General features: G+C 41.8%; 2 protein-coding genes across 2 annotated transcripts; both read right to left on the bottom strand.

Annotated features, from left to right (window-relative positions):
- Positions 1-19,120: 19,120 nt before the first annotated feature.
- LOC139417296 (transmembrane protein 26) lies at positions 19,121-23,232 on the bottom strand. Its single transcript, XM_071166560.1, is given in 5 exon segments — positions 19,121-19,711; positions 19,802-19,935; positions 19,938-19,948; positions 23,034-23,122; positions 23,125-23,232. Coding segments are annotated over 5 exon segments (933 nt in total).
- Positions 23,233-42,227: 18,995 nt separating this feature from the next.
- Positions 42,228-63,317, bottom strand: LOC139416591 (gamma-aminobutyric acid receptor subunit delta-like). The gene is made up of 9 exons (XM_071165441.1): positions 63,023-63,317; positions 51,429-51,544; positions 50,004-50,071; positions 49,211-49,431; positions 48,655-48,737; positions 46,929-47,066; positions 46,225-46,380; positions 43,884-44,095; positions 42,228-43,614 (listed from the first exon to the last, which is right to left on the bottom strand). Exons 1-9 carry the CDS (start codon positions 63,088-63,090, stop codon positions 43,288-43,290), a joined length of 1,389 nt encoding a protein of 462 aa, XP_071021542.1. The 5' UTR covers positions 63,091-63,317; the 3' UTR covers positions 42,228-43,287.
- Positions 63,318-72,089: the final 8,772 nt, after the last annotated feature.

The raw sequence follows: 72,089 nt of genomic DNA, 5'->3' as shown, positions 1-72,089 counted from the left end.
ATAGGAAAAGGAATCTGGTTGATATCCCTTTAAATGGAGCGAAGGCAGGCTATGGAACATGGAGCTTTCAAAATAGAGGCCACTTCCTGGTTTGATTTTCCTCAGGTTTCGCCTGCAATATCAGTTCTGTTATACTCACAGACAATATTTTGACAGTTTTGGAAACTTTGGAGTGTTTTCTATCCTAATCTGTCAATTATATACATAGGGAACGTTATTTTTCCAAACATAAAAATAGTGCCCCCTAGCTGAAAGAGGTTAAACCTCAAAGGCTGGACTTATAAGTCAGAGCAACAAGAACAAAAGACAAAGCTCAAAGTAAAAAAAAATGTAAAAGACAAAACAACAACTGTCAAGTTGTTAAAGTTTTAACTTACCTGTGGGGTAGATTTGGTTAAAAGAAATGAGAGATGCATTTTGGGTTAACATTTACAGAAAATATTTTACGTTCATACAACTATGTTGAAATGTTCCAGAAGAACTAGGCAGGAACAGACCTACCAACATAAGGGCAGAATAATCCCCAAAATCAAGACTGCAGTAATCTTGTAATATTTTTTGTATAAAAATCTTAAATTACAGCAAAATTTGAGCAGGGCCAACCAGGCAGGATATAACCCCACCCACTTTGCCAAAGCACAGCCCCCTCATCACTAGAGGGATTTCAACAGACCACCTTGAGACAAGGCAGAGTACAGCCAACAAATATCTCTTCCACCGCACGAGCCCAAGGGTGTGCAAGACTGGACATTAAGATCACGTCAGTGACTCAACCCACTCAAGTCAAGTATAGCGCAATAAAGCCTGGCACGACGTGACACACCCCTCCCAGGGTTGGCATGGAAGAGCACTAGTAAGCCAGTGACTCAACCCCAGTAATAGGATCAGAGGCAGAGAATCCCAGTGGCGAGAGGGGAGCCAGCCAGGCAGAGACAGCAAGGGCGGCTCATCATTCCAGTGCCTTGCCGTTCATGTTCGCACCCTTGGGCCAGACGACACTCAATCACAGGACCTACTGAAGCGATGAGTCTTCAGTAAAGACTTAAAGGTCGAGACTGAGTCTGTATCTCTCACATGGATAGTCAGAACATTCCATAAAAATTGACCTCTCTAGCTGTTTGCTTAAAAATTCTAAGGACAATAAGGAGGCCTGTGTCTTGTGACCGTAGCATACGTGTAGGTATGTCCAACATGGAGAGATGGGTAGGACCACGTCCATGTACTGCTTTGTAGATAAGCAGTAAAACTTTGAAATCAGCCAGTATAGAGAGGCTGGAGTAATGGCACTGGAGCAATATGATAAAAATGTTGGGTTCTAGTCAAGAATCTTGCAGCCGTATCTAGCACTAACTGAAGTTTATTTAATTAATGCTTTATCCGGATAGCTGGTGAGTAGAGCATTTCAGTTTTCTAAAGCATGGATTTGCTTTTCTGCATCATTTTTTAACAAAAGGTATCATATTTTTGCAATGTTACGAAGATGTAAAAAAGCTGCCCTTGAAATAATCTTGATATGTTCGTCAAAAGAGAGATCAGGGTCCAGAATAACGCTGAGGTCCTTCACAGTTTTATTTGAGACTGTACAACCATTGCAATTAATTGTCAGATCAAACAGCAGATCTCTTTGTTTCTTGAGACCTAGAACTAGCATCTCTGTTTTGTCTGACTTTAAAAGTAAAACATTTGATGGTTTCCACTTCCTTATGTCTGAAACACAGGCTTCCAGGGTAGGCCATTTTGGGGCATCACCATGTTTCATCTAAATGTACAACTGTGTGTCATCCACCAAGCAGTAAAAATTGACATTGTGTTTCTGAAAGACATCACCAAGAGAGAGATGATGTAGTGAAAGAGGAACCTTGAGGAACACCAAAACGTACAATTCATTTGTCAGAGGACAAACCATCCACAGAGACAAACTGATATCTTTCCGACAGATAAGATCTAAACCAGTGTCATGACTTTACTTTCATTAATCTGATGACTGTTATTTATCTAATCAACTAACTATGTTTAATTGTTACCTGATTAAATCAATCATGTAACAATTAATAACAATATGTTTATCTTTCATTTGCTGTATTGGACTTGTTAATGTGTGAAAGTTACATATTTATGAAAAATATATATATATATTTTGCGCACTGCCTTTTCAGCAGAATGTTGAGGTGGGGTTCCGCTAGCGGAACGCCCGTCCTAGACAGGTCTTTAAAACAAACACTTTCATCATTTGTCATATTTCATATACAACGTAAAGGATGGAGACTTCATACATGTAGTGTAAATACTTTTCAAGTTACAGTATTTCCTTCATAACACTTTTAATGACATCACAAAATAAAAACCAAAATGACATTAACTCACCACAGACCATTCCCCACATTCTCTGTTAGGAATATTTTTCCAGTATTCGCTTTAGAACGTGTTAGAGTTTCGGTGGGAAACCTCTGTGTAGACAAATCACATTCCTCTGTGAAATTTGAAGAGGGATGTTCTCTCTCCTTGATTTACAACAGGGCGTGATGTGTCAACCCCCCACCAGCTCCCTCCTCCCCTCTTCTGTGGGTTTTAGAGGGTCTGGTTACTGTCATCCGTTGCCAAGCTGACTGACCCATTCGGATCCTCACAGGGCAGTCATGACACCAGGCAAGAACTTGTTCATGTAGACCAATTAATGTTTCCAATCTCTCCTAAAGAATGTGGTAATCGATGGTGTCAAAACCAGCACCAAGGTCTAGGAGCACGAGGACAGAGGCAGAGCCTTGGTCTGACGCCATTGAAAGGTCATTTACCACCTTCACAAGTGCAGTCTCAGTACTATGATGGGGTCTAAAACCAGTCTGAAGCGTTTTGTATACATTATTTATCTCCAGGAAGGCAGTGAGTTGCTACACATCAGCTTTTTCTCAAAAAGTTTGAGTAATGGGAGATTCGATATCGGCTAATAGTTTTTTATATTTTCCGGGAAAATGTTTGGCTTTTTCAAGAGAGGCTTCACGATCTCTTTCAATAATGACAGGAATGGAGGTGGTCTTTATTCCAGCGAGATTGCTAAGGCAAACACCGCCATGTTTACTTTGCCCAACCTAGATCGAGGCACAGACACGGTCTCAATGGGGAAGCTGAGCTGACTACACTGACTGTGCTAGTGCAGACTCCACTATGCTGGCACTGCTGGCTAACAGCTAGTTATCTAAGTAAGTGAAAGTGAAAAAAAAATACTATGATAGCTCTCTCCCCCTCTCTCTCTTGCGTCTCAATTTTTTGAAGAAATGTTTCTGCAGTGCTTGCTATCTGAAGCTTATGCTTTTAGTACTAGATTCATTCTTTGATCTTTTGATTGTGTGGACAAAATGTCAATTCATGCTGCAAGAGCTCTGACAGGTTGGAGGACGTCCTCCAGAAGTTGTCATAGTTACTGTGTAAGTCTATGGAAGGGGGTGAGAACCATGAGCTTCCAAGGTTTTGTATTGAAGTCAATATACCCAGAGGAGAACATAAACTAGCTGTCCTCTGACTACACCATGGTGCTATCCTACAGTGCAGTTGAGGCTACTATGGACCTTCATTGCAAAACAGTGTTTTCATAAATTATTTGGTGACGTGAATATATTTAGTATAGTTTTATTTTAAAAATGACAGCTTTTTAAATGTTTCACTATTTTAATTTTTAGGAAATTCACTGAGGAGGATGGTGTCACATATGCTCCTGCCATGCCCTCTAGTGCTCATCCGGTGTCTCCTTGACCTGCCGCCCCTCCCCCAGTGATCTCTCTCCCTCTTCCTCTGTGTGTGTGTGGGTGTGTGTGTGTGTGTGTGTGTGTGTGTGTGTGTGTGTGTGTGTGTGTGTGTGTGTGTGTGTGTGTGTGTGTGTGTGTGTGGGCGGAGACAGGTGTGCTGGAGTCAGAGCAGATCCTCACCAGCTGCAACCTGTTCCATAATCAAGACTTCTACAAATACTCAGTCCTGCCACTTCCACACTGCCAGGTCATAATCTCTGCCCAGTCAGTCCATGTTTCTAGCCGTTTGTTCCTGTTGTACCTGTTTTTCCTTGCCTGATGCTTTTGCCCTCTTCGCTACAGTTCTGCCCGCTCTGACTCTGGTCCCTGTCTCCAGTCCGACTTCTCGTCAGTCCTGCTACTCTGTCCTGGATTCCCCACTCTACGCTCCCTTGGATTCCCCTCGGGACCTGCTTACCGTGTCCCCACACCTCTCGCTCCAGCCTCAGCCTCCGCACCTCCCAGCAACCCGCCCGAGCTTCTCCTGGCCTGCAATCAATCTTCCCCCCGTGTTTCAATAAATACCTTGGGTACCTCGTCCCAGTCTCCTTATCTGAGTCTGCTCTTGGGTTCACCTGTTCTGCGCCACATAACAGATGGTCCTCCCCTTCCTCCTCCAAGGAGCCTTCACTGCTCTCACTAGTCACTTAGTGAAACTGCATAATTCCTATAGTGTGGTAAACGCCTTATACCTCCATCATTGACATTAATTTGAGTGACTTTAAGGGTTAGAGAGTCCCTTCAAAGCATTTAATGTTCCATTACGTTTTGAAGTGAAGTAAAGTGGAATGGATCCAGAACTGTATGGGCCGAAGCTGAATGCAAATCAGTGGCACAACAAACAGTGGCACTCGAAAAGTATTCCATATAATTGATAAGCACAATGCAGCATCATATAGGATACTTTTAAATAAACAACTGCTGTAGGCCTGTTAAGTGAAAACATACCATTTGGTCGATTCGCGGGCCTCTAAGGCTGGTTCAGTTAGGTGTGAGTGTTTTATTTTTTTGACAGTTTGTTTAAGAGTTAAAAAGCTTTCTGGCAGTTCATGGTTCAAATTACTTCCCCCTTTCATCATCTCTCTGTAATTTCAATTCGCTGGGTTTCTTGTTCGCATGGTTCACAAACACGTGCAATTTATGTATTTATTCACTTCTTCCACAGCTTGTTCAAAGTGTTTTAAGCATCACTCTTTCTGATGGTTGTTAATTATTGATTTTGGCATATATAAAGGTTGTTTTTTTTGTATCACTTTTTAAAAATCCCTTTTATGATTCCAACCCTCCACTCCACCCTGCATTCCACTCCATTCCGAGTGAAAATAAGGTAAGTGATAGTTTATGCAGTTATATTTGAGTGATCATATTTGAGTGACATCATATTTGGGCATGATGGTTGCTTTTCCGTGATCACAGGAAGTCTTTACTAATGAAATGTGATATGTTTGTTTTACACAAGACCTGGAAAGTTATGTTAAGCAGTTCTCTATGCCAAAATATTGATCAAATCAACATCCAATTGTATTGGTTGCGTACACATATTTTGCAGATGTTATCGCAGGTGCAGTGAAATGCTTATGTTTTCAGTCTCTCGATCCCAGCTTTGATGCACCTGTACTGTATCCGCTTTCTAGATGGTAGCAGGGTGAACAGGCTGTGACAGGGGGCCAACTTTCTTCAGCCTCCTGAGGTTGAAGAGGTGTTGTTGCACCGCATTCACCACACTGTCTGTGTGAATCGACCATTTCAGGTTGTCAATGATGTGCACGCCAAGGATCTTGACGCTTTTCACCCTCTCCACTGCAGCCCCATCGATGTGGAGGGGGGTGTGCTTTCTCTGCTGTCTCCTGAAGCCCACTATCAGATACTTTGTTGACGTTGAGGGATAGGTTATTTTCCCGGCACCACTCCACTAGGGCCCTCACCTCCTCCCTGTAAGCTGTCTTGTCGTTGTTGCTACTTAATTACAACATAAATTAGTGCTGCAGGGTGATAGTCATTTAATTCAGATACCGTCACTTTCTTGGGTACAGGAACAATGGTGGACATCTGGAAAGAAGCAAGTGGGGACAACAGACTGGGATAAGGAGAGATTGTCACGCCCTGACCATAGAAAGCCCTTGGGGTTCTCTATGGTGCAATACGTCAGAGCGGGACTAGGGGTGTTCTAGTATTGAATTTCTATGTTGGTGTGAGTATGGTTCCCAATTGGAGGCAGCTGATGATCGTTGCCTCTAATTGTGGATCATACTTAGTGTGATCCTTTGCGGGATATTGTTTCATTTTGGTTTAGTACTATGTGCGCTACAAACTTCATCTTTGTTGTTTTTTGAAGGTTCACTTTAATAAATACGTGGAACTCTACTCATGCTGCGCCTTGGTCCGCTCATTATGAATACGACGAACATGACAGAGATTGAATGCCTTACTCACGTTATCATGTATAAAGGTAAGACCTAGATGCAGACAACGTCAAATTAACAATGGTTTAATAATCTAACGGACAGGCAATAGACAGGTAAAGGCAGAAAGGGGTCAGTAAACCAGAGGTGGGGCAACGGTACCAGACGGCAGGCAGGCTCGGTGTCAGGGTAGGCAGAGATCAATAATCCAGAGGTGGGGCAGGGGTACAGGTCGGCAGGCAGGATCAGGGTCAGGGGTATGCAGAGTGATCATGGAAAGCGTGCTCAGAGTCAGGACAGGCAAGGGTCAAAACCAGGAGGGCGAGAAAAAGAGAGACTGGGAAAAGCAGGAGCTGAGTTAAAAATGCTGGTTGACTGGGTGACATCTGGAGGGGGTGGAGACAATCACAAAGACAGGTGCAACAGATCAGGGTGTGACACCCGCCGGCCACGGAGAACAAGAGCTCACAGTCCTCGTGAGTGGCGGTGGCCAGCATCGGCGGCCCGCATTGGTGACTCTGTTATTTCCTCGCTGCGGGCCAAGAAGGTGTTTAGCTTGTCTTGGAGCGAGGCGGCAGTGTCTGTAATGCGGCTGGCTTTCCCTTTATAATTTGTGATTGTCTGGATTCTCTGCCACAGACATTTCTTGTCTGAGCTGACTTGGTCCCTGTACTGTCGCTTTGCCTCTTTATGCCTTATGGAGGGCATAGCTGGTCTGTTTGTAAACATCCATGTTCCCAGTTATCATGGTTAAATTTGGTGGTTTGCGCTTTCAGTTTTGTGCGAATGCTGCCATCTATCCAAACTTTTTGGTATGGATCATTTCTAATCGTCACAGTGGGAACAACATCCTCTATGCACTTCCTGATGAACTCAATCACTGAGTCAGTGTAGACATTGATAATATTCTCAGAGGCACCCCATAACATTTCCAAGTCCACATGATCAACACAATCTTGAAGCATAGATTCCGATTGGTCAGACCAAAGTTGAACAGTCCTTACCACGGATGCTTCCTGTTTAATTTGCTGTCTATAGGAGGGGAGGAGTAAAATGGAGGCGTGATCTGATTTGAAGAAGTGGAGGGAGGTGGAGAGCCTTGCAACCATCCTGGAATGGGGAGTAGCAATGGTCAAGAGTGCTCGATGAGCGAGTAGCACAGGAGATGTGTTGATAGAACTTAGATTTCCTTTAGTGAAGTCCCCAGCTACAATAAATGCAGCCCTTAGGATATGCAGCTTCCAGTTTGCACATGGTCCAGAGTAGTTCAATGTCAAATTTGAATGCACAAAGAAGACATTTAGTTGGGAAAAAAACATAGGTTCCAATGATCAAGTCATGTGAAGTTGATGCTCTAGTTCACCTAGCTAACACAGAATGTTCTCATAACGTTCTTAGGTTATTTTACATTTTAACTTTTCCACAACATTCTGGGAACCAACATTTGTTGGCTGGACACTTTTCTTGCATCCGGGTCCTGGAGAGCCACAGGGTACTAACACACCTAATTCAACTTGATCAAGGGCTTAATTATTAGGTAATACATTGAATCAGAAGTGTTAGTGCTACTGCGATTGAATAACACTGGTCTGGTTTATCTTGACTTCTTTAGTCAGTGCATGCTATGGTCTGGTCTTTAGGTACGATAGTAAATGCCATGGACAACTGAATCATTGAAATACATGTGTGGTAGTGTATGGTAGAGTTGGTAGCTCGTACAAATTACTACTGTACATTTTATGCTAATGAGGATAAATTACTATATACCCATTATCCTTAATAAATTATGAGATTCCTTATTTGTAAAACATGAATACGTTAGATGTCGTTACTTCTTCTGTTAGCCATATAGAAGCCCATTGTTACATGTACAGTGCCTTGCAAAAGTATTCGGCCCCCTTGAACTTTGCGACCTTTTGCCACATTTCAGGCTTCAAACATAAAGATATAAAACTGTATTTTTTGTGAAGAATCAACAACAAGTGGGACACAATCATGAAGTGGAACGACATTTATTGGATATTTCAAACTTTTTTAACAAATCAAAAACTGAAAAATTGGGCGTGCAAAATTATTCAGCCCCTTTACTCTCAGTGCAGCAAACTCTCTCCAGAAGTTCAGTGAGGATCTCTGAATGATCCAATGTTGACCTAAATGACTAATGATGATAAATACAATCCACCTGTGTGTAATCAAGTCTCCGTATAAATGCACCTGCACTGTGATAGTCTCAGAGGTCCGTCAAAAGCGCAGAGAGCATCATGAAGAACAAGGAACACACCAGGCAGGTCCGAGATACTGTTGTGAAGAAGTTTAAAGCCGGATTTGGATACAAAAAGATTTCCCAAGCTTTAAACATCCCAAGGAGCACTGTGCAAGCGATAATATTGAAATGGAAGGAGTATCAGACCACTGCAAATCCACCAAGACCTGGCCGTCCCTCTAAACTTTCAGCTCATACAAGGAGAAGACTGATCAGAGATGCAGCCAAGAGGCCCATGATCACTCTGGATGAACTGCAGAGATCTACAGCTGAGGTGGGAGACTCTGTCCATAGGACAACAATCAGTCATATATTGCACAAATCTGGCCTTTATGGAAGAGTGGCAAAAAGAAAGCCATTTCTTAAAGATATCCATAAAAAGTGTTGTTTAAAGTTTGCCACAAGCCACCTGGGAGACACACCAAACATGTGGAAGAAGGTGCTCTGGTCAGATGAAACCAAAATTGAACTTTTTGGCAACAATGCAAAACGTTATGTTTGGCGTAAAAGCAACACAGCTCATCACCCTGAACACACCATCCCCACTGTCAAACATGGTGGTGGCAGCATCATGGTTTGGGCCTGCTTTTCTTCAGCAGGGACAGGGAAGATGGTTAAAATTGATGGGAAGATGGATGGAGCCAAATACAGGACCATTCTGGAAGAAAACCTGATTGAGTCTGCAAAAGACCTGAGACTGGGACGGAGATTTGTCTTCCAACAAGACAATGATCCAAAACATAAAGCAAAATCTACAATGGAATGGTTCAAAAATAAACATATCCAGGTGTTAGAATGGCCAAGTCAAAGTCCAGACCTGAATCCAATCGAGAATCTGTGGAAAGAACTGAAAACTGCTGTTCACAAATGCTCTCCATCCAACCTCACTGAGCTCGAGCTGTTTTGCAAGGAGGAATGGGAAAAAATTTCAGTCTCTCGATGTGCAAAACTGATAGAGACATACCCCAAGCGACTTACAGCTGTAATCGCAGCAAAAGGTGGCGCTACAAAGTATTAACTTAAGGGGGCTGAATAATTTTGCACGCCCAATTTTTCAGTTTTTGATTTGTTAAAAAAGTTTGAAATATCCAATAAATGTCGTTCCACTTCATGATTGTGTCCCACTTGTTGTTGATTCTTCACAAAAAAATACAGTTTTATGTCTTTATGTTTGAAGCCTGAAATGTGGCAAAAGGTCGCAAAGTTCAAGGGGGCCGAATACTTTCGCAAGGCACTGTATGTATTGTTAGGTTCTTATTTTTCAGAGTAAATAACCCACGGACACTAGAGAAGGTTTAACCAAGTATAGTTATTCCCAAAGGTTCTCTACAGCTGTGATCAGACAGCAAAACATTTCAGACATCACAGTTATATACATCCTACTTAAGACACTCCCTCTCTCCATCCTTAGTTTATGCCCAAGAGAAAGAAGGTAACCAGATACTAACCCTGATTACTCCCTTAAGGGGAACTGACCTTACCCCTCACCTCCTGACCTCAACCCCCCATCACCTAATCCACAGATATCCATCTTGCTTCCCTATATCAACACATCGCTCTCCTCTCCTCCATCAAACACATTCCAAAGCCTTCTGGGTTGCTACAGATTCTTTCTATTCAAGGCTTCATCTCTATCATTTATTTAATATCTCAATGTCCAAAGTTTAGCCGATTCCAACAGTATACAACATTATTCATGCATTTGTCAATGTATTGTTAAGCCTGTCTATATCCATAGCCAATGCTCAGACTATATAAAGCACAATTACACATTTCATAAGAAATGTCTGAATTTGGACCCATGTTATTCTTTTTTATATTGTTTATAATCTTTGGGTGATGTAGAACACACTACCGCTATCACTCGGTTGTGTGTTCTACAAGTCTTGAGTACGTGCACATACCTACAGATTGATTGAAATAATCATTGAACAGCAGGCAAGTGTACCAACTGACCCTTCGCTAAGCTCCCCCTCCCTGGTTACTGTTGCAACCTTGGACAACATTTTTCTGGGAAGCCCAATTTCCCCCATTCAACCACTGGCGAAATCCCCTCACAATGATCTCAGACTGTGTTTCTAATACACAGTGAATTTGAACACAGACTACCCCTTGCTAATCAGGAAACTCTTGGGTATGTTGTGCTGGACTGTCATTACGGTTGCTTCTTGGGAACCTGGTCAAATTATGTTTTTAGTGTAGCTAGCCACTGAATGGCTCTGTACTCACTGTATTCCTAACAGTGAGTTGTTAACTTAGCTAGCTAAGAAAACATGTTATATTCAAGCGATTGCTCACCCAAATTACAAAATGACATATTGGTTTCCTTACCCTGTAAGCAGTATATGGACAAGGCATGACAGCAATCGTCTAGAATGTCATTGTATTTCCCTTCACTGGAGGGGCCTAGCCCGAACCATGAAAAACAGAGCTACGTGTTTCAGCACTTGGCAGTCCAATTCAATGAGCTTGTGTGGCCTACCACTTCACAGCTGAGCCGTTGTGCTCCTTGATGTTTCCACTTCATAATAACAGCACTTACAGTTGACCGGGGCAGCTCTAGCAGGGCCGAAATTTGACGCACTGACTTGTTGGAAAGGTGGCATCCTATGACGGTGCCACGTTGAAAGTCACTGAGTTCGTTAGTGCGGGCCATTGTACTGCCAATGTTTGTCTATGGAGATTGCATGTCTGTGTCCTCGACTTTATACACCTGTTAGCAACGGGTGTGGCTGAAATAACCGAATCCACTAATTTGAAAGGGTGTCTGTATACTTTTGGCCATGTAGTTTATCTTTTGGATATGCACTGTCAATCAATTATGTCTATGCCATAGTCACTGCTAGACTGGTAGCTACTTTCAGCAGAGTAAAAACGTTTGTCTGTTCGTTTTATCTTTAACTAATGTAAGCTAGCTAACGTAAGCTAGCTAATGTTAGAAAATAAGAGTAAATCAATCTGGTAGCCATCTATTCCACCCTTGTCTGGACACTCCTTTACTAAAAATATAATTTTTGATATAGCTAACTCACTCTCTGGGTGGTAATGATGAATATGCATAAATTGTCTCTGGTTGGTTAGTTGGTTCTCAGCTGGCTAGCAATCTTGCTGCCAATTAAGTGAGGCTAACTAACAGCAACTTGACAATACTTAAATGTCCATGTTAGGTGTGCAAAGCTAGCCAGTCTAATAGAGATCAATACGATTAGTAGGGTGGTTAAAACCCCCTAGATTTGATATCCGCTCTCCCAAGGAAATCTAATCTGACGCACTTCCTCACCTGAGGTGAAAGGTGACAGAGCTAGAGAGGTGTTTGTCAGACCATGAGACATCCCGAAAGTAGGTTTCTCTCAAAATTGCCTGTAGTGTCCGAATGATTTGGCCTACAAACTATTATGTAAAGATGAGACTCTCATGTGTTCTCCGTTTTTCTCTACGACCCCCCAAAAGCATCTTGGGACTCATCTGAAGTTGGTACAGCCGATCTGCCAACTTCTGTCTATAGTGTCCAAACAGTTTGGGCTACACACCAAAACCCCTCTGTGGAAACTTGAGACTCTTCCTAGAGGTGACCGCCCGGCCAAACTGAGCAATCGGGAGAGAATGGCCTTGGTCAGGGAGGTGCCCAAGAACCCGATGATCACTCTGACAGAGCTCCAGTTTCTCTGTGGAGATGGGAGAACCTTGCAGAAGGACAACCATCTCTGCAGCAAACAGGCCTTTATGGTAGAGTGGCCAGACGGAATCCACTCCTCAGTAAATACGCACATGACAGCCCGCTTGGAGTATGCCAAAAAGGACTCTCAGAACATGAGAAACAAGATTCTCTGGTCTGATTAACTTCTTATGGCTGAGATCCCATTACCGGGAGCGATATAACAACAACCAGTGATAGTACAGCATTTCGCTACACTCGCATTAACATCTGCTAACCATGTGTATGTGACAAATAAAATTTGATTTGATTTACAGGGCGCCATATTCAAAAGAACAGAAATCTCATAATTAAAATTCCATACATGTATCTTATATCGTTTTCAAGGTAGTCTTGTTGTTAATCCCACCACAGTGTCCGATTTCAAATGGGATTTACGGGGAAAGCAACACAAACTATTATGTTAGGTCACCAACAATTTACTAAAATACACAGCCAATTTTACCAGCCAAAGAGAGAGAGAGAAAAAGCACATATAGAGATTAAATCACTAACTTTTGATAATCTTCATCAGATGACACTCATAGGACTTCATGTTACACAATACATGCATGTTTTGTTTGATAAAGTTAATATTTATATCAGAAAATCTGAGTTTACATTGGCGTATTAGATTCAGTAGTTCCAAAAACATCCAGTGATTTTGCATAGCCACATCATTCAACAGAAATACTCATCATAAATGTAGATGATAATACAAGTTATACACATGGAATTATAGATATACCTCTCCTTAATGCAACCGCTGTGTCAGATTTCAAAAAAACTTCACGGAAAAAGAAACGCATGCAATAATCTGAGACGGCGCTCAAAAGTAAAAACACCACAGCCGCTGTGGTGGCGTCAACATAAACAAAAAATTACATTAGAAATATTCCCTTACCTTTGATGATCTACATCATCAAATATAAGTGATATTACCGGTCGAATAAACATTTCCAACTAAGTACAGAGTCAATCATTAGAATGTTTTTAACATATAGCTTAAATAAAGTTCCAACCGGAGTACTCCTTCTTGTCTTCGTGAGCAATGGAACGCAAGTGACTACCACAAGGAATAAACATGATCAGAAAATGGCTGACTGCCAGACACCTGACTGATTTTGTTATCATTCACTCCCACAACATCATAGAAGTCTCATTATAATTTATATTGATGGTTGACATCTAGTGGAACCTCTAAGCAGTGCAACATCATAAAATTACATCTGTTTGGAGTCCTTTTACAATTGAGATACAATAGATCTCAAATTGTAAAACTTCTATTTTTAGTCATAGATTTGGCAATCTGTAGTTGTTTAGCTAATTTAGGATTGCTAGACTACATATCTACCTAACTAGCTATCTAAGTTAGCAAACAGAAAAATTATTACATTTTCCCCCTATAACGTTAGCCAGTATATTGTTAGCCAGCAATACACAATGTGGGTTTCAGTAGATTTACTAAAGTTAGCTAGCTAGCTAGGTGACTTGCAGGAAAAATGACTTACTTGGCTAGCCACCGTATTTGTCATTTACCCTCTTGGGGCTGGCTTCAGGTATAGCTGAGCTATATAAATCCATCTCTTTGTTTTGAATCTTCTTTGCTATATTCCGGTTGAAACATGTATAGTGGAATGTCACCATCTAGCAACAAAAAAAATGCTCCATCGTCAGATTCGTGTTAATGAGAGGAATCACTTGATGCAATTGTGGTCTGGTCAGTTCTATCAGTTTAGTGCAAAGGATTGTGTTGTTAGTGTCTGCCTCCCTTTCAAAAAAGCCTGAATTAAGGTAGGGATGGGGCCACAGCACAAAGCACCACCCTACACGAGTTGTGGTCTTTCAGAGACTGGAAAAAATGTGTCAGCTCCTATATTTAGCAACGAATCCTCTGAAAGACGTCCAATGGCTCTATCGAACAAGGACAACCATATCTACACCCACAAAGACGTACAGTATATTGCGATCAGTATCACCATAGAGCCTTCGCGAAATGCCACAAAGCAGGACCACATTTATTTTCAGATCCCAATACACCGGAAAACGCCATAGGGTGTATCATTTAGCACGCAAAGCCCAGACCGGCCTTCCTGCTGGACAATTATTATTAATTTAATTCATTCTTTTGATGCAATAAAGAATGTTCAACAAAAAAAAAAAATTTGTCGAATGGATAAAAATGTTGATCATTAGAAAATGTCCCTATATCTGCCGATTCCATTACACATGTTGCAATAAATCTGGGTCAATGGAAACCTGCCTACTCTTAGACTGCTAGCTAGTTAACCATGTTAACAATGTAATAATTTAAGATTCAAAAAATACTCCAACGGGTGTCTGCATTTCAGGAATCACCGTAGCAAGTATGCCTGGTGCATGGTAAATGTAAATATCACATTTTTGAAGAAAACTCTGTTTTTGCCATAGCCCTCATTGGCCTTCATGCAATTTAAACATGAGCTTATCTGAGGTGTCGGACTCAGCGACGGTTGCTTTCCAATGGAGCGCTGCGATTGTTTGCCCAAAATTCTGGGTCAGTTAAAGGTGGGCAGAAAAGTCCAAAAGTGGGCACAAGACGAGGTCTTGCAATATTGGGGTTGATAAACAGCATGCTGGAGGATAAACATACATGCTCAATCGAAATGGAGCTAATTATCCTGCCAACTCGTGTGGATGCTACTGCAGTAAAAGTATGCCAGCAGACAGAAATTTCTCAAGTTAATTTAAAGTTTTCCATCATTCTCTCCTCCCTTTTGAACATGGAGTTGGCATGTTGTCATTAGCCTCCGGTTTATAAAGGATTTCCAACTGATTATTATGCACAAAGTTGCATGTTTGGTCCTTCATGATTCTTTGAGATGAGAGAGCAAATCGTGGCAAGTGATTAAAGCTCTCGGTTTCCATAACATTCACCTGTTTTGTTTGAGGGAGTGTGTGTGCGTGCATAGGCAAATGTACTTGTGTGCATGTGCATGCGTGTGTGTCTCTCTCGCTCAGTCTGTGGTTGTTCATGTGAAGAAGTTGTTGAGAAGTGGAGAGCTGATTTCATTTTACCATGCATGCGGGCTTGCAGTTGACTCTTCTCTTCCTCTATCTCTCTAGCTCTTTCTAAGGCAGCCCGTGGTTTAACAAGCAGCGATCAGCTGACAGTCCCATCTGCCCACGTGCCAACACAATCTTGTTAGTGTGCAGCTAATCTGAGGAAGAAATGGACTCTTAGGCAAGCAGATCATTCATCATGCAATTGTCTGCCATGATCACGCTCTTTCTTATACATATCCATATACAGTGGGGCAAAAAAGTATTTAGTCAGCCACCAATTGTGCAAGTTCTCCCACTTAAAAAGATGAGAGAGACCTGTAATTTTCATCATAGGTACACTTCAACTATGACAGACAAAATGGAGAAAAAAAATCCAGAAATTCACATTGTAGGATTTGTTATGAATTTATTTGGAAATTATGGTGGAAAATAAGTATTTGGTCACCTACAAACAAGCAAGATTTCTGGCTCTCACAGACCTGCAACTTCTTCTTTAAGATGGTCCTCTGTCCTCCACTCGTTACCTGCATTAATGGCACCTGTTTGAACTTGTTATCAGTATAAAAGACACCTGTCCACAACCTCAAACAGTCACACTCCACACTCCACTATGGCCAAGACCAAAGAGCTGTCAAAGGACACCAGAAACAAAATTGTAGACCTGCACCAGGCTGGGAAGACTCAATCTGCAATAGGTAAGCAGCTTGGTTTGAAGAAATCAACTGTGGGAGCAATTATTAGGAAATGGAAGACATACAAGACAACTGATAATCTCCCTCGATCTGGGGCTCCACGCAAGATCTCACCCCGTGGGGTCAAAAGGATCACAAGAACGGTGAGCAAAAATCCCAGAACCACACCTATTGAATGACCTGCAGAGAGCTGGGACCAAAGTAACAAAGTCTACCATCAGTAACACACTATGCCGCCAGGGACTCAAATCCTGCAGTGCCAGATGTGTCCCCCTGCTTAAGCCAGTACATGTCCAGTACATGCCAGTACATGTCCCGTCTGAAGTTTGCTAGAGAGCATTTGGATGATCCAGAAGAAGATTGGGAGAATGTCATATGGTCAGATGAAACCAAAGTAGAACTTTTTGGTAAAAACTCAACTCGTCGTGTTTGGAGGACAAAGAATGCTGAGATGCATCCAAAGAAAACCATACCTACTGTGAAGCATGGGGGTGGAAACATCATGCTTTGGGACTGTTTTTCTGCAAAGGGACCAGGACGACTGATCCTTGTATAGGAAAGAATGAATGGGGCCATGTATCGTGAGATTTTGAGTGAAAACCTCCTTCCATTAGCAAGGGCATTGAAGATGAAACGTGGCTGGGTCTTTCAGCATGACAATGATCCCAAACACACCGCCCGGGCAACGAAGGAGTGGCTTCGTAAGAAGCATTTCAAGGTCCTGGAGTGGCCTAACCAGTCTCCAGATCTCAACCTCATAGAAAATCTATGGAGGGAGTTGAAAGTCTGTGTTGCCCAGCAACAGCCCCAAAACATCACTGCTCTAGAGGAGCTCTGCATGGAGGAATGGGCCAAAATACCAGCAACAGTGTTTGGTCAATAACAAAAACAACTTTTGTTATTGACCAAATACTTATTTTCCACCATAATTTGCAAATAAATTAATTAAAAATCCTACAATGTGATTTTCTGGATTTTTTTTCTCATTTTGTCCGTCATAGTTGAAGTGTACCTATGATGAAAATTACAGGCCTCTCTCATCTTTTTAAGTGGGAGAACTTGCACAATTGGTGGCTGACTAAATACTTTTTTGCCCCACTGTAGGTGTGTTAGAAAAAGCCACTTAGACTTAAAGAAGCCACATTGTACATTAGCTAGTGTCACTTGATTCCTTTGATGGTCTAGAGAGAGTGGGCTGATATTTAAGTGAAGGCTGCATTTGGGCAGACATGACATCCCTGTACATTTCGTTATAAATGTTTATCTCTCAAGTGAAAGTCAGTCCTCCATGGATAATTGAAACCAATGTGTCACAACAAAAACACAGATCATTTTTTTGATTGAACTAGGCAAGCCAGTTAAGAACAAATTCTTATTTACAATGACTGCCTACCCCAGCCAAACCCGGACGATGCTGGGCCATTTGTGCGCCACCCTATGGGACTCCCAATCACGGCCAGATGTGATACAACCTGGATTCGAACCCGGGACTGTAGTGAGATGCAGTGCTTTAAACCGCTATGCCACTTGGGAGAATACAGCTCTTTAACTGTTCCTCTAGAGAGGCTCTCTAGTTTCCATTCCAGAAATATGTCACTCTCTCGTTCTCTCTCTCTCTGTCTCTGTTTGCTTCTCTCTCTCTGTTTGCTTCTCTCTCTTTTTCTGTCTGTCTTTCTCACTTCCTCTCTCTCCCTCTCTCGTTCTCTCCTTCCCTCGCTCTCTCTCCTGTCCCTCCCTCGCTCTCTCTCCTGTCCCCTCTCTCGTTCTCCCCCTTCTCTCTCTCTCTGTCTGCCTCTATCGCTCTCTCTTCTTTCTCCCTCTTTCTCCCTCTCTCTCTGATGTAATGGTCTCCGACTTGTCACACACATTTTAACAGATTAAAGATGCATTATTAAATATTTTCATACCATGCATCTTTTTTCCTCTCTCCACCAATTCAGGCAGCTTACTGGAAGAAAAACACTGCCTTCTAGTGCTCTCTTCTCCTATACTCTGGGTGGTGGAGTGGAGCTATTTGGTGGCTAACAGACACAGAGGAATGTAATAAGAGTGAAATTGAACTCAAATCTCTAATCGGGAACACCTGCTGCTCATCTCCTGCCAATGTTTTAAAGCGGGTGAGACAGCACTTTAAGATTTGAAGATGACAGGTCTGTAAGGGCTCTATCTGGACACCAATTTAAACCTTCAAGTTATATAAAGGGTCACTGTCAATATAAGCAGTTAGGCGTTTGACAATCATTCTATGTAAAGGCTTGCTTCTTTTAGAATGAGGCGTTTCTAGGAGCACAGCACAAGCTTTAAACACATTTGAGTGTATGTTTTAATCTGATAAACAGACGAGTTGTGGTTTGTTTGACTTGGTAACACTGCCATCTCATGGTATAAAGAGAAAGGAAGGTACAAAAATGTATTTCTCAATGTATAAAGCTTGAAAGCATTTTCTGGAAACGATTTAAAAAAAATAGACAGTTCTCTCACAACATTTACCACCACCACCATCATCATCATCCAAACCAAAAAATGGCACACTAACCTATGATACCTATGTCTCAATGTATAATGTAACAAAATTATAACATTTCCAATTGAGATATAAAAAGTGAGATAGTTCTAAAGGACACATACAAACAAAGTCACAATACCTAAGTAATACACAACATTTTATACAATATAAAGACAGTCACAGAGATATTCACAAGTGTGACTTGGGTCCTAGTGAACTTGGTAAACATTGTATGTCAGGTGATAGTGTTGCTCTCTCCCTCTCTTGTCTTTATCTTTATCATGGGAATTACGTAATATTGTGTGATCAAATCTTCAGGGACCTTGCTCAGTGGTATACTCTACTCCTTGGCATTGAACCTCCTCCAAAGACCCGAGTCTCTTCATGGTACACTTTTGAACTGGAGATTATAGAGTTGGCAGATCTGTTCAACTTGACTCCTGGTGTGTGAAGGAGATTCCCCCTAAGGGTCGAGTCATGCCTCACAGCATCGTATATGCTCTCCACACCTGGCAACCTCTCTGATTCCCTCTCTCCCTCCACCTTTGTCTGGCAGCTCTGTTCTCCTTTCCTCCCTAACCCTCCCCCCTCCACCTCTACCTCTATCAGGCAGCTTTGTCCTTCGCTCACCTGTCCTTCTCCCTCCCTCCCACACCACAACCTCCTCCTGGGCTTGTTGGCACCAGGGCATTGAACATGTCTCCAGCCACCCTAGTGATGTCTCCTCCTGCTGCTCACACTACACCACAAAGATCCTGTAGACCTCCAGCAAGATGACAAGGATGTTCTTGCAGGTGAAGAAGATCATCAACTGGTTGAGCACATTCTTCCTGATCATGAGGTAGAGGCAGTAGACGAGGAACAGCCCATCCTGGTGCCCCACAGTCAACAGCAAGCGCCACACTTCCCTGGAACAGCATAATCCTGGATAGCAGGAGGAGGGAGTTCCAGGCATGCCCTCCACCACAGCCATGCTTACCCCCTGAGAGAGACTCCACTGGGACGAGCCAGGCTGGGACGAGATAGGATGGGACTGGGCCTTGGTGGGGCAGGTCTGGGTGAGGTCCAATGGGAAATCCATGAGGGCCCAGGAGAACAGGGCCAGTCCTACGTCGATGACAGCCCGGTTGGTCTTGACATCTGGCTCTGTGAAGGTGTCAAAGATGTCCAGGATGTCGGCACCCAGGCCCATGTAGGCCATGAGGAGCTGGGAGAGCTGGTCTCGGGACATGTCTCCTTTGGGCGTGAGCCAGCGACCCAGAACCAGCACGATGAGCATGGTCTTCTTCAGGGCAGCCGCACAGTTTTCTGGGCCCAGCTGCAAGATGTCCTGCGTTAGTCAACACACAATGAGATTAGATGATACTTTAATGTCTACTTTCCAAGAAAGTTGCTGTGCGTTTTGTGGTGTAACACCTACCGCTGAGATGGGGATGTGAGCCAGCAGCTCCTCTAGCTCAAGGCTAGAGGAGATGTTGACCGGGAGCTTGTACTGCAGCAGGCTGAGCTCCAGGAACCAAATTGAGGGGATGACGGCACTGAGGTAGAGGAAACCATGGGGGAGAACCTAAAAGCAAAGCAGCGAGGAGGGGATAGGGAGAGTTATTTTTAGCAACACACTTAGTTTTTGGGCAGTCAGTATAAGAAGTAATGCTTCCACAAGTGTCCCATTTCAGACAGCCAATTATTCTCATCATGTATGCAAATCCCACTTGACAGCGCAAAGCCTTCTCCATGAGGAGAGAACTTCAAAGTTAGAGGGAGAGAGGGACCTGGAGTAAGCTTCCGTCTCAGCATGCCCCTCCGCACATAGGATGCAATATGATGGCTGGCTGATTCAGCATCGTTTGGATGGATGGAGAAATTATTCCACCGTTGTGTTTCAGTCAGCAATGACATCATTTTGTGTCATCTCTTTGAAGGGTGTGAAATAAAGCTTGTTAATTCAGTTCAGGGCCTGAGCCAGGCCATGCAGTAGACAATGGTGAGAAAAGGAGTATGAAGGTAAAATAACTGGACGTCTACACACACACATATGTAAAGAGTGGCTTTTCATGGAGAATGACAGTGCTTCCAGCAAGCAAGAGATTGACTGAGTGTTTTTGAAGGACAAAGAAGCTTTTTTTTAGATAAAGAGTGAGAGATATTTTGGATGCATACACAGCCTCTGGCAGGAACTCATAAAAGAGTTCCACCAGTACAGTGGTGAGTTCAGAGATGATTTATCCCCATACAAAAAGGTTTATGTTTAGGTTTATTAACTACAATCCTATACCACCCCTGTAAAACCAAAAACACAGGCAGAGCAGAGTAGACTGCGAAGACAGCTAGGCCAACGGGTGAATTGCTAATGTCTTTCTATCTAACATTTCCATTTATCGCAACATGAACAGGAGAGGAAAAAACATTTTCCTCGCATCAAATTAATGAGTTCATTTGTGTGGTTAATCATTATTACAATTGCTCTGTAACCCCGGGGCTGTTTGATTGTTTTTCATTAGGTTTTCCACTTGGGCTACGACTCCGAGACAGAACTAGATCATGAAGATGGTGCAAAAATGGAGGTACCTCTGTAAGTCTTACGTTGTAGTGTGTGTGTGTGTGTGTGTGTGTGTGTGTGTGTGTGTGTGTGTGTGTGTGTGCGTGTGCGTGTGTGCGTGGAATGTGAAAATAAAGACGTGTATATCAAGGTCATGCAAAATAATGGAACATATTGCTGCTAAATTAGTTGAGAATGTGAGTGTAAATACAAATTGGAAATAAGTGCAGTAAAAGTGGATGATGTTAGACAAGTTACTGCCTTGTGGAATGTAGATGGAGTGATGGACTGTATACAGTGCAAAGGAGGAAGCACTGGCAGATGTGTTTATTTACTTGTCACCCAGCGTCAACACATTATTACACAGTCATAACCATGTCATAATATGTCATAACAGCTGATATAACTTGTCATACCCTATTATAATATAGTCAGAACACTATCATTGCACATATATTTAGACCTGTTGTGACATATATTGCATTATTTTATGGCTGCTTATGACACCTACATAAGAGTGTAAAAACCCACAAAACCTACCATGGTAGTTATTTTATGGCTGGTTATGACACCTACATAAGAGTGTCAAAACCTACACAAGGCAAACAATTCCATTACACCATAGCCTGTGGGTTTATTTATTTGCCATGTTAAATGATCATTGTAATTGTGCACACATTGATGTCAGACATGCACCTACCCCAATGGTCTGTCGCTGCTGCCTGGGATGAATGCAGAAGCAGATTTCAGGAGCAGGACAAGACACCATGTATGTAATAGACCTATCTGCCTTATATGCTTATGATTTTCATAATGCTTCGATGACAGTGTCATAAAGTGTCATTTCTTAGTCCAAATGACACAGGATGGTCATAATGCTTCTTGACAGTGTCATAAAGTGTATTTTCTTAGTCCAAGTAAAGTGACGTAGGATGGTCAATTATGGCAGCCGGGGCAGCAGATAGCCTAATGGTTAGAACGTTGGGCGTTGGGCAAGTAACCAGTAACTGAAAGGTTGCTGGATCGAATCCCCGAGCTTACAAGGTAAAAATCTGTTGTTCTGCCCCTGAGCAAGGCAGTTAACCCACTGTTCCCCGGATGCTGAAACCGTGGATGTCGATTATGGCAGCCCCCCCGCACCTCTCTGATTCAGATGGGTTGGATTGAATGCAGAAGACAAATTTCAATTGAATGCATTCAGTTGTACAACTAGCTAGGTATCCCCCTTTCCTTAATGCTTATTGACAGTGTCATAAAGTGTATATTCTACAACTTATTTAAAATATGATGGAAAAAAACATGACTGTGAAGAATTCATTACAACAACAAAGGATGTAAGATACAAACTTTCAAAGGAAACATCTTGGCAGGGAAAAAACTAATTATGTGGGTTTCATAACCAGCCATAAAATAACACATGTCACAACCGCTGTAAATATATGGGTCATGACATTGTTATGACCATATTATGACAAGTTAGGACAAGTTATGTCAACTGTTATGATATATTATGACATGGTTATGACCGTGTCATACTGTGTTATGCCACTGGGTGTAAAGTAAAGTGTTAACGTTTATTCTTACGCAACATTTGTTCCAGAACTAGTTTGGGTAATACTTCTCTTTGTGTCAGGGTGTGACGAGGGTGATTTGTGTAGTTTTTGTATTGTCTAGGGGTTGTTGTATATCTAGGTGTTTATATGTCTATGGTTGCCTAGATTGGTTCCCAATCAGAGGCAGCTGTTTATCGTTGTCTCTGATTGGGGACCATATTTAGGTAGCCATATTCCTTGGGTATTTCGTGGGTTATTGTCTAAGTGTAGTTGCCTGTCAGGACTCGTGTTATTAGCGTCACGTTCGTTTTGTTGTTTTGTCTAGTTTGTTCTGTGTTTATTCTTCATTAAAAGAAGTATGTATTCTTATCACACTGCGCCTTGGTCTCCTCGTTATGACGAACGTGACACTTTGCCAACAAGTGTAATGCGTTTTTAATGCCGTTATTATAAGACTTAATCGTGTATGATAGGTAATGATCCTGAGTGATCATCATTATTAGTGTGTCATTGCTGTAGAAGACACTGTAAGGCTATATACGTTATATAGACATTGTTACCATTTCCACTCTGCGTTGCGGGTATACTTGATGGTGACTGCCATCTTCACCCCCAACAGATCCACGCCCATCAGAAGCAGCCGATAGAGGGGCTCCCTTCCCCTTTGACGGCGACCACACACCACACGGTCGCCACGCCATGGACGGCAAACAGGAAACGGCTCAGCAGGGCCAGCAGGAAGTTGATGACATGACACATCCTGCCTGAGAGAGGAGTCCCACAAGCCCCAGTGGAGGAGAATGTATTGTCCACTAAGACACTGACCTTTGGCCCCTAATGGTTAGGACCAGGATGAAATGAGGTGTCTGATCCCATATCTGCCTCAGTCAAATCCTCAGATTATCGTTGCCATGCCATACATGAATAGTCAGAGGAGTTGGCTAAAACACAAACAAATTGGTCCAGCCTATGAAGGAGGTATGCTGATCCTAAATCTGTCCTACCTGTAGCTGATTGTATCATAGGGGTATCATCATGCTGTGATTACTGTTGACCCCCCCCCCCTACGAACTGAGTGTACTGAGTCACTTTTCTAAAAGCCTTTTATATTTGAGTCATCATAAAAATAAATAAATGCCATACTGTATGGCTAATAGCTTTATCAAACCATAGTCACGATTAGCCCATACTGTGACCAAACCAAACAGTTGAATTGGCATTAGACAGTGAATAGCTTCTCCATAGTGTATTATTAACTAGGATGTAGGATGAAACAAAGCCATTGCTGATTGAAAACAGTGCGAGGAGCCAAAGTGGGACTGTGAGAGTGATGAGTGAGCATGTATTACAAACCTTTCAACTGTTCTGACCAGTCAATTTCAAAGACTGTACAGAGACATCAAAAGGAATAACATGTTTTTAATGAGTATCATTTTATACATTTGGTACATCTGCTGTATGATCATGATGACTAGGAGCAGTCCCTGGCCAATGTCCTGTCCCTGTTTGGTACATCTACTGTTGGTTACAATTTCAGCTGGTTAAATTCACACTGGGAATTTACTTGTCACTGAATTTCAATTAGAAAAAAGTAATTATGTACTTCATATTTTGAGTACTAACACAATTCGAGTACTTAAATAGCTAACTAAACTATGAGTAGCTAACTAACTAAATTGTATGTACAAAAAGTAAAAAAAATCTTATTGTGATGATCAAAATGTGTTGTCAATCTAATCTCTTCATACAATATATAAACTGTATGGTCATACTTACAGAGTGAAAATATTCCAGATTAAATTAAATCTTTGCTGAGAGTGGTTTAAATGTAGCTCCAATATTTCTTCTTCAAGTTTAATAACAGGCTTTTGTTTTTGTGAGTAGATACACCCCTGTAATTCGAAAACCCTAAATTCTATATGATATGGCTAAGTTGTGCCACTGTGTCTACCTTTTAAATGCCTCCCACCTTAAATACACACACCACCACCACCCCTGGCTCCCGACATGATCCAGGGCCGGACTACCGCATTTGGGGCCCCGGGACACCCGACCTGGAGGCTCCCTGGAGGTCAGAGGCCCTGGGGCACGTGCCCAGTGTGTCCGTTTGGAAATCCGGCCCTGGAGGTAGCCCCACTGGATGAGTAGACACAGGAGATAAGGGATCCCTGAATATCTGGGTAACATTTCACTTGAAGCGGGTATACACAGGGGTGGAGCCTGAGGGGTGTCCGGCTGTGGCACTGGTCACCCCTGACATCTGATTGGCCACTCCGGGTGCCACACAAAATGTAATTCGCTACTGGCAGTTTGATGCTGACTGATCTCATTTCACCTCTCATTTATTTTGACGTTCGGCGCCGCATTTTTCAAAGCGAGGACGAGGAAGAGAGAATATTATCGTTGGTTGCAAGATACGGAAGAATAAGAATAAGAAGAACATACAGAAGAAGAGATTATATTTCCACAGCTCCACAAGCTCTTTTCACGATTGGCGAAAGCATCATATTTGAAGTAAGTTTTAACCTCTCTGGGATATGTGGGACGTCCCACATGGCCAAAAGCCAGAGAAAATGCAGAGCGCCAAATTCAAATAAATTACTATAAAAATCTAACTTTCATGAAATCCCACATGTAAGATACCAAATTAAAGCTACACGTGTTGTGAATCAAGCCAACGTGTCAGATTTCAAAAAGGCTTTTCGGCGAAAGCAAACGATGCTATTATCTGAGAGTAGCACCTCCGTAAACAAAGAGAGAAAACATATTTCAACCCTGCAGGCGCGACACAAAACACAGAAATAAAAATATAAATCATGCCTTACCTTTGACGAGCTTCTTCTGTTGGCACTCCAATATGTCCCATAGACATCACAAATGGTCCTTTTGTTCGATATATATCCAAAATGTCCATTTATTTGGCGCGTTTGATCCAGAAAAACACCAGTTCCAACTTGGGCAACGTGACTACAAAATATCTCAAAAGTTACCTTTAAACTTTGCCAAAACATTTAAAACTACTTTTGTAATACAACTTTAGGTATTTTTTAAAGTAAATAATCAATATAATTGAAGACGGGATGATCTTTGTTCAATACAGGAAGAAAACAAACTGACGCTACCTTTCAGGTCACGCGCCTCTAACAAACAGTACACTTGAAGTGACCCTCGTTTTGAACAGGGCTACTTCTTCATTACACAAAGGAAAAACCTCAACCAATTTCTAAAGACTGGTGACATCCAGTAGAAGCGGTAGGATCTGCAAGAAGGTCCCTTAGAATTCTGGATTCCCAATGAAAACCATTGGAAAGAAAGTGATCTCATAATAAAAATCTGAATGGTTTCTCCTCGGCGTCTCGTCTGCTATGTAAGTTCTGTTATACTCACAGACATGATTCAAACAGTTTTAGAAAATTCAGAGTGTTTTCTATCCAAAGCTACTAATAATATGCATATGTTATCTTCTGGGGATGAGTAGCAGGCAGGTGAATTTGGGCAGGCATTTCATCCGGACGTGAAAATACTGCCCCCTGTCACGGTTTAGCATCTGGTTTAGGTTTCCTGAACAACTTCCACGAAAGTTGAGTCACTGTGTAAGTTAACGTAAGACGGAACCAAACCGGCTGCACTCGTGCGCCATCGTGCGGCATCGTGCATAAATGTATTTTGTCCCTCTACACCAAACGCGATCACGACACGCAGGTTAAAATATCAAAACAAACTCTGAGCCAATTACATTAATTTGGGGACAGGTATAAAAGCATTAAACATTTATGGCAATTTAGCTAGTTAGCTTGCACTTGCTAGCTAATTTGTCCTATTTAGCTAGCTTGCTGTTGTAGCTAATTTGTCCTGGGATATAAACATTGAGTTTTGATTTTACCTGAAATGCACAAGGACCTCTACTCCAACAATTATTCCACACATAAAACGGCCAACCGAATCGTTTCTAGTCATCTCTCCTTCTTCCTGGCTTTTTCATCTTTGAACTTTCATAGTATTACTACGCCGACCGGCAAAACAGTTTGTCTTTCAATTACCCACGTGGGTATAACCAATGAGAAGATGTTACGTGGGTACCTGCTTCTATAAACCAATGAGGAGATGGGAGATGCAGGACTTGCAGCGCGATCTGCGTCAGAAATAGAAAGGACTTCTAGATTTTTGTACTTGAACTCAAAACTAACAATTGTTATTATCAATCTTTTAACGTTACTCAAAAGATTACCACAATTTGCTGCTAGCTAAGTTACTTACTGCAGAGTAGGGCTAGCCATGATCTAACTAGTAACTTAAGCTGGTAGTAGATTTTATGGTACAGTTATGATAATGGAAATTTGTAATTAAGATTGAGATTGGACTAAAATGTGTGTAATTGGATGCTTAGATGTAACCACAGACGGTCTTATTTTTGCATAGGGTCAATTAAACATGAAAAGAAAGGGAGAGGTATCAGACTTCTTTTTAAAGAAGCACAACAGGCAGATCAGGTGCAAACAGATCCCAGCCATTGCATCACCACCTGACCCCAGAGCAGCTCCCTATCTGAGGCTAGTCAGAGTCAGTGTGGTCAGATTTCACAAGGACCCAGTCTACCACCACCAGGTCAGAGCATCTACCAGGCAATCAGTCACATGCCCAATTCAGAATTTAAGTTTAGCTTCAGCTTGTAATAGATGATTTTGTCAGATTAAGCCTCACTTTAAAATGTTGGTTGTTAATTCATATGTGTTCTTGTTTGGATGACTGTGGCATTTTTATTGTGATTATACACCATAGGTTATTGTGTTATTTTAATATAATAGATATATTAAGGGATGACACAGAGACCTCTGGCTCTGAGCAAGACAGTGAGCCAGAGCTGCCAGGAGATGTCATCGAGTCCCTCTCAACTGCATCAAGCACCAGATATGCTGTTCCAAAAGGACCCAGTGGTAGGCCAGTCCAATACTTTAAACTACACATTTTAGTTAGCAGCTGTTAGAATCTAATCTAATTATACATTTCCATAGAGATATGCCACCTTATTTAACGTGTATTTCAGACATTTCAAGATCGAGAGAAGAGGTTCCTGTACAGACGTGTTTGACAACATTTCCCAGAACTCAGCATGGTACTAGGAAAAGGGTTTACAACAGCTCCTGATATGACAATTCATGGCTTGAAAATTCTGTAAGTCAAGATTCAACTTATTGTTTCGCCTGTAGGCATTTTTCTCTGCCAAATACACCCGAATCTGCCTTCACATCACAGTCTGGTTTTCGTAACAGGAAAAAAGGCACTGTTTAAAGATTCTGGGTTTAAGATCCATTCGAAGGCAGAGCATCATATCAATGCTATGTATGCTTGGAATCAACATAAAAGGGCTATTGACAGCAACTCATCAATGAGGACCGGAAAAAGAAAGTGGAGGAAACTGTACTTACATTAAAACAATTGCAGATATGCTCCTATTAACTGCCACTCAAAATATAGCGCAGAGAGGTCATCGATAGTTTGATGACTCTCACAACAAGGGTACTTTTTTGACATTCTTAGAAGAAATAGCAAAGCATTACCCTCTCATAGAGAAAAGGATGAATGCATGTGGCAATGCTAAGTACACAAGCCACCAAATCCAGAATTAAGTTCTTAAGGGCTTAGCTGAGATGGTACAGAGTGAAATAATAAGAGAAGTAAAAGAAAGTGAAGTTGTTAGTGTTCAGTAATTGCAGATGAAACCAAAGATTTATATAAAAAATAAAAATGTCTTTAGTTGTGAGGTACTATTACAACGAGGCCATCCACGAAAGCTTTTTACACTTTCAGTCAGCTGAAAGCTTAGATGCAGCAGGCCTCACAAAAATTATAATTGATTGCCTTGAAAAACATGGTCTGGACTACAGAAATAACCTTGTGGGGCAAGGCTATGACAGTGCATCCGTCATGAGCGGAAAGCATTCTGGTGTGTCTGCACGGATTAAAAACAGTGCAAGATTTGCATTTTATGTGCACTGTAATGCACATTGTTTGAAATTCGTTCTTGTCGATGCTGTAAAATCAGTGCTTGAGGCAGTTCACTTTTTTGCTCTCCTGCAGAAGCTTAATAACTTTGTATCTGGCTCTTACATTCATCTCAAGTGGCTTGCAGTTCAGAAAGAGCTATATCCACAGCAGCAGCCCAGGGAAGTACAGAGACTTACGGATGTAAGGTGGTGTCATGACGTTGCCCTCTTTGGGTACAGCAAACCCCATCCCCCTCTCCCTGCCTCCCCCTTGCCTCCTTCAACTAGGCTGCTGTGGTCAGAGAGAGGTCGTAACTTCCTGAAGAAAGGATCGCCACACAGTATAGAGACAGAGTGAATTTTCATAGACAACAAAGTAATTTCTTCCACCTCACAGAACTTGAGGTCGGAACAACATTTACGTTCCAGAGAAGGTATAAAAGATCGGTGAAGAATCCAGCTACGAACTGGTCCGTTTGTTACAACTTGGGGAAGCTCATGGGAGACGGTGCGGCCACATTACCATAACGCTGTTTATATAATAGCCTCAGATATGAGGTTTACATCTAATTGTTGTATAAGATGAATGAGTGAGGATGATACTGTTTGTAAAATTGTGTAATGTGATTTTGAACTGTTTAATGAAGGAAACTCCAATTCCCTTTTGAGTTTGAGTTTAAATCAGAGGACCGCCCATGAGCCCAGTTAGGGTCAGGCATCCTGGGACAGCCCCTTTTCTGCAATTCCGAATAAAACCCCAACTTTGAGAAGTTCTCAGTAGACCATGTTTTTCTCTATTACGAGTGGACAAAGGTTGCAGACCATTGCTGAATCTTTTAACCATACCACATGGTTAAACTCTTAGACTATCGATACCGACAGAATAAGAACAAGTCTTTGATATTAATTGTATTTATTTTATTTTACCTTTATTTAACTAGATAAGTTAGTTAAGAACAAATTCTTATTTTCAATGACGGCCTAGGAACAGTGGGTTAACTGCCTGTTCAGGGGCAGAACGAAAGATTTGTACCTTGTCAGCTCGGGGATTTGAACTAGTCTACAGCTAGGAATTCTGTATCATTGAACGCGAAGAACGACAACCGTCGAAACATCCATTCTACAAGAACATGAATGAACGTCACTCTGAACTATCCCCTCTAACCATGAGAGAGAGAGAGGACGAAAACTCCAACAGAAACTAACTTTTCAACAAAGATCCCAACGACACACTGAGTGTAAATATATATAATGATTGCTATTGTTCCCGTTCATGTGCAAAGGATTATTATTTCAATTGTTATAATTATTAACTCTGTAGTGACTTCTCAGTCGACCCCCACTTCCCTTTTGTCTAACAAGCCGCCATGCCGGTTTAGCCCACTAGGGCACATTCTCCTATCATTTCTTGTATCCATATTTACTTTGTTTGTTTGTGTGTGCACTTCTGTGATTGTTTAGTTAGTTAATAAGTAAATGATTTAAGACAATTGATGTATGGATGACTCATAGTGAAGTCTGGGTTCGTGCAGATAACCAACCATTTACGACATTTGGAATGAGACTAACGTGAGGTAAAGTAAATAATACATTAATCAGAAGACTATTGATCAGATATGAAAATATCTGAAAGGTTATATTAGGAAATTATAACTTTGTAATCTGAATATTTTCCTTGGTGCCCTGACTTCCTAGTTAATTACAGTTACGTACATGATTAATCAGTTTGATCGCTTAATACTAATTACAGAGAATCTTTGATAAAAACTATAAGTCTTCAGTTTAATGATAGTAAAGACACGACAGTGGGCATGCAGATACATGGCATGCCGTAATCTGAGGGACAGGCTTCCAGCAGTTCTGAGAGTGCTACAGGATATCACACTTAAAAATAGTGGTGATAGATCAGTGGAGGAAAGGGGCCTTCTTTCTCAGAGGGCTTTTGGTTACCTTTTGTAAAGTGCTTGGTGATGCCAAATGTCTTTCTGACATTCTCTAATGACCTAGCAAGGTCTGTGGATCTAGTAGGTGCCCTTACAGACACATTACAGGACTACGGAAGTGAGGGTTACTTTGGAGAACTATGGAAAGAGGTTGAGAGATGTCAGAGCACTGCAAAATAAGTGTACAAACAGTATGTAAAAGACAGCCTAAAACAAGCTTAAGATTTCACGACTCATTGACGATGAGCACTGTAGGACAGAAAATAGTGACCAAAGTGATGGTGAGAGCTTCCAAAGAGCTGTCTTTTATCAGGTGCTTGACAGTCTCACCGCTGAGCTACAGAGGCGTTTTTCAAAAATAATTGTGAGATAATGCAAGGGGTCCAGTCTCTCAACCTAAAGAGTACAACATTCTTGAATGAGGAGCCTCTGTTTGCCTTTGCTCAGACCTTTGAGTCAGATTTAGAGGACCTCAAACGTAAGGTTCATCAAACCAAGTGGCTTCTTGATAGGAGGGAGAAAAGTGGAAGGAAAAGGCTGTCTACTCTCCTTGACTTTGTTGTGTTTCTAGAACCTTATAAAGAGGTCTTCCATAAGCTATTTCGACATTGTAAGATTTCTGTTGATATACCAGTCAGCAGTGCTTCTTGCGAGAGAATAATTAAAACCTGCACTGTGTACTAGCTAGTACAATGACATTATACAATTATAAATCCAAAGGATATCATGTCATATTTAATTTGGTCTTGATTAGGCCAATTCCAAAACGTATCTTTGATATTAGTTAACATAATATCTATGAGCATAAATATTATTCTGTAAGTTTGTAATATTGATGATTTTTCAAGTCAATTTCTGCTTGACACCTGGTACAGTATGTAAAAAAAAAAATTGTAAATGTACTTTTTGGTAAATAAAATATGCAATTTATGTAACACACAAATGCTACCTTATCTCCTTGGTGCTTGAGCTTTATTTTCAGAAAATATTTTGGATGTTCAACACTTATAGACCTAGATTATGTATTATGTATGATCCAGAGTGATGGCGTAGCAGTAGGACGTATTGTCGTGTAGTGTCCCTTGTATATATCGTTTGTTTTCGTTTTTTTCTTCACATATCTTTAAAACTTTTTGCTGAACCTCAACTTCTTCTAAATACTCTCCTGCAACCCGCCTCACCCAACGTAGCTATTTTTCCTAAAGTATTTATATTTACTTCGGACCTGGAACCCCTCAACTGAAGCTAGCCAACGAACTACCAGCTTCAGCAAAACATTGCTAGCGGTCTTCAGCTAACCGGTCATCAGCTAACCTTTAGCTCGGAAAGCTCTCGCCAGTTCGAACAACGCGACTCTAACCAGAGCATAACGGACCTATTTATTATTTTATTTTATTTTTCATCCCCGGATTCCCATCGCAAACGGAACATTTTGAGCTCCTGGGCTACAATATCCAGACCCACGACCGGTCCATCGATGTCACTGCATGAAGAGGAATAAACAGATACCCCCATCGCGACGTCCCCAAAGGCTAACTCTCTAGCCCTTGCTATCTCCTTGCTTGCAAATTCGGCCTGCTAACTGCTAGCTTGTTTAGCCCGGTCCGCTAACTGCTACCGTGTTTAGCACCGTCTACTAACTGTTAGCTTGTTAGCACAGGCCTGCTAACCGTCTGAATCGCCGCGTCCCAAACACTCACTGAACCCATATTTACTTTCTATCCCTTTTCGATTTTTAATTTGTTTATACCTTCCGGTAACCTGCCTCACCCAATGTGATACGGAACCGCTATTATCTTTACATTTTTAGAACACACTCAAGAACCTCCAGAAGCTAACCAGCTAACTGGCTACAAGCTATTTGGTCATTGTTAGTTTTCTAACCTGGATAACACTCGCCAGTCCAGCTTCCCTGCCCCATCCACCGCTGCCCCTTGGACACTGATCACTTGGCTACATAGCTGATGCATGCTGGACTGTCCATTAATCACGGTAATCCATTCTGCTTGTTTATGTTTTATCTGTCGGCCCCAGCCGCACTTAGGCTCTGTGTGTAGTTAATCCGACCCTCTCTGCCTAATCAATCGCCATTCTACCTGCTGTTGTTGTGCTAGCTGATTAGCTGTTGTCTCACCTACTGTTTTAGCTAGCTCTCCCAATTCAACACCTGTGATTACTGTATGCCTCGCTGTATGTCTCTCTCATATGTCAATATGCCTTGTATACTGTTGTGCAGGTTAGTTATCATTGTTTTAGTTTACAATGGAGCCCCTAGTTCCACTCTTTATACCCCTGTTACCTCCTTTGTCCCACCCCCCACACATGCGGTGTCCTCACCCATTACAACCAGCATGTCCCAACACTGTTCCCAGGCCGTCATTGAAAATAAGAATTTGTTCTTAACTGACTTGCCTGGTTAAATAAAGGTAAAATAAATAAAATAAAATAAAATGTCCAGAGATACAACCTCTCTCATCATCACCCAGTGCCTGGGCTTACCTCCGCTGCACCCGCACCCCACCATACCCCTGTTTGCGCATTATGCCCTAAATATATTCTACCATGCCCAGAAACCTGCTCCTCTTATTCTCTGTCCCCAACGCCCTAGGCGACCAGTTTTGATAGCCTTCAGCCGCACCCTCATACTACTCCTTCTCTGTTCCGCGGGTGATGTGGAGGTAAACCCAGGCCCTGCATGTCCCCAGGCACCCTCATTTGTTGACTTCTGTGATCGAAAAAGCCTTGGTTTCATGCATGTCAACATCAGAAGCCTCCTCCCTAAGTTTGTCTTACTCACTGCTCTAGCACACTCTGCTAACCCTGATGTCCTTGCCGTGTCTGAATCCTGGCTCAGGAAGGCCACCAAAAATTCTGAGATTTCCATACCCAACTATAACATCTTCCGTCAAGATAGAACTGCCAAAGGAGGAGGAGTTGCAGTCTACTGCAGAGAGAGCCTGCAAAGTAATGTCATACTTTCCAGGTCCATACCCAAACAGTTCGAACTACTAATTTTGAAAATTACTCTCTCCAGAAATAAGTCTCTCACTGTTGCCGCCTGCTACCGACCCCCCTCAGCTCCCAGCTGTGCCCTGGACACCATTTGTGAATTGATCGCCCCCCATCTAGCTTCAGAGTTTGTTCTGTTAGGTGACCTAAACTGGGATATGCTTAACACCCCGGCAGTCCTACAATCTAAGCTAGATGCCCTCAATCTCACTCAAATCATCAAGGAACCCACCAGGTACAACCCTAACTCTGTAAACAAGGGCACCCTCATTGACGTCATCCTGACCAACTGGCCCTCCAAATACACCTCCGCTGTCTTCAACCAGGATCTCAGCGATCACTGCCTCATTGCCTGTATCCGCTACGGAGCCGCAGTCAAACGACCACCCCTCATCACTGTCAAACGCTCCCTAAAACACTTCTGTGAGCAGGCCTTTCTAATCGACCTGGCCCGGGTATCCTGGAAGGACATTGACCTCATCCCGTCAGTTGAGGATGCCTGGTCTTTCTTTAAAAGTAACTTCCTCACCATTTTAGATAAGCATGCTCCGTTCAAAAAATGCAGAACTAAGAACAGATATAGCCCCTGGTTCACTCCAGACCTGACTGCCCTCGACCAGCACAAAAACATCCTGTGGCGGACTGCACTAACATCGAACAGTCCCCGCGATATGCAACTGTTCAGGGAAGTCAGGAACCAATACACACAGTCAGTCAGGAAAGCTAAAGCCAACTTCTTCAGGCAGAAGTTTGCATCCTGTAGCTCCAACTCCAAAAAGTTCTGGGACACTGTGAAGTCCATGGAGAACAAGAGCACCTCCTCCCAGCTGCCCACTGCACTGAGGCTAGGTAACACGGTCACCACCGATAAATCCATGATTATCGAAAACTTCAACAAGTATTTCTCAACGGCTGGCCATGCCTTCCGCCTGGCTACTCCAACCTCGTCCAACAGCTCCCCCCCCCCCGCAGCTACTCGCCCAAGCCTCTCCAGGTTCTCCTTTACCCAAATCCAGACAGCAGATGTTCTGAAAGAGCTGCAAAACCTGGACCCGTACAAATCAGCTGGGCTTGACAATCTGGACCCTCTATTCCTGAAACTATCCGCCGCCATTGTCGCAACCCCTATTACCAGCCTGTTCAACCTCTCTTTCATATCGTCTGAGATCCCCAAGGATTGGAAAGCTGCCGCAGTCATCCCCCTCTTCAAAGGGGGCGACACCCTGGACCCAAACTGTTACAGACCAATATCCATCCTGCCCTGCCTATCTAAGGTCTTCGAAAGCCAAGTCAACAAACAGATCACTGACCATCTTGAATCCCACCGTACCTTCTCCGCTGTGCAATCTGGTTTCCGAGCTGGTCACGGGTGTACCTCAGCCACGCTCAAGGTGCTAAACGATATCATAACCGCCATCGATAAAAGACAGTACTGTGCAGCCGTCTTCATAGACCTTGCCAAGGCTTTCGACTCTGTCAATCACCGTATTCTTATTGGCAGACTCAGTAGCCTCGGTTTTTCGGATGACTGCCTTGCCTGGTTCACCAATTACTTTGCAGACAGAGTTCAGTGTGTCAAATCGGAGGGCATGCTGTCCGGTCCTCTGGCAGTCTCTATGGGGGTGCCACAGGGTTCAATTCTCGGGCCGACTCTTTTCTCTGTATATATCAATGATGTTTCTCATGCTGCGGGCGATTCCCTGATCCACCTCTACGCAGACGACACCATTCTATATACTTCCGGCCCGTCCTTGGACACTGTGCTATCTAACCTCCAAACGAGCTTCAATGCCATACAGCACTCCTTCCGTGGCCTCCAACTGCTCTTAAACGCTAGTAAAACCAAATGCATGCTTTTCAACCGTTCGCTGCCTGCACCCGCACGCCTGACCAGCATCACCACCCTGGATGGTTCCGACCTTGAATATGTGGACATCTATAAGTACCTAGGTGTCTGGCTAGACTCTAAACTCTCCTTCCAGACCCATATCAAACATCTCCAATCGAAAATCAAATCAAGAGTCGGCTTTCTATTCCGCAACAAAGCCTCCTTCACTCACGCCGCCAAACTTACCCTAGTAAAACTGACTATCCTACCGATCCTCGACTTCGGCGATGTCATCTACAAAATTGCTTCCAACACTCTACTCAGCAAACTGGATGCAGTTTATCACAGTGCCATCCGTTTTGTCACTAAAGCACCTTATACCACCCACCACTGCGACTTGTATGCTCTAATCGGCTGGCCCTCGCTACATATTCGTCGCCAGACCCACTGGCTCCAGCTCATCTACAAGTCCATGCTAGGTAAAGCTCCGCCTTATCTCAGTTCACTGGTTACGATGGCAACACCCATCCGTAGCACGCGCTCCAGCAGGTGTATCTCACTGATCATCCCTAAAGCCAACACCTCATTTGGCCGCCTTTCGTTCCAGTTCTCTGCTGCCTGTGATTGGAACGAATTGCAAAAATCACTGAAGTTGGAGACTTTTATCTCCCTCACCAACTTCAAACATCTGCTATCTGAGCAGCTAACCGATCGCTGCAGCTGTACATAGTCTATTGGTAAATAGCCCACCCATTTTCACCTACCTCATCCCCATACTGTTTTTATTTATTTATTTTTCTGCTCTTTTGCACGCCAATATCTCTACCTTTACATAACCATCTGATCATTTATCACTCCAGTGTTAATCTGCATAATTGTAATTATTTGCCTACCTTCTCATGCCTTTTGCACACAATGTATATATAGACTCCCCTTTTTTCTACTGTGTTATTGACTTGTTAATTGTTTACTCCATGTGTAACTCTGTGTTGTCTGTTCACACTGCTATGCCTTATCTTGGCCAGGTCGCAGTTGCAAATGAGAACTTGTTCTCAACTAGCCTACCTGGTTAAATAAAGGTGAAAATAAAAAAATAAAAAAAATAAATAAAAAATTACTGAAAACAGAGTGTGTGTGTGTGTGTGTGTGTGCGTGCGTGCGTGCTATCTGCCACATTGAAAAACTCCAGGATAAGTGAATTATCACTTCTACATCTAATCAGCAATCATAGGATTCATTCATGCGCCTTAGATATCAGGTTAGGGTTACACACACATTTTCTTTCATGGTCTATGGACCCCCTGAAGTAGCCCCATGTATAAAACTCTAGTTCCGCCACTGGGTATATATAAGGCATTCATAACATATTTATAAAAACCAGTCATAATACCTTCATGAGTGTTGCAGAATCATTCATAACAACTTTCAGAACACATTTATCCAACATTATTAGAAGTTTCCTCTCATGATCTCTTAATTTGGCAAAATGCCACTGGGTAAACAGTTCTTGGAATTGTCTTATGGATTGTCTTATTTAATTAGGAACTTTTCTCTGACAATAGCCATGAGAAAGTGTATCTGAAGTGGACTGTGTGTTCTGGCCTGGAGCACCAATCATACTGTAAATATTATGTTAGACCTCTTCAGTGTGTGAGTGTGTGTGTGTGTGTGTGTGTGTCCTCTGGGTGCCATTGTTAGTGAAGGACAGCAGATTACACTTCCCGTCTCTGCGACAACATCTTCACCGCCATCCTTCATGAACAAATCTACCCTAGTGGAGCAAGCCTTCAATGGGCAACGTTCAAAGAGCACCCAGCAAAGAGCACCCAGCACCCAGCACTGCCCTTTCCCACCTAGGTCTGGTCCCTGCCCTGTTCAGCACTGCTGGGTCTGATAACAGCCTTACTAACTCGCCCCCTAGCCAGCATTTCCATGTAAAAAAGCCCCATGAGCTGTAAATTCATAGGAGCACATCAAATTTGGTGTAAAATGAAAGCTAAGAGTATATATTTTTCAGAAAATAAGGCATTTTTTAAATGTTCAACCATTTTCCATCCTAAAAATTCAGAATTTGATTTCTGGTCAAACAGATGGAAAACTGGTCTTAGAAAACATCTAGCACACATATGTCAGAGTCAAGGCCCGCGGGCCACATCCGGCCCGCAAGAAGGTTTTTTACGGCCCCTGGGATGATCTTGATTTATTATTAGAACCGGCCCGCAGCAAGCCGGCAGCCCGCAGATCTTTTACACGCACCAATACTACATTTCCCACAATGCAAAGGTGACGCACCGAGCAGTAGGCTGCTTCATTTCAATATTTATTGGCACAGCAGTCGTCAGCATCACAGTAAAATTAACTTTCAGATACCCATCAAAAATGGCAAAACGGAAGGTGGATACTGAGAACCGGGGGTTTCAAACAAGGTGGGAGTCGGAGTATATGTTCACGAAGGTAGCTGGAAAACCTGTGTGTCTTCTGTGTGGAGAAAGTGTGGCGGTACTGAAAGAGTATAATCTGAGACGACATTATGAAACGAAACACGCGGACAAAAACAAGAATATGGACATGGAACAAAGGCTACAAAAGGCAGAGGAATTAAAACGAGGCCTCAAATCTCGACAGGCTCTGTTCAAAAAAGCCAAATCACAAGGCCAGGCTGCTGTCAAGGCCAGTTTTATTTTGGCAGAAGAGATCGCTAAATCAGCCCGGCCATTTACGGAGGGGGATTTCATCAAAAACTGCATGATTAAAGTTTGTGACGAAGTTTGCCCAGAAAAAAGGCAACTCTTTTTAAATGTGAGTCTGAGCAGAAACACCATTGCCGAGAGAGTAGACCAGTTGTCCATCAATCTAAAAGAGCAGCTTGTGAAAAAGGGAAAAGATTTTATTGCATATTCCTTGGCTGTGGATGAGAGCACCGACATTTCTGACATTGCCCAGTTGTCAATTTTCATCCGCGGAGTGGACTCCAACCTAAGCGTGACAGAGGAGTTTTTGGCTTTACGTCCTATGCATGGCACAACTACGGGGCATGATTTGTATGAAGAGGTGTCAAGATGTGTAAATGAGATGGAGCTGCCTTGGGAAAAACTCGTGGGTTTGACAACCGACGGAGCACCTGCGATGTGTGGACACAGGAGCGGACTGGTGGCGAAGATACGGGAAAAGATGCAAGAGGAAAACGCGACAGGTGAGCTGACAGCTTATCATTGTATCATACACCAGGAAGCGTTGTGCGGTAAAGCCTTGAAAATGGAGCATGTAATGAGCATCATCACGCGCACAGTTAACTTTATCAGAGCCAAAGGTTTGAATCACCGCCAGTTCAAGGCATTTCTGACGGAGTTAGAAACGGAGCATGGTGATTTGCCTTATCACACAGAGGTGCGATGGCTAAGCCAGGGAAAGGTGCTTCAAAGATGTTTCGAGCTTCGTGAGGAGATTTGTCTGTTCTTGGACAGCAAAGGGAAAGACACAACACAACTCCGAGACGAAATGTTTCTGTGTGAAATGGCTTTTCTGTGTGACATTACGAGTCATCTGAATGCAATAAACTTGCAGCTGCAGGGTCGGGATCGTGTCATCTCTGATATGTACAGTACAGTGAAGGCATTTAAAACCAAACTGACTCTGTGGGAGACGCAGATGCGGAAAGAAAATTTGAGCCACTTTCCCAGCTGCCAGACCATGAAAGAGAAGCTCTCTACCAGTGCGTTCCCGAGCACACAGTTGGCTGATAAAATAGGTATGCTTGCCGCTGACTTTCGACGCCGATTTGCTGACTTTGAAGCACAAAAAAGCAGGTTGGAACTGCTCGGTAACCCATTTGCTGTTGACGTGGAAAGCTCACCACCAAACCTCCAAATGGAGTTGATTGACCTCCAATGCAATGATGCACTGAGGGCAAAATATGCGGCAGTGGGTGCTGCGGAGTTCGCCCGTTTCCTCCCCGGCACAATGCCCCAGCTGCGCATCCAGGCTGCTCAAACGTTGTCTATGTTTGGCAGCACATACCTGTGTGAACAACTGTTTTCTTTGATGAACCTGAACAAAACATCACACAGAAGTCGACTTACTGCTGAACACCTCCACTCAATTCTGAGGATTTCTTCAGCTCAGAGCCTTACCCCGAACATTGATGAACTTGTGGAAAAGATGGGACACCACCAAGTATCACCCTCAACCTCAAACAAGTGAACATTACTGTGCAATCACATATTTAGAGTTTTTACTCAGTTCAAGTTTAAAAGTTAAAATTTAATATTTGTTTTCACTGCATGTTACTTCTCCTTAAACAAAGTGTTGTTTTTGATTAATAGATTTTTGCACTTTATTTTTTTGTATTTCAATCCAATTATATTTTAAAAATATTTCAGTTGAGTGGATGATAGAAAATTGCTATTATTGTTTTTTCTTTGAAGTAAATTTAGCCCACTTTTGCTAAAATAGAAAATATAGTCTACTGATGGTGCCTTGAATACCGGTTTCTTTCATTTAATGTTCATGTTATGGGGATATTTATATAAAGGAAATTTGTCTTTTGTGTCTGTTGAAAATTAAAGATTACTGACAGAGCCATAAGAAAATATTGCTTTATTTATCTGATCATATTGTAATATATTTGTTAGGTTTTCAGTAGGTTCAATTAGGTTCACTAGACTATATGCGTCATTTAAAAAATTTTCAATGAACATTCGAACAGTCCGGCCCTCGTCTTGTAGCTGATTTTTTTATTTGGCCCTCCGTCCATTTGACTTTGACACCCCTGATCTAGCAGAAGAAGTCTGAAAATATATTAGAAATACATCCAAACACAATAATGTTGAAGGTAAGAGCCTTGCCAACTAATATCAACATTTTTATTTAGTTTTGCAGAAATGATTTGCCTCATGAGGGAGGATAATGAAAGTTCACAGAAGTAACAAGTATAGGTATAATTTGCAAATAAATTCATTAAAAATCCTACAATGTGATTTTCTGGATTTTTTTTCTCATTTTGTCTGTCATAGTTGAAGTGTATCTATGATGAAAATTACAGGCCTCTCTCATCTTTTTAAGTGGGAGAACTTGCACAATTGGTGGCTGACTAAATACTTTTTTGCCCCACTGTATATATATTATTTTTATATTTTTTTTATTTTAAGAAACTCAGTCCGGCTTTCAACTTACTCTTAAAGGTTGCACCCTACTGTAGTGTTCTGTATTGTGCTGTACTGAATTCTACTCTAATCTACTCTGCTGTCCTGTACTTTACTGTGTTCTACTGTGAACTACTGTGATGTCCAAACTTGTGAAACATAGACGTCTGTGATTGGTACAGATTTGGTCTGATTCGGACAAACCGAATTTGGTTTTGTTTGGGGGTTTGGGGGTTGAATAATAGCCAGTGTGTAGAGCAATACCCAAGCATGCAAAATAAGCTTTCCTACCTTTGTGTAGGATTCAGGATACATCACCATGAAGAGAATTACATCCATAATCCATAATATCTGTAGTCCAAATCAGGGACCCATGATGTCATTATGTTACTATCATTCTGTTACCGGGTGTTAATCCACTTCATTTAGGCCTAGATTTAATCAGATCAAGTGTTAACTGGCGATAACAGACATCCAAATAGAGGATGTTTTGGTGGTCTCAAAGGTGGAACTGCGTTACAGCCGTCAAATTGGTGAGCAGCTGCTAGATCATTGTCAAGAAGCCACACTTGCCCCACCAGTTAGAAGTTCAGAACGAGAAAGTGTAGGCTATATAGAAATAATTACGCTCAAATTGAAAAATCATGAAATGGATCATGAGAATTTCAATCATCCTAATGTAGATTACATCTCACATTCCAGTGTTAGAACTTCTAAACAAGGCTGCATGGGATTTCTTGTAATGTGACGCTGTGCAGACAATGGCAATGTCCGCTTTAAGTATACAGTTCTTTCTCAAACACCGCCAAAACAACAACTATGCGCATGCCGACTAGAGCGGATCTGATTGAATAGAGCGCTTACTGTAGTTCAATAACCAAAATAAATGCTTTCCAACTCAAGGTGTTATATCATAGTTGACACCCCATTCCTTCTGTAGACATCTTTGAATCTTAATGCAGAGTAGATATTTAAGAGTTTTGGGAAAACGTGGTCACATTAAATACTGAGGGAGATTTTACCATCATTCTGATACCAAACTTTACATCTGCACAGTTCTTCCAGTGAATGTGTTTTTGTAAAATCTTCTGTGGAAATTATTCAAAGTAGTTATTGTGCTTGCAGTTGTATGGTTTGTTTAACTTTGCAATCAATCGTTTTTGTCGTAGTCTCAGTGTCATTCTGTTAAGTGGAATTGCCCAAATGCAACTCAGTATTTACTTCATCATGTGCAGCCGCAATTACTTCTAGAGGACCACAGTATTAATTATTTCATCATCAGTATGTTATACCCCATAAGGTTCCAGTTAAACTGTTACACAAAGGGACACGCTGCCTTAGATAATCTGAAATATAAATATTGCTCATTTCGCATCAAGTGCATCATCTGAAAATTGGATTAAATTATTCTCCATGCCTCCAATTGGTCTATTCCTCAAACTAGAGTTGAGTTCATAGATCACCTGTTGCAAAAGAGATGGAAAAATAAATGTGTAAGCCACCATTTTGATGCTGTTAATGAATTCATCATATACCATAATTCCCACAAAGTTACTTAACATTTGGAATTTAAAGAAACATTTTATCAGTCCTACAGTACTGTCAAGTTCTGACCTTTATTTCCTTTGTTTTGTCTTTATTTAGAATGGTCAGGGCGTGAGTTGGGGTGGGCTGTCTATGTTTGTGTTTCTATGTTTGGTTTCTGTTTCGGCCTAGTATGGTTCTCAATCAGAGGCAGGTGTCATTAGTTGTCTCAAATTGAGAATCATACTTAGGTAGCCTGGGTTTCACTGTTGTTTTGTAGGTGTTTGTTTCCGTGTGTGTTTGTCGCCACACGGTACTGTTTCGGTTTGGGTTATTTCACGTATTCGTTTATTGTTTTTGGATTTCATAGTGTTCAGTGCCTTTCTTATTAAAATCGTCATGAACACTTACCACGCCGCATCTTGGTCCGATCCTTACTCCTCTTCAGACGAAGAGGAGGAAATCTGCCGTTACAAGTACATGTGATTGTAGATGTTCTCAAGACAATCATGATAAACAACTGTTCTTAAACTTTAAGTAGAGGCATTAAAACTCCAAAGGGAAAATTTCCAGCTTGGAGATACCCAGGTAGTGAAGGAAGTCCTTTAATAATAATAATAATCAGGAAACAGGAAGACCTGGCAAGAGGAGATAAGATGCTCTGAAGCCCAAAACAAACTGGAGTGGAAAAACGGGTGGAATTATAAGAAGGAAAAAAAGAAGTGGGGAGTTGGGACGGTGAAAGGGGGGGCATCAGCCATGCAGAATAATAGACTACACCTCATCTCATCATTATGAAGTTTGGACAGTTTTTTTTTTCAACAGTTAGTCCATCCACAGATGTGTTTGTGAGTTAAGCAAATAGCAATTGTTGTGCGCATTTGTTTTCAGCAATGAGACATTAGCTTGCTGTGTATGTTGCTGGTGTGAGCAGAGTTCATACATGTGCGGTAATAGGACATAGCTGAACGTCAGTCCATTGCTGTGGCTTCGTGGGTTGCGATCAGTATTGAAAGGGATTAGAGCAGTAGGGGTAGGGGTAGGGTGGCTAGTGGAGGGTTTTGGAGATAAAAGCCTGTTTTTGGGTTATCATACAGTGAGCCTCACTCAGGATAAGACATCGGCGACCACTCAAGGCTCCATTGTACGTAACTTAGTTGTACTTCAGAACATGTCCATATACCTCATCTGATTTCGTTTGTCTATCTGCTATTTACTAGGTCCTTACTTCACCATATTACTGTATACATGAATACAGTTCTTCTTAAGGAAGCCTTGGTTACATCGGTGCCAATATATAAGTCACTGAATTCAAAGTGGCCCGTTTTCCCCTATGTACGGTACACCCGTCCTTGGCGGTGATGCCTGTCTTTAGTCCTCCCAACTCACATTGTGTATGCCACCCAGTAGATCACATTGACGATGGCGAAGGTGGCTGGGAACACGGCCCTGGCGTAGACATCTATGGTGTCAGCTTGGAGAGGCTTACAAGCGCAACAACACTTAGAACAGCAACTACAGCACTTCTTCTCCTGTTCTCTCTCTACTGACGCTCTGGCCCCACGCCCCCTCCTATGCTCCACGTCCTCCTCGCTGGGGGTCTCGGCACCGGAGCGCTGTGGACGGCGGCTGGAGACCATCAGGCCCTGGTTCATTCCGGCCACAGACAGGGAAAAGAGCACCATGGCCTGCTTCCCATTCTTCACGATCGACTGAAGAAATATCAATAGAGAAAGGCTACAAGTCAATTCCTTCGTGAAGCATCTTTACCTCACACCAAAGGAACCCAAAGGAAAGCTTGCATGTTAAGAATTAAAGTGCTTGCAGGTTCTTACTACCTTTTTTGCACTTATCGTGTCAACCCAATGTCCCTTGAACACTGTATGAACATTGAATGAATGTTGTGGTACAAATGGATCAAATAAGGAACGGGCCTAGCACTAAACACCACAGGTTGGGGAGCGCTGTCCTCCCTTCTTACCTCTGAGCTCATCTTGTTGGCCTTGCTCTTGGCCTTCTCTTTGAGCCTGTAGTCAGCGTTGTAGTGAGCGAAGGCATACTCGATGAGCGCTGCGAACACAAACACGTAGCAGATCCAGAAGTACACGTCCAGCGCTTTGATGGCCGAGGCTCGAGGGAGAGACGAGCGGGCACTCACCATCAGAGTGGTCATGGTGAGCACAGTGGTGATCCCTTTATCAAAATATATATGGAAATTAAATATTTATTTTGAATAGAAAAGAGGTCCAGACTCAATCTTTGCAGTGAAATAAAAAAGTGAAAGATAAATAAATTCCATCTTGTTTAAGATTCAATTGTATTCCAATTATTTCACTGCCAAGATAGAGTACAAACCTTTTTTCTATTCATTACGGATTACTTTTTGGTCTACGCACCACAAACAACCTAAAATAAGAATCTACAACTAGAACTGTAACGAAGGTTTCACATTTTTCATTAATCAAATATGTTGTCATGTATATCACAACTATTAATATATGTCTCACTGATAATGCACTTTATTTCTTCAAGTTCTAGGGCAACATACAGTACCAGTCAATAGTTCGAACACACCTACTCATTCAAGGATTTTTCTTTATTTTTACTATTTTCTACATTATAGAATAATAGTGAAGACATCAAAACTATGAAATAACACATATTGAATCATGTAGTAACCAAAAAAGTGTTAATCAAATCAAAATATATTTTATATTTGAGATTCTTCAAAGTAGCCATCATTTGCTGTGATGACAGCTTTGTACACTCTTGGCACTCTCTCAACCAGCTTTACCTGGAATGCTTTACCAGTCTTGAAGGAGTGCCCACATATGCTGAGCACTTTCCCTTCACTCTGCGGCCAACTCATCCCAAACCATCTCAAGTGGGTTGATAGTCCCACTAAGCGCAAACCAGATGGGATGGCATATCACTGCAGAATGCTGTGGTTGCCATGCTGGATAAGTGTGCCTTGAATTCTAAATAAATCACTGACAGTCTCACCAGAAATGCATCCCTGCACCAACATACCATCTCCTCCATGCTTCACGGTGGGAACCACACATGCTGAGATCATCCGTTCACCTACTCTGCGTCTCACAAAGACACAACGATTGGAAACAAAAATCTTACATTTGGACTCATCTGACCAAAGGACAGATTTACACCTGTCTAATGTCCATTGCTCGTGTTTCTTGGTCCAAGCTAGCCTCTTCTTTGTATTGGTTTCCTTTAGTAGTGGTTTCTTTGCAGTAATTCGACCAGACAGGCCTGATTCACGCAGTCTCCTCTGAACAGTTTATGTTGAGATGTGTCTGTTATTTGAACTCTGTGAAGCATTTATTTGGGCTGCAATTTCTGAGGCTGGTAACTCTAATGAACTTATCCTCTGCAGCAGAGTTAACTCTGGGTCTTCCTTTCCTGTGGCGGTCCTCATGAAATCCAGTTTCATCTTAGTGCTTGATGGTTTTTGCGACTGCAATTGAAAAAACCTTCAAAGTTCTTGAATTTTTCCAGATTGATTGACCTTCATGTCTTGAAGGTTTTGATTGACCTTCATGCCATAATATGGACTTGGTCTTTTACCAAATAGGGATATCTTCTGTATGCCACCCATACCTTGTCACAACACAACTGATTGGCTCAAATATATTAAGAACTAAAGAAATTCCACAAATTAACTTTTAACAAGGCACACCTGTTAATTTAAATAAATTGGTTGAGAGAATAACAAGAGTGTGCAAAGATGTCATCAAGGCAAAGGGTGGCTACCTTGAAGCATCTGAATTTGTTTAACACTTTTTTGGTTACTACATGATTCCATATGTGTTATTCCATAGTTTTGATGTCTTCACTATTATTCTACAATGTAGAAAATAGTAAAAATTAAGAAAAACTATTGAATGAGTAGGTGTGTCCAAACTTTTGACTAGTACTGTCTTTTTTTCAATATACACGCAGACACATTCAGTTCAATTTCAATTATTCTTGCTGTCTCATTCATCTGTGTTTTCTTAACACTCATACAGTATCTCTACCAACATACCCGCAGCAAGCTAATGGCCGCATTCCGTGCAAACTAGATTGCAGACTTCGCCACCAATACACAGGAGGTTGATGGCACCTTAATTGTGGAAAACGGGCTTGTGGTAATGACTGGAGCGGAGTCAGTGGAATGGCATCAAATACATCAAACACATGGTTGCCAGGTGTTTGATGCCATTCCATTTGCGCCATTCAGGTCATTATTATGAGCTGTTGTCCCCTCAGTAGCCTCCACTGCACCAATATCACTAACAGAATACTCTTAACATGATACTAACCCAGGGATACACGAGCCGGGACTGCTGTTTGGCTTATCCAGAAGGACACCCAGGACATGGCGACCAATAGGATGGAGGGCATGTAGGACTGGATGATGTAGACGCCTCGGTTACGTCTCAACTGGAAGCGAAGGCTGAGCCGCGGAAAACGTCCGGCTTGGAGCAAAAAAGTAGACCAACATAAGCTATTCGATCAAACAGTCGATCAATCAAAATTATTTATAAAGCCCTTTTTATATCAACAATTGTCACAAAGTCCTACGGTAACCTGACCAAGACCAATGCCCTAAAGAAGTTACAAGGAAAAAGTCTAGAAGGAAGAAACCTTGAGAGGAAACAGACTCAGGGGTGGGGGCACATCCTCCTGGCTGTACCATATTTCTCACTTGAAGAAGTCATAACATATAATCTACTCCCTTCCCCTCATAAGTCTCCTCTCCTAAATAACATGAGCCATTCTGTCTGTGAATAAAAAATACCCACAGAGGTGTCTGGGTTCAAAACATATTAGTTAAAAAATTATCTATAGGAGTCCTGGGGACTCCTACATGTTCAAAAGCATGGAGAGGCGCTGTACAGTGAAAGAGGCATATTTTTAGAGCTCTGTATATAAAAGTGAAGAGGAATCTCACAGACATCCCACTGGCTGTTCAGTACAGTAACCATGGTGATAGTGAAACGAGGATAGAGGGGTGGGGGCACACCGGATTTGAAGTTCATAGTCTCTGTGACAAATTTGTAGTCGATGATGGTGAACTGGGAGAGCTCCAGTTTGTCCAGTCCGTGGATGTGTATCTGACTCTCACACCAGTGGTACACAATATCCTCTGAGGAGTAGCCGTCTGGAACAAACAGTCAAAAAACAAAAAGTTAACAAACAGTCAACAAACAAACATCCCAAAAACAATGGAGTATTCGCCTTGCTTCTGGTACTCATTATACACAATATGGGAGTAAAATGGTTTCCTGTCCTGTTTCCTCTGTAGAGCAGGGTTGTTCAACTATGTCCCTGCAGAGCCACAGCATTTCATGTTTAGACCCTTAAGTTTAATAAGGGACTGTTTCAGACTTAAGAGATCAGGTGAGTGAATTACCTGGCCTAACAATTACAATAATCGATCACTGAACTACCAGGGAGAAAAGGAAACCACCTTCGAATTGGGAAATAAATAATCATGATGTAGACTATTGAGATCCATCCATTAAGAGTGCTAGGGAACATGACAGACTATTGGTATTGACTTCCACCCATCAAGAAGAGCGGTACATACACTACATGGCCAAAAGTATGTGGACACCTGCTGTCAAACATCTCATTCCAAAAATATGGGCATTAATATGGAGTTAGTCGCCCCTTTGCTGCTATAACCGCCTCCACTCTTATGGAAAGGCTTTCCACTAGATGTTGGAACCTTTCTGAGGGGACTTCCATTCAGCCACAAGAGAATTAGTGAGATCGGCACTGATGTTGGGCGATTAGGCCTGGCTCGCAGTTGGAGTTCCAATTCATCCCAAAGTTGTTCGATGGTGTTGAGGTCAGGGCTCTGCACAGGCCAGTCAAATTCTTCCACACCGATCTTGACAAACCATTTCTGTATGGACCTCACTTTGTGCACGGGGATATTGTCATGCTGAAACAGAAAAGGGCCATCCCCAAACTGTTGCCACAAAGTTAGAAGCACAGAATCGTTTAGAATGTCATTGTATGCTTTAGCATTAAGATTTAATTTCACTGGAACTAAGGGGCCTAGCCCAAACCATGAAAAACAGAAAACCCAGATTCGTCCATCGGACTGCTAGATGGTAAAGTGGGAAATATCACTCCAGAGAACACGTTTCCACTGCTCCAGAGTACAATGGCGGCGAGCTTTACACCACTCCAGCCGGTGCTTGGCATTGTGCATGGTGATCTTAGGCTTGTGTGCGGCTGTTCGGCAATGGAAACACATTTCATGATGCTCCATGCAAAAACAATTATTGTGCTGACGTTGCTTCCAAAAGCCGTTTGGACCTCGGTAGTCAGTGTTGCAACCAAGGACAGACGATTTTTACGCAATACATACTTCAGCACTCGGCAGTCCAGTTCTGTGAGCTTGTGTGGCCTAACACTTCGAGCCTGAGACGATTTTGCTCCTAGACGTTTCCACTTCACAATAACAGCACTTACAGTTGACTGGGGCAGCTCTAGCAGGGCAGTAATTTGATGAACTGACTTGTTGGAAAGGTGGCATCCTATGACAGTGCCACGTTGAAGTCACCAAGCTCTTCAGTACGGGACATTCTACTGCCAATGTTTGTCTATGGACATTGCATGCCTATGTGCTCGCTTTTATACACCTGTCAGCAACGGGTGTGGCTAAAAGAACCAAATCCTCTAATTTGAAGGGATGTCCACATACTTTTGGCCATGTAATGTATAAATCCACTCACAGCTTTCTAAGTCCAGCATACACTCCTGCTCATCCATGGGGTACTTGGTCAGATCCATGTCACACGCCACAGTCGAGGTGATCCTGAGAGGAGAACAAGTAATTCAGTAAACAACCACATCAACCACAATGGTAACTTGACAAGGAACGGTAGGTTAAATGTCATTCTCACTTTGACATTATCATTAGGCATTATATAGCCTTAACATCAGGCTACAGCAAGTTATTAAGGGGCCTCTCCAACCCTCACACCATTTTCTTCTCTGCCTTGTCCCCATGCCTTCCATCTCTCCTACCCCTTTCATCCTTCTCCTCATCCTTTCCTACTCAATCTATGCTCCTTCCCCTCACACATTACCTTCACCCCCTCTCTCCCTCCTTTTATCTCTCTTCCACCCCCTCCACCTGCTTCCCCTCTCTGCCATCCTGCTCTCCACCCCCTCTCCCCATCCATCTTCTCTCCTCCTCCTCCCTCATCTTCCCTTAGCCCCTCAACCCTCCCCCCCACTCTTCTCCCCTCCTAGTTCTCTTCACCCTCCTCCCACTGCCCTTCTCACCGGCTGCTGTAAAGGATGACCCCATCAGGCTGCAAGCGAATCAGCTTGTTCTCCACAGTGACGTCGTGGAACCAGGCGGACTTAGCGTTGACAATGAAGGTGTCGGGCAGCCAGAGTTTATCCACAAAGCGGCTGTCCAGCCCCAGGGTCTTGTTGGTGTGGTTGTAGGACAGGCGGTCGTCCCGCCAGCTCTGCCGCAGGAAAATGGTCATGGTGTACTCCTGCCAAGAGGTCACACACGGTAACACACGGTAACACATGGTAACACAAGAACAAGCATAAGCATATGCATATGCACAGGCAGATGCACACACAGACACAGACACAAAGGTACAAAGCTGAGCTCAGGGCATTTCCAACTCTGGTGTGAGAGAGTGGTGGATCACGGTGAGACTTAGGACAGTACTGTAACTAGGAGAATAGGAGATGGATAAAAGGCCTGTTTCAAAACTTTTCAAATGTGTCCTATATTACCTTCCTTTGGTTAATCACTGATCTGAATAGTATTGGATAAAATCAATATAGGTTACAAGACTATTGCTTTTAACCAAACCAACCTGGTTGAATCTTTTGAATGCATCAAGGAGAGGAAGGATGCATTTCATAAGAATTGAAACAGTGCCATGCATGCTCTTACTGAAAAGGGCAGGGTATCATTAACTTTTTAGAAACCCTATTGGCTGATGTTGATGACACATAAGTGGTAGTTTTCACATTTTACTGGAACAGTACAGTAGCAGTGAAATATGACAACCATTCTGTAGAAAGGCCTGCAGGTGAATTTACACTTTACCATGTTGGCTTCAGAGATGTGGTCAATACTGGCTACTTCAATAGCCATGGCAACATTCACAGGTGGGCCTGTGGGAAAAAAAGTGAGAAAAGAAAATAATCCCTCCTTCCCTCGCTCCCTCCCTTCATCCATCCCTTCCCTCCTTCCCAAGGACACACTTAGACAAGGATCAAGGGCCACTTCCCCACTTAACATTGCTCTAAGTGAAGTGACATAGCACTGTGTACATTCATAAACATGACATTGGGGGTCTCATGGCCTTGCGCAGTGGTGAGTTTAGAAGTGCATACATAGCTAGCATGCTGTTGTAGTTTGCTCGATGATTAGCATAATTTGTGCTGCTGAGATCGTGGATACTTGAAGAAAATCTAGAGGGAGGGAGATCAGGATTACCGAAGCAGAACTGAAAGGCTATTTATACTGAACATTAAGGAATCATATATTACCATTCTCTGTCATTTAGTACTCATCCCATAACCATTTACGTCAAATTGTGTTCTGTAGCCATTATACTACCCACCATAGAGAGAGCAGTCATCAGCACTGACAAGTGGGAGGACAGTTAAAGTCAATGAAACTTAAAATAAATCCATAATCCCTCCGCCTGTCGCTAAAACCGAGCTCATTTTGACAAATTGCTCTTTGTGATAGGCCCAGTGTTCAACTTATTTGTATAGATTCTAGATGCCTATCGTAGCACCACTTTCCTTCAGATATGAAATGGTGAAGGGATGTGAGTTGAATAGACAGAGTAAGACCACACCAACTGATATTATTATTCTTCAGTGGCCGAGTTTGGCTTTATGGTAGCTGTCTTACCACTTAGATGATATCTGAGGGAGATTTTACCTTATATTCTAGTATGTAACATTTTTTGCTGTTGGCTGCAGTAGCCTTGATGCTGGTTCACAAGGCCTGGCAAGGTGGTGGGGATTCTTATATCGACAATGTTTTTTCACCTCTGCTGACCTGAGTTAAGCTGTGAGGTTGAGAAATCTAATGCTGCGGACATTGGATATTTCACATTTGGCAGGCATTCTTAGCAAAGGCATTCTCCAGCAATGCTCCTTTCTTTTATTTAGCAATACTACACACGTATTCAATTTCCAAAGCATCATTTCAATCTCTTCCGCAAACTCATTCCAACACTTAATTGCTTTTGTTTGTGATCTTTTGCATCATGTTCAATCGCAAAAACTTTTCTTAGGTTCAAAGCTATTATTTACATATGGGTAAATATGTCTTTAAACTAGGATTTAAAAATAAGTTAAAGCACTTTCTTGGGCGAAGTGGAATTTAATAAGATGAATACAGCATGATGAATTTGAAAATGCTTATACCCGGTTCCTGCTATGGTACGAATGGCTGTAAATGTGAGGGGGTGAAATGCAATCCAATGCCACAAGCAGTAGATCTCATACTCACCTCCTATCCCAGGGCGGAAATTTCGTGCATAGCCCTTCATTAACTCATCCAGATTAGGCAACCAGGATATTTGTATGTCTGAACCTACATAGTCCCCAATGTCACTCAGCTCGGCCCTATAGGGAACAAACACAGCACACTTGAGCTCTCTGCGTCCACAGCACTGGAGAAGCATAGAAGGAAGAAAGCTAGAGAGGCAAAGATAGTAGTAAACAGGAGAAAGCTGCATTTTCATGTTGAACATAGCTTTGCAATCAAGATCGGTGGGCATGGAAATAAAAACAATATGTTTACTGTTGACTGTAGAAAAGAGCAAACTTATCAAAATAATACATTTTTACACCGTGCCTATTATCCAGTAGGGATTTTGGAATAATGGACAAAGCTATCTAATTCAAGAGATTCATGTAAACCCTTGCATCTTGGAGCCGTACTCATAAAGCATCTCAGTGGGAGTGTAGATCTTGGATTAGGTCCTATCTATGTAATCTTGTCTATGTTATCCTATTCAAAATTATATAAAAGGCTAAACTGATCATAGATCAGCACTCCTACTCTGACCCTGATATTCTATGTGCTGCTTACTGACAGCACAAAGTGCACACATAAACAGACCACCAGGAGGCAGATTAAGAAGGCTCACTGTGTGCACTGTTGGGACTGATGGACTAATGAGACACCGAGCCAAGACAGTCTCATTCTGACTGATCCAATGTACTATATGGTGTATTCAGTGGCATGAGATGTTTAAAACGTTGCAGATAGATATGTCATTAAGAGAGAAACAATTCCTTATTCTACCAGACTGACAATCTTACTGATATATGTTCTAATGCATGTCTATTTGAATAACGCTTTGGAACATTGCACCCTCCTGAACAAAAGAGACAAGAGAGAGTATTGTAAGAAGACAGACAGCACACAGAACATGCAGAGGTGATTTATCAACAACATTCAAACGAATGAAGCCCTTTTAATGTTACTCCTTGTTCATTTGTCATTACATAGTAACTTAAACATACCCATAAAATAAACCTGCCACTTTTTTATTTTGTCTTTTAAAACCATTGAATGTATGTTTGTGGATGTGTTTTTAGAGTAATGAACTAGGCTTAGTATGACTGATGGCTGTAATCTATCACTAACCTAATTAGCGGTGTCTAAATTCAGAGGTAACTGTTACCTTCACAAACTCAAAATGTGCTGAACCTGTGAGGTCAAATAGAAATGCGGTTGTGCAGACCATATGCCAAAATCCAAAGAAATTTGGTACACATGCTCAGGGATGTGAGTGTAGCTGACCTGTAGAGTATGGCTTCTGTTTGGATGCATGGTGGCAAAGTTGGACCGGACAAAAATGTATGCAAGTGCATTGGCTCATAGTGGACATATTGTTATCAAATAAAATAAAATGTTATTGGTCACATATACAGTGGCTTGCGAAAGTATTCACCCCCTTGGCATTTTTCCTATGTTGTTGCCTTACAACCTGGAATTAAAATAGATTTTTGGGGGATTTGTATCATTTGATTTACACAACATGCCTACCACTTTGAACATGAAACAAACAAGAAATAACACAAACAAAAACTGAAAACTTGAGCGTGCATAACTATTCACCACCCCCCCCCCCCCCCCCTTTCTAGAGACACCTTTTGCAGTAATTACAGCTGCAAGTCTCTCGGGGGATGTCTCTATGAGCTTGGCACATCTAGCCACTGGGATTTTCGCCCATTCTTCAAGGCAAAACTGCTACAGCTCCTTCAAGTTGGATGGGTTCCGCTGGTGTACAGAAATATTTAAGTCATACCACAGATTCTCAATTGGATTGAGGTCTGGGCTTTGACTAGTCCATTCCAAGATATTTAAATGTTTCCCCTTAAACCACTCGAGTGTTGCTTTAGCAGTATGCTTAGGATCATTGTCCTGCTGGAAGGTGAAACTCCATTCCAGTCCCAAATCTCCTTAAGACTGAAACAGGTTTCCCAAAAGAATTTCCCTGTATTTAGCGCCATCCATCATTCCTTCAATTCTGACCATTTTTCCAATCCCTACCGATGAAAAACATGGTGTTCTCGGGGTGATGAGATATGTTGGGTTTGTGCCAGACATTTTCTTTGATGGCCAAAAAGCTAAATTTTAGTCTCATCTGACCAGAGTACCTTCTTCCATATGTTTGGGGAGTCTTCCACATGCCTTTTGGCGAACCCCAAACGTGCTTTCTTATTTTTTTCTTGAAGCAATGGCTATTTTCTGGCGTAACCCCAGCTTTGTGGAGTGTAAGGCTTATAGTGGTCCTATAGACAGACACTCTTATTTCCGCTGTGGAGCTTTGCAGCTCCTTCGGGGTTATCTTTGGTCTCTTTGTTGCCTCTCTGATTAATGCCCTCCTTGCCTGGTCCGTGAGGTCTCTTGCAGGTTTGTTGTGGTACCATATTCTTTCCATTTTTTATTAATGGATTTAATGGTGCTCCGTGGGATGTTCAAAGTGTCAGATATTTTTTTATAACCCAACCCTGATCTGTACCTCTCCACAACTTTGTCCCTGACCTGTTTGGAGAACTCCTTGGTCTTCATGGTGCCGCTTGCTTGATGGTTGCCAACTCTGGGGCCTTTTGGAACAGGTGTATATATACTGAGATCATGTGACACACCAAATCTTATTTAGGGGCTTCATAGCAAGGGGTTAAATACATGTGCGCGCACCACTTTTTGTTTTATTTGTTTTTGAATTATTAACAACAACAAAAAATTCACCAATTTGGACTATTTTGTGTATGTCCATTACACGAAATTCAAATAAAAATCCATTTAAATTACATGTTGTAATGCAACAAAATAGGAAAAACGCCAAGGGGGATGAATACTTTTGCAAGGCACTGTACATGGTTAACAGATGTTAATGCGAGTGTAGCGAAATGCTTGTGCTTCTAGTTCCAAAAGTGCAGTAATATCTAACAAGTAATCTAACAATTCCCAACAACTACCTAATACACACAAATCTAAAGGGATGGAAGAAGAATATGTACATATAAATACATGGATGATCGATGGCTGAGCGGCATAGGCAAGATGCAATAGATGGTATAAGATGCGTAATGAGGTGAGTAATGTATGACATGTAAACATTATTAAAGTGCCATTGTTTAAAATGACTAGTGAGCCTCTGTAGGCAACAGCCTCTCTGAATTAGTGATTGCTGTTTAGCAGTCTGATGGCCTTGAGATAGAAGCTGTTTTTCAGTCTCTCGGTCCCAGCTTTGATGCACCTGTACTGACCTCGCCTTCTGGATGGTAGTGGGGTGAACATGCTGTGGCTCAGGTGGTTGTTGTCCTTGATGATCTTTTTGGCCTTCCTGTGGCATCGGGTGCTATAGGTGTCCTGGAGGGCAGGTAGTTTGCCCCCAGGTGATGTGTTGTGCAGACCGCACCACCCTCTGGAGAGCCTTGCGGATTGAGGGTGGTTCAGTTGCGGTACCAGGCAGTGATACAGTCCGACAGGATGCTCTCAATTGTGCATCTGTAAAAGTTGTGCCTTCTTCACCACACTGTCTGTGTGGTTGGACCATTTCAGTTTGTCTGCGATGTGTACACCGAGGAACTTAAAACTTTCCACCTTCTCCACTACTGTCCCGTCGATGTGGATAGGGGGGCTCTCCCTCTGCTGTTTCCTGGAGTTCACGATCATCTCCTTTGTTTTGTTGATGTTGAGTGAGAGGTTGTTTTCCTGACACCAAACTCCGAGTGCCCTCACCTCCTCCCTGTAGGCTGTACGTTGTTGGTTATCAAGCCCACTACTGTTATGTCGGCTGCAGACTTGATGATTGAGTTGGAGGCGTGCATGGCCATGGAGTCATGGGTGAACAGGGAGTACAGGAGTGGTCTGAGCACACACCCTTGTGGGGCCCCAGTGTTGAGGGTCAGCGAAGTGTAGCTGTTTCTCAACTTCACCACCTGGGGGCGGCCTTCAGAAAGCCCAGGACCCAATTGCACAGGGCGGGGTTGAGACCAAGGGCCTCAAGCTTAATGATGAGCTTGGAGGGTACTATGGTGTTGAATGCTGAGCTGTAGTCAATGAACAGCATTCTTACATAGGTATTCCTCTTGTCCAGATGGGATAGGGCTGTGTGCAGTGTGATGGCGATTGCATCGTCTGTAGACCTGCTGGGGCGGTACGCAAACTGAAGTGGGTCTAGGGTGGCAGGTAAGGTGGAGGTGATATGATCCTTGACTAGTCTCTCAAAGCATTTGATGATGACAGAAGTGAGTGCTACGGGGTGAGAGTCATTACGTTCAGTTATCTTTGCCTTCTTGGGTACAGGAACAATGGTGACCATCTTGAAGCATGTGGGGACAACAGACTGGGTTAGGGAGCAATTGAATATGTCGGTAAACACACCAGCCAGCTGGCCTGGGCATGCTCTGAGGACGCGGCTTGGGATTCTATCTGTGCCAGCAGCTTTGCGAGGGTTAACAAGTTTAAATGTCTTACTCGCGTTGGTCACGGAAAAGGAGAGGGAGGGTGCGCAGTCCTTGTTAGTGGGCCGTTTCGGTGGCACTGTATTATCCTCAAAGCAGACAAAGAAAGTGTTTAGTTTGTCTGGAAGCAATACGTTGGTGTCCGTGACGTGGCTGGTTTTCTTTTTGTAGTCCGTAATTGCCTGTAGACCCTGCCACGTACGTTGAATTGCGGCTCAGACTTGCTCGCGCAAGTGCTGCAATCAATATGCTGATAGAACTTTGGTGACCATGTTCTCAAATTTGCTTTGTTAAAATCCCCAGCTACAATAAATGCAGCCTCAGGATATATGGTTTCCAGTTTACATAATGTCCAGTGAAGTTCCTTGAGGGCATCTGCTCATGGTATCTGCTTGAGGGGGTATATACACAGCTGTGATGATAACTGATGAGAATTCTCTTGGGAGATAATATGGTCGGCATTTGTTTGTGAGGAATTCTAGGTCAGGTGAAGAGAAGGACTTGAGTTCCTGTATGTTTTTATGATTACACCATTAATCATTAATCATGAAACATACACCCCCGCCCTTCTTCTTCCCAGAGAGATGTTTATTTCTGTCGGTGCGACGCATGAAGAAACCCATGGCTGTACCGACTCCGACAACATATCCCAAGAGAGCCATGTTTCTGTGAAACAGAGAATGTTACAATCTCTGATGTCACCCTGGAAGGCAACCCTTGCCCTAATTTCATCCACCTTGTTGTCTGGAGACTGGACATTGGCGAGTAGTATACTCGGAAGCGGTGGGCGGTGAGCATGCCTTCAAAGCCTGACCAGGAGGCCACTCCGTCTACCTCGTCTGCAGCGACGTTGTTTTGGATCGAGCTCTGCGATTAGATCCAATGTCCTGGGTGGAGGTCCGAACAAAGGATCCGCTTCGGGAAAGTTGTATTACTGGTCGTAATGTTGGTAAGTTGATGTCGCTCTTATATCCAATAGTTCTTCCCGGCTGTATGTAATAACTTTTAAGATTTTCTGGGCTAACAATGTAAGAAATAATCTATAAAAAAACGAAATACTGCATAGTTTCCTAAGGCCTCGAAGCGAGGCAACCATCTCTGTCGGCGTCATCTTTTCACAGAGAAGAGAACCGCCCTATTGTTAGAGCTAGAGTCCTGGAAGAAGACCTTTAAAGTAGTCAACATCATTCAAAATGGTCCAAAATACTTTAAAAGCATATTGCATTATTTGTTCATTGTTGCGTTCTGATATTTGACAACTGTGGTAAGAAGTACAGAACTAGCTTATCTTAGGGCAATGTGTCCAATTTGTCCTGATGGTGGCACTATGGGGCCAAAGCTTGCAGGTATATTTCCAACTGGTATGCTATAGATATTGGAATATCCAAGAGGTGCCTCCCTTTGTGGCCATCCTCTTCGGAAACTATGTGTTCTAACTTAATAACCTAACTGATAAAGAGATGGGACCTATTTAAAGCTGTTGTAGGTCTACCTGTAGTAACTCCAGTGCAGTGGGAGCACAACAGGATACATATTATGCATGCAGTAAAGGAAATGTGATGTCATTAAATGCTAATGGTGCAGAGCATTTGATTGGTCTCAAGGGGGTTTCTTTAAACATGCTAGGCCTGCTCTCACCCCTCCAAACTCTGTTATAACAGTTCAAAGTCAATTTCCCGCTCATGTTGTTCCTCTTAGTCTTTTATTTTGGTTCATTAACAGGATCTCCAGAGGCCCTGTTTCGCTAACCGTCTGTTTACGAGCTAACACACTGGGTATGTCCGAAATGGCACACTATTCCCTACACATTGCACTACTTTTTGACATGGTTTGGGCACTATAAATGGAATAGGGAGCCATTTCAGATACATTCACTGAGTGCTGAGGTGAAAGAGACGAAACACAAAAGGAGCAGCTTTTCTTCCCACAGATTTAATAAATAAATAAAAAACAAAGTAAAAAAAAGCCTTGTAATGTAGCCCCAGCTCTAACAAGCGTAATTAGCTTCCTACAATGACATCAATTTGTACCTGAGAACAGAGAAGAGAACCGCACTAGCACTAGTCATCCTTGCGTAGCCCTATATTGTTAATGTTGTAAATCCTGAATGTGAAAGCACGTAAAGCTAGCTAATTAAATCTACAGCCTTTTAAATGCCAATCAGTAGAGAATGAAATGGTGGCATTGCACAGATACAAGATCTGTCATTTCCAACCTTGATTAGACAAATGAATTCCCTGCAGCCTCTCTAAGGTGAAAGCTCTCTCTGCACACTGTGGTCTTTCCATCACAAACCCAGTGTAGTGTAACTGTGCTCCCACAGTCATTTGGCTAGAACATATCTGGACCCCTCAGCAATAGCATCTGCTTGATATGCACATATGGAGCATGCATTAAGGACATACTAAGGTCATCTAGCCTAAGGGGCCGCCCATGTCTTACAGTAGGGCATAAGAGAGGTCACTGACTATGCAACTGCTACCCCACTAAGCTAACAAGATTAAATGCTACCTCACATTGTGATATTTGTGATACTTCCAGTGTACTGCAACAATCATCTGTTTTAAATGCAGATATGTTCTACCTGGTTAAATAAAGGTGAAATGAAAAATAAAATAAATAAATAAATAGTAGGCCTAGGCCCAGTGTGGGTAAAATAAACTGCTCTACAGGACACACATTATATGAGAACGTAATCATAAGTCGTAATATTTAATTAAAACAACAAAAATGTATCCCATAAAAATGTGAGATCACGTTGCAGTGAAATTTGTGTGCTATTTCAAAATCTGTTCCTTCTTAGAGTGAAGAGAATTTATCCAGTAAGTGGCTTACTTCTAAGGCGTATCACCCCCAAGGCTATAGTGCATGTCACCTGGATCCAGATTTATTAACAGCGGTGACTCACACCAAAGGTAGTGAGATATTGTGCCAGTACGAATCTGGCTTATTTTGTAAAAAACATGTCAAAACACAACGTCAAGTAGCAACACAATTAATAGTTTAGTAGGCCAGTGAAAAATAATGATAAAAAAAGGATGGATTATGAAAAAGTGTAAAGCTATTTTCAAATAGTAATAAACTGACAGTAGAAATACTGTCAAATGTTGATTTCTCTCGGAGCAGGGTAAATTACACTTGGATAGAGTGAAAAGCATGCAAAATGCATACCAGAGATGGTAACAAGGTAACTACTACAAATACATGGAGAGAAAGAGAAGAGGCACTATCAGATTGTTATTCCAAAACACTCACACATTAAATATGTGAAGGATCGTATGTTGGGGGAAAAAATGCTAATGAATCACGATCATGAGGACAATATATTATATATTTGATTTGATATCTTCATTAGAAACACACACATCTCAGAAAAGCCTGTGAAAGATCACCGTCTAATAACAATTACACCCTCTGGTGGTATGTGTTGTCAGGAGTGGTAGGAGGGCTACCAGGTTGATTAATTTTATTTGCCAGTACGTACACAACATTGTACAACCTTTTGACCTGGGACACATTGCAACACTTTGCAATCCTGTGTAACTGAACATACTGTCAAGTACTTCTAGAAGTAGTGGGTGAAGGAGTCAGGCGCAGAGAGCAGGGTAGTTGATATGTGGAATGTTTATTCCCAAAACAACAGTGTCGGTCAACGCCACACACACGGGCGCAATAAGACCCAGTCCAAAACAACAGGACGAAACGGTTCGAGAACAAAATACTTCCACAGAAATCACACACATCAAAAAACAGAAAACAAGCCCGCACAAAAGCTGGCGGGACAACCGGGTTTAAATAGCCCAAAACCAAAACCTAAACAAGAAACAGGTGCAACTAATCAGACAAAACTACGACGACGACCGCCGAGCACCGCCCGAACATGAAGAGGCACCATCTTCGGCGGGATTCGTGACACATACGTCAACAGTTTACTGTTTAGAGACTGTTTCAATGACAGATCCAGGATGTGTGTCACTCTAATATCACCCACTCTGCCATACTGGCTGTGGCAACTTACAAAATAATTAAACTGTTCAGTCAATTCACAGACAGTATTGAGATAAGTTCACTTGCTTTGTTTGCTCACATACAGAGCCTTCGGAAAATATGTGCTTAGGTTTGTTGTCCTATTGGAAGGTGAATCTTCGCCCCAGTCTGAGGTCCTGAGTGCTCTGGAGCAGGTTTCCATCAAGGATCTCTCTGTACTTTGCTCCGTTCATCTTTGTCTCGATCCTGACTAGTCTCTCAGTCCCTGGCGCTGAAAAACATACATACAGCATGATGCTGCCACCAACATTCTTCACCGTAGGGATGATGCCTGGTTTCCTCCAGACCTGACGCTTGGCATTCAGGCCAAAAAGTTCAATCTTGGTTTCATCAGACCAAAGAATCTTGTTTCTCATGGTCTGAGAGTCTTTGGGTGCCTTTCGGCAAACTCCAAGTGGGCTGTCATGTGCCTTTTACTGAAGAGCGGCTTCCATCTGGCATCTCTACCATAAAGGCCTGATTGGTAGAGTGCTGCAGAAATGGACGTCCTTCTGGAAGGTTCTTCCATCTCCACAGTGGAACTCTATAGCTCTGTCAGAGTGGCCATCGGGTTCTTGGTCACCTCCCTGACCAAGACACCTTCTCTCCCGATTGCTCAGTTTCTAGGAAGAGTCTTGGTGGTTCCAAACTTCTTCCATTTAAGAATGATGGAGGCCACTGTGTTCTTGGGGACCTAAAATGCTGCAGAAATTTTTTGGTACCCTTCGCCAGATCCCTAGTGGAGCAGTGGTCTAAGGCAATGAGAATCAGTGCTAGAGGCATCACTACAGACTCTGGATGGATTCCAGGCTATATCACAACCAGCCATGATTGGGAGTCCCATTGGGAGTCCCTGCGTCATCAAGGTTAGGGATTTAGCCGCGGTAGACCGCCATTGTAAATACAAATTTGTTCTTAATTAACTGACTTGCCTAGTTAAATAAAGCTTTAATAAAAATAAATAAAAATAAAAGATCTGTGCCTCCACACAATCCTTTCTCTGAGCTCTACGGACAATTCCTTCAACCTCATGGCTTGGTTTTTGATCTCACATGCACTGTGTCATGACTCTTCTGGGAGGATCCCAAGATCAGGTTACAGTGGATCAGCGTTCAATAGGGCCCTCTAACCCGCAGAAGGGGGGGGGGGGGGGGGGGGGGGGTTGTGGGGGTTTTATGACACCTCAAGTGATCGTAAATTGTAGGCAGTAGACAATTCCTTTTGATTTCTAGTTGGGTGAATGGAATGTCAATTTGTTAGAGAAGAGGTTTCCGCCCAAAACTTCAACATCAAACAATGGACATTGGGACAATTTATTTCAACATCCAAATGTTGGGAATGATGAGAGATGGAATATGGAAAATGTATGTATATTTTGTGATGACATTAAAATGGTTATAAAGACATTATAATGAAAACATTGTAACTTGAAGAGCTTTAACACTGTGTACAACCGTAACTAGCCACGCCCCAGGGAGCCCATAGAGCGTGTCAGCATGACGTAAGTGCCCCCTTTTTACCCAAGGGTATAAACATTTTGAGTTAAGAATGAACATATCAGACTTGAAGGAACACACGCTGCAGCGAGGTCTACGATAGTCACAACCCCCTGGAACACAACACGAGGTTGAACAAGACAAATCATGTCCAATCAATTGAATTTACCACAGGTGGACTCCAATAAAGTTGTAGAAACATCTCAAGGATGATCAGTGGAATCGGGATGCACCTGTGCTCAATTTCGAGTCTCATAGCAAAGGGTCTGAATACTTATTTAAATAAGGTATTTCTGTTTAGTTTTTTTATAAATTTGCTTTATACAAACCTGTTTTTGCTTTGTCACTATGGGGTACTGTGTCTAGATTGCTGAGAAACAAATATTTTATCAATTTTAGATGAAGGCTGTTAATGTAACAAAATGTGGGAAAAATCAAGGTCTCTGAATACTTTCCAAAGGCATTGTATTTATATATGTTTACTCACAAATTTGATTTAAACAGTGATTGGACAGAGACTGGGTTTCTTATCTTCTGACATTATAATACAATAACCTTGTGTTAACAAGACTTTACATCAAGTTACTATTATACCATAACAATGCAATGACTCTAATAACAGCATTGATTAAAAACATGTTGTTCCATAACTCTTTAGTAATTGCATAGTATTTGCATTGACATTGCATAGTTATTTTGGGATTGACTGGTTTTTGTAAGTACTGTACAAGAGTGTATATAGGGATTGTTCCTTGTTCCACTTGTGTTATAACAAAGAGCACTCAATTTTATTACAATGCAATTACAAATCAGGTACAAAATGACTATGTAACAACATGTTGTTATTATAATCTCATTGTTATTAACAACTAATTTTAAGCAATGCAATTATTGAAATTAAACAAATAATTAGTTTTAAACTGAAGTATGCTGAACACCACATGATACTTGACCTCAATTCAATGGGCCTACAAGTTATGGTGTGACATTGTACCCAAATCTTTCACACATGATATAATGTTACATTATTTACCACATATCCACTATTGATTGAGCCTCTATCTCTATCTTTAATATGACCTTATGATCAGCAGGTCTACTGTATGTTGATGATGGGTCCCACAGCACTTCAACTGTACAGTAACTGCTCGAAAGCTATGTGGGCGTTGAGTAGGCTGTTCCTCTGCTATTGCAGATACATCCTCAGGTTTTAGAATTCATTAATAATCAGTTCATTTTACGCAAATTGGACCAATCCAGAAAATGTAGGTTAGGAATTCGTTTCCATCGAAAAATGATCTAGGCTAAATTAGAAACAGATGCTATGGCCTCAATGTGCTCTAAATCTAAATCCAACTAAAAACTGAATTTGCAGAAATTCACTAAACGCTTTGAGGGTACTCTAAACGGTCAGTAGTATATGTTATAGGATAAATCAGAACATCGCAACAGCTGACCTACAACATACGCACAAAATATTTTTGAACGAAACAATTGGCTCCAATTCAATAATATACGCTATTCACATAAAACCCGAGTACATTTTATGGGAAGGTCTTCTCTGTAACACTAGTCAAAAAATATATAATCTTACCTGGTGAAAATGTTGCCCCTGATATTCAAGAGGGCAAGGTTCGCCAACATGAAAGTTATCATCTCCATTTTTATGGCTGGCCAAAGTTCCCAGAACCAAAACCTATCAAAAAACCGAAGGGGCTCACACAGACTGCGTTCCTACGGTCCCATAATGCGGAGGAAGATCGGAATAAAGTAATTTGTTGTGATGACCCATGTTTTGCTCACACACGCGCGCCTGGCTTCCTCCCTGTCCTGGCCCAGCACACAGAACGCACGGTGTCAACTCGTTGGTCAGACCACAACAGTCGATTACTGGAGCGCACTCTTGCACTCCACTTTCGCAGCACTGGCTCGAGAGAGATAGGACCACACTAATCTCTCTCACTGCGTTGCTATAAGCAACGTCAGATTAAATCGTCCTCATGGAAACGCTGTCTCCAATGTAAACCCAAGGCGCGAAAAAAGAAGACACCGATATTATGTAATGGATTTGATCAACTGTTATTTATTCAACTTGTATCTTAATAAACGTGTATATATTATTGTCGTCTACACATTCATCTGCACATTCATCTGCACATTCTATTCATTTCAGTTGTTACACCAAAACGTAAACGTAAAAGTATTTTCATATCAATGCACCTGCCCTGGTTTCATTTTCATTTGCTTCACCCAAGGGAGAAAGGAGCAAGTGACTCTGTCCTTGCTCTCCTCTCCTGGTGGCACTATTCCACTTGTAAAGGGCAGTTATCTGCTTTGCCATTCTGTAAGGTCGCATGCCTTGCCTTTTCCCTCGTGGGTCAGTTGCTCTTTTTCTTTAAGGCCTTTGTGCATAGTGACATAGATTAGAATCACAACTAGGAGTTATGAGACATCTTTTTGTAAGGACTATGTAAAAATGTCTTTCTGCATACATAATCTACATACACCTGCCAAAAAGAATTAGCAAAAACCTCAAGATTTTGTCTTTCTTTTCCTCCCTACTTGCATTTCAAACCCTGAGAAAAAAAACTGCTGAGCTGGGGTTGATTTATATCAGTCCAGAAAAAGCACATGTAAGATGTTTCATTATAATCTTCCAGAATAACAGAATATATTCTTCGATGTGGGACATCAGCATTTAACACCTCAGCTTCCCTTTTTGTTTGTTTCACGGTCCTATGACACAGAACACAGTCTTCTAACACATGTTTACTCAGTTAAACGTATATAATCAATGGATGTCAAAACAAAATGGGTGAATAGTCTCACTCCAATGATATCATTATTTGAATTTCATCAATGGACATCGCATAAGCCCCTGATATCTGCCCCGCGATATACAGTCAAACTGTGTCCACTACTTCGTACTTGAAGCAGAAGTCATGATAGATGGGGATTTTATGTAAGTCATCATGATATACTCTAAATTTATTTTATGACTAAGGCTATACTCTCCCTCTAGTTAACTATTAACTGCAGGGGTGCAGTACATTGGCAGTCATTTATATAGGGATCTCAATGTCAAGACACCCTTGAAAATGTTGATAATAGAATCACATATACCAATATAAGTATCCTATTATTAGGGTTGTAAAGCTATCAGTAATTTAGCAAAGTTACCGGAATCTTCAGTAATTTTGGTAATTAACAGAAACTCTATGGCAATTGTAACTTTGGTAATTTATACTTGAATAATTTAAAAACTTGTATTCATATATTGTATTCATGTTTTATATCTGTGTCCATATTGTCCATGAGTTTCTAGTAGATTGTCAATATGGTTCAAGAGAACATAGAAAAAACATCTAATCAACAATGGCATTATTTTTTATTACGTCTGTAACTAGTCCACCTATTGACTTTTTTCACAACTGCAATTAATTAATTAGGCCCTAATCTATGAATTTTGCATGACTGGGAATACAGATATGCATCTGTTGGTGACAGAGACCTTTAAAAAATAAGTTAGGGAAGTGTATCAGAAAACTGGTCTGGTGTGACCACCATATTTGCCTCATGCAGCGCGACACATTTTCTTCACATAGAGTTGATCAGGCTTTTGATTGTGGCCTGTGGAATGTTGTCCCACTCCTCTTCAATGGCTGTGCGAAATTGCTGGATATTGGAGAGAACTGGAACACGCTGTCGTACATGACGATCCAGAGCATCCCAAACATGCTCAGTGGGTGACATGTCTGGTGAGAATGCAGTCCATGGAAGACCTGGGACATTTTCAGATTCCAGGAATTGTGTACCGACCCTTGTGACATGGGGCCATGCATTATCATGGTGAAACAATGGCACAACAATGGGACTCAGGATCTCCTTATGGTATCTCTGTGCAATCAAATTGCCATCGATAAAATGCAATTGTGTTCATGGTCCGAAGCTTATGACTGTCCATACCATATCCCCACCGCCACCATAGAGCACTCTGTTCACAATGTTGACATCGGCAAACTGCTCGCACACACAACGCCATACACTCTATCTGCCATCTAGCTGGTACAGTCAGAGGTGTTGGGTTAAATGCGGAAGACACATTTCAGTTGAATGCATTCAGTTGTACAGCTGACTAGGTATCCCCCTTTTCCTTTCCTTTCCCTTACAGTTGTAACCGAGATTCATCCATGAAGTGCACACTTCTCCAGTGTGCCAATGGCCATCGAAGGTGAGCATTTGCCCACTGAAGTCGGTTACAACACCGAACTGCAGTCCGTTCAAGATCCTGGTGAGGACGACGAGCACACAGATGAGCCTCCCTGAGACGGTTTGTGCAGAAATTCTTCAGTTGTACAAACAGTTTCATCAGCTGTGTCTGGGTGGCTGGTCTCAGACAGTCCCGCAGGTGAAGAAGTTGAATGTGGAGGTCCTGGAATGGCATGGTTACACGTGGTCTGTGGTTGTGAGGCCGATTGGACGTACTGCCAAATTCTCTAAAACGACATTGGAGGCTTATGGTTGAGAAATTAACATTAAATTCTCTGGCAATAGCTCTGGTGGACATTCCTGTAGTCAGCATTGCACTCTCCATCAAAACTTGAGACATCTGTAGCATTGTGTTGTGTGACAAAACTGCCCCTTTTGCTGTCCACATCACAAGGTACATCTGTGTAATGATCATGCTGTTAATCAGCTTCTTGATTTGCCACACCTGACAGGTGGATGGATTATCTTGGCAAAGGAGAAATGTTCACAAACAGGGATGAAAACACATTTGTGCAATGTTTTTTTGAGAAGTAAGCTTTTTGTGCGTATGGAAAATTTCAGGGATCTTTTATTTCACTTTACATGTTTCGTTTATCATTTTGTTCCGTGTATTTTACGTGTGATAAGGACACACAGAGGGCTAGAGATAATTACAGACACCTTTGATAATCTGAAGTACCCAAAAGGGCCACTTGATGTCTTGTGATAGATTACACAAAGTTGTTGAAAGATAGCAAAATTCTGGTAGTTTACTGGTAAATTCAAAATTCAAAAATACACCCTCCCTTTGCAACCCTACCTATTAAACTTAGATGGTTAGCCTACGCATTTCAACTGAAGTCCCAAGTACAGCCTACTTGAATAATGCAGTTTTATTATTGCAATGCTAACATAAACAGCATATGTTTTAATAATATTAATTTCCTTAACTTCTTTGGTCTGGGGGAGGTAATGAGCAGCTTGGATGAATAAGGTGCCCAGAGTAAACTGTCTGCTACTCAGGCCCAGTTGCTAATATATGCTAATATATGCATATTATTTGGATAGAACACACTCTGAGGTTCTAATACTGTTTGAATAATGTCTGTGTGTATAACAGAACTCATATAGCAGGCAAAAACCTGAGAAAAAATCCAACCAGGAAGTGGAAAATCTGAGGTTTGTAGTTTTTCAACTCTTGGCCTATCGAATACACAGTGCCTATGGGGTCAAATTGCACTTCCTAAGGCTTCTACTAGATGTCAACAGCCTTTAGAACCTTGTTTGATGCTTCTACTGTGAAGTGGGGGCGAATGAGAGGGGAATGAGTCAGAGGTCTGCCAGAGAGCCACGAGCTGGCCACGCGCGTTCACGTGAGAGTTAGCTTGAGTTCCATTGCACTTCTGAAGACAAAGGAGTTCTCCGGTTGGAACATTATTGAAGATTTATGTTGAAAACATCCTAAAGATTGATTCTATACATCGTTTCATATGTTTCTACCGGACTGTAATGGAACTTTTTGACTTTTCGTCTGCTCCTAGTGATCGCGCGTCATAAATTTGGATTACTGGGCTAAACGCGTGAACAAAAAGGAGGTATTTGGACATAAATTATGGACATCATCGAACAAAACAAACATTTATTGTGGAACTGGGATTCCTTGGAGTGCATTCTGATGAAGATCATCAAAGGTAAGTGAATATTTATAATGCTATTTCTGACTTCTGTTGACTACACAACATGGCGGATATCTGTTTGGGTTGTTTTTGTCTCTGAGCGCCGTACTCAGATTATAGCATTTCCAAAGTTTTTTTGAAATCTGACATAGCAGTTGCATTAAGGAGAAGTGTATCTATAATAACGTGCATAATAGTTGTATCTTTTATCAATGTTTATTATGAGTATTTCTGTAAATTGATGTGGCTCTCTGCAAAATCACCAGATGTTTTGGAACAACTGAACGTAACGCGCCAATGTGAACTGAGATTTTTGGATATAAATATGAACTTTATTGAACAAAACATACATGTATTGTGTAACATGAAGTCCTATGAGTGTCATCTGATGAAGATCATCAAAGGTTAGTGATTCATTTATCTCTATTTCTGCTTTTTGAAAAATGCCTGTGTTTTTCTGTGACTTGGCTCTGACCTAACATAATTTGATTTGCTTTTGCTGTAAAGCCTTTTTGAAATCGGACACTGTGGTGGGATTAACAAGAAGTGTATCTTTAAAATTGTGTAAAATACTTGTATGTTTGAGGAATTTAATTATGGGATTTCTGTTGTTTAGTATTTGGCGCCCTGCACTTTCACTGACTGTTGTCATATCGATCCCGTTAGCGGGATCTCAGTCCAAAGAGGTTTTAATCAATCAATTTTAACAGAGAGAGAGAAAATAGATAAAATCCTAAATCCTAGTAATGCACATGCTGACTGTATATCAGGGGTCTTCAACCTTTTCTTGCCCAAGGACCCCCTCCCAGGCAAGACAGCCACCCAGGGACCCCCCATCATACGTCTTGGGTTATCATCAGGTGAATGATAATGGTAATTAACATTTTAAAATTAATAGATTTGGTAAATAGTTTTTCATTATTTTGACCTCCCCACATTATAATTGGAAAATGAGTGTAAACTCTAACATAGCCTATTAGCTAGAAAGGTAACTACAAACACATTTTCACTAAGAGCAGCTGTCCATGTCAAGAAAGCTTAATAGCAGCCAGCGGCACTTGCCGCACTGATAGCCTATTCACAGTTGCTTTTTCAAAGCCTATAGCAGATTCTCCTGTGAGTGTAATTGTCTTCAATGAATGTAATTTACTCAGTATAAGGGAGTTGAGAAATAAAGTTGACATCATCATAAAGAAGATACTGTAGTTATGTAAGCGATTTCGTTGCTAGCGATATTCATAAAAACATTTTTTTTTTAATCCTTGGTCTACATGTCGGAGAGGCATATTTGTTCTATATTAGGCTACAAATTAATATCTGAACGTTCCAAAATGTTGAGCCCTGCTGAACGCACCTCTGGATGCACCCTCTTCTTTTTGTGGGGGGGTGGGGGGGGGCTGAGGTTAGCTAGTAAGTTAGCGTGCTAACTACAATGCTGACTAGCTAACGTTAGCTAGGTTGGCTGTTGCAAATGACTGTAATGCACGAGCCTACCTGAACATGTTTAATGGCAGTCTAGTATAGCTACACTACATGACCAAAAGTATGTGGATACCTGCTCGCCGAACATCTCCTTACAAAATCATGGGCATTACTATGGAGTTGGTCCCCGCCTTTACTGCTATAACAGCCTCCAGTCTTCTGGGAAGGCTTACCTCTAGATGTTGGAACATTGCTGCGGGGACTTGCTTCCATTCAGCCACAAGATTATTAGTGAGGTCGGATACTGATGTTGGGCGATTAGGCCTGGCTTGCAGTAGGTGTTCCAATTCATCCAAAAGGTGTTTGATCGGGTTGAGGTCAGGGCTCTTTGCAGGCCAGTCAAGTTCTTCCACACCGATCTCGACAAACCATTTCTGTATGGACCTCGCTTTGTCCATGGGGGCATTGTCATGCTGAAACAGGAAAGAGCCTACCCCAAACTGTTGCCACAAAGTTGGAAGCACAGAATTGTGTATAATGTCATTGTATGCTGTAACATTAAGATTTCCCTTCATCACAAATTCATGCAAGCATACAGTATCCTATCTAGTTAGTCATTCTAAAGTGGTGTTTCCACAGTGTTTCCTTTTTTGACACTAATTCAGATTAGGCACATTGGCTGTTTCATGTCATTTCAGCAAGCCATGACACCCACCATCTCAAATTGTTATAAACAGAAGATTTATAGGATTCATATAATAATTAGCCTAACCTAACATCCTATTTGTGCCAAACTTTCTTCTTACAATGAGTAAGACTTGAGGAATCCAAATTAATAGTCAAAGCCACCCATGGACCCCCACACTCCATGCCAATCCCACCCTAACAACGAGTATACGGTATCAGTTCTCTATGTTTGACAATTACATGGAGCTGGGGCTCTGAGGTTTTTTTTTCAGCCTATGTAATGGATTGTCAGTAAATTCAAGTTGTTAGGTTTAGTGGTAAGGTAAACACAACCAAAGCATGGGTTGCTTTCGTACCTTGTAAACTGTTACCGGTTAAGGAAAACAATATGTAATTTTGTCATTTGCAATAACTATCCCTTTAACATTGATTTTAAAACATTTGTTTTCCTAATAGCAGGAACTTCACTATCTAGTGGTCAGAACTTGGTAATATCAGGATGTAGGATGGGACATTTAATGACAAATTTCTCTGAAGAAGGGGAAAAAACATAACCAAATTGAATATGTTACATAGGATGAAAAAACAATACTCCGAACCACAGCTCCATACTCCTTGTCAAACAGAGAAATAAGTCAACAGTAAACATGTTGTCACAGAGTTTCTGGGATATCAGGTGTCCTACTTATCAGTATACTTCTAACAACCTAACACTATGAAACTTCTATTGGATCAAATAAGCCACATGTAGCAGATAAGCCATTACATTTTTTGTTCACCAAATGTAGTGGTAAATATGTTTTACAGTGGTAAATATGTAAATTAAAGCTTCCAAATTAAATTAACACCCCCACCTCTCGGTCATGGTTTAAACCATTTATTTCTATGTGGCAGCACTGTCCACTCAGTGGTGCTGAATTTCGGCCTCAGCTGAGCTCCTTTACACATAGATTTTAATTTGTACTTCCCCATTTGTTTGCCAAAAATAGCCTTTATTCCAATGCATTAAATGTATCCGTTGATTTATCATTGTTTATTTTTGTCAGTCAGCTGTTTAGAGCTCTAATTGCTTTGTTTTTCAGGTGCGCGTGGATACTGGTGTTCTTGGTGCCATCCGTGACCAGAAGTAGTAGATCGTTTATTTAGATGTATTATTATTATTCTATCAATATTTGTTTTATTTCCTGGATCAGTGTCATGCACTGACCTTAGTATTCTTTGTTTTCTTTACTATTTTGGTTAGGTCAGGGTGTGACATGGGTGATATGTGTGTTTTTGTCTCATCTGGGGTGTTTGTACCGTCTAAGGGTTTTTGTAGATTTGTGAGGTTGTTTCCATCTAGGTGTTTATGTAGGTCTATGGTTGCCTAGATTGGTTCTCAATTAGAGGCAAGTGTTTATCGTTGTCTCTGATTGGGAACCATATTTAGGCAGCCATAATCTTTGGGTATTTTGTGGGTGATTATTTCCTGTGTCAGTGTTTGTGCCACACAGGACTATTTCGTTTCCATTTCACTTTGTTATTTTGTATTTGTGTCATGTTCAGTCTTTTCTATTAAAACATGGACACTTACCACGCTGCGTATTGGTCCGATTCTTGCTACACCTCTTCAGACGAAGAGGAGGAAATCCGTTACAATCAACTGATGATGGTCGACAATATTACTAGACAACTAGCTTACAGCTAGAGAGCAATGCACATCCAATCCATGTAGGCTATATGTTAATGACAGTAGGCCTATAAGGTGATTATTTTGGTTAGAGATGAGAAACATTCGACTTTGCCATGGCAAGAGTCCTACATTATTTTGGATTTGTGTGCCCAAGACAACTGTTTCACAGTGAAACATAATTACATTTTACGTAGACATAGTTCCACTTACAGTGCATTTCCCGAGATCTCCAAGATCCATGATTTCAAGTTCTAATTCAAATTTTAAATGCTTAACAATGACATAACACTGTCATAAATTTCATTAAAGGTAGAAAGGTAGTGTTTTATGTCACACGATCTGTGAAGTCTCCAAGCATCAACTCATTCATTATGTACAATTCATGAACTAGGATGTAAAACAAGTTTTTATTCAACTCATGGGTTATATTGAATGTAGGCCACAAGTTCTGGGTGTAAATATCTTGACAGGTTGTGTTCATGGCACATTAAAAGTTACTTCATTTTTACTATTTAAGTTACATCTTTATTTTAAAGACGTAATGTCATGGTGTAATTCACTCTGTATGAATGTCCAATTTTGGCCAATTTTGGTGCAATTAGGTTAATTTCTCAGAGTTCCAATTATATTTCAACAAAATAATGTTGCTGGAATTCTAATCTTATCTGTTTCAAACAACAGCAACAATTTCAGAGCAATCTGAACTGATGCAACAGAGTTGTCTATAGACTAAGATTTTTTTATTTAACATTTAACTAGGCAAGTCAGTTAACTTTCGGATAAGTGGGATGCTAGTGTCCCACCTCGACAACATCCGTTGAAATTGCAGAGCGCCAAATTCAAATTAAATTATAAATATTTCACTTTCATACGTGCAATACATTAAAATAAAGCTTAACTTGTTGTAAATCCAGCTGCCGTGTCAGCTTTACGGCGAAAGCAAACCATGCGATTAT

The sequence above is a fragment of the Oncorhynchus clarkii genome, chromosome 9, assembly GCF_045791955.1.
Source record: "Oncorhynchus clarkii lewisi isolate Uvic-CL-2024 chromosome 9, UVic_Ocla_1.0, whole genome shotgun sequence".
Classification (NCBI taxonomy): Eukaryota; Metazoa; Chordata; class Actinopteri; order Salmoniformes; family Salmonidae; genus Oncorhynchus; species Oncorhynchus clarkii.
Note: the sequence above shows the minus strand (reverse complement) of the source record. Positions and strands in the feature narration are given on the sequence as shown.

Excerpts from the sequence above, each read along its gene's own strand:
- LOC139416591 (XM_071165441.1), bottom strand. The coding sequence starts at position 63,090 with ATGGAGATGATAACTTTCATGTTGGCGAACCTTGCCCTCTTGAATATC. Across the intron at positions 51,545-63,022 it reads AGGGGCAACATTTTCACCAG|GGCCGAGCTGAGTGACATTG; the intron begins GTAAGATTATAT and ends TGTTCCCTATAG. Across the intron at positions 50,072-51,428 it reads TTTCCGCCCTGGGATAGGAG|GCCCACCTGTGAATGTTGCC; the intron begins GTGAGTATGAGA and ends TTTTTCCCACAG.